This window comes from Lissotriton vulgaris, chromosome 2_1 (assembly GCF_964263255.1).
Source record: "Lissotriton vulgaris chromosome 2_1, aLisVul1.2, whole genome shotgun sequence".
In the NCBI taxonomy this organism is placed as follows: domain Eukaryota; kingdom Metazoa; phylum Chordata; class Amphibia; order Caudata; family Salamandridae; genus Lissotriton; species Lissotriton vulgaris.
Window position 1 is genome coordinate 1,415,413,540 of NC_141687.1, and position 72,089 is coordinate 1,415,485,628.

Genomic DNA, 72,089 nt, shown 5'->3' on the forward strand with positions numbered 1-72,089 from the left:
TGTGGTGTTTTCACTGTGTTACTGTGAGTGTTGGTACAAATACTTTACACATTGCCTTCTGATTAGCCTTGACTGCTCGTGCCAAGCTACCTAGAGGGTGAGCAGGGGTTATCTCAGAGGGTTTCCTCCTTACCCTGAGCGGAAGCAATGGTCCCAATTTGGACAGTGGTACCTACCTCTGCCAACCAGAGACCCCCAGATCTAACAGTCAGATGCGGAGCATTTGAATTAGTGTTACAGTGAGGGTGCCTGGTAGTATGACCTTCATCAAAGAATAGACCTGGGGCCCACAGTGAATGCAATAGCGCCTTCATGATTACTTAAGGGCAGCACACAGTGTGAAATGCAGTGACACAGCGCATTCCTGGTTACTAAAAGGTATGCTGCAGCAAAGCACATTTCTAGCCAGGCCGCTGCTATAGGTATTCCCGAAGTCCCTCACCACATACGTGTATGAGCGTATCTGTGTGACATGACACACCCGAAAGCTTACGCGTACCAGCACATGGTGCCAAGGGCTTTAGACACAGGCCCCCAAATTCTTATGTACCGCCACAACTGCGGGCAGGGATACCCTTAAAGGTATGACAACAGGGCCTGAGGTGTACTGCTTTGATGTCATCAGTGTTGAGAGAGTACCTGAGTGACCCTCCCCGAGGCCCTTACCAAGTAGGCCTGACCTTCTCCCCAGGCCGGACTGGCTACCGGGCAGTTGTGTTTTCTGCCGAGCACGACGATGATTTCTCTGTGGTGTGGGCCTATTTCGTTGATGGGGACCTGCGTGCGCTTTGAAATAAAAAAAGCAAAACGAATTTCGTTTTGCACACACAGGTCCCCATCAACGAAATCATCCCCCTGCTCGGCAGCACACACAACTGCCCGGTAGCCAGTCCGGCCCTGCTTCTCCCCATGTAAAAAAATTGCTGTAATATGCTAAGCATACTTCCTTCAGTAAGTAACGACCCCCTGTTAAAACCTGGAGCCCGCCCCAGAGGTAACCTATATGTAAAGAAAAGAAGATTTAACTTCGTGAGCTGACCCTACAGATAACCCACTTTGTAAACCTGGAGAAGACCTTCCCTTGAATGTGATAACGCTATCCAATGTCAATTTGCCCATGTGGGAATGAGGTGTAGGTAATTACCCCACTAGTTGACGCTCTTGAAATTACAACAGACGAATGAAGCAATCAGATGACTGCCTCTGCAAATACGGTCCTCAGTATAGCAGCTTCGCCCCTGTGCGAGTATACTTGTTACACTTACCGGTGGCAGCGCATTACGTTATGATTTTTACCGTAATGTACCATTTGTTTACACTCAACGTTATCTTTGAAACCCTCGCTACTATGCTAAGCGCTGGTTGTTTTCAGAAAATTATTTCTACCCAATAAAATCCTTTTTTTTTTGTTTTGTTTTGTTTTTAGATGCCATTGCTCAAAAACGGCCTTGAAAGGGTGTATTCCAACCTATTTCTCATCATTAAAAACAGATCACCCCTCAGCGCCTTGTGACCCTCGCGGGTATGTAGTGCACTTAACAAATGACTGAGTGATTGATTCACCCTAACTCCTACTACACTGCGGCAAGAAGTTCATACTGTTTGATATTAAATGAAGGTGCCCTTTCATTTCCTTTAACACAGCCTCCTATGGTGTTTCCTAATGTACTCTCCCCTGACTCTACTTAACCTGGTGTTGTCTTGACCCTAACCACACTTCTGCCTAATGATAGTTTCTCCCGAGCGTCACCCTAGAGGGACACTGAGTGGGTCTTTGGCACAGAGAGCGTGTCCCTAGGGTGATGAAGGATATGCACTTAACCCCCTTGCTGTTCTCTGCTGTTTACTACACCGCAATGGGCCCAAGTACCAGAGCTCTGTAAGCTGAGATGTGTTCTATGTGAACATGCCGATAGATTGCGCCAAACCCACACAAAAAGAATAATTTTCTACCCTTATATAAACCAACTGCTCCATGTTTAATGTACACAAAACAAAACAGAAAAAACTTCTATTTACAGCATACCATGTACCATAGCAAACCCATTCTATTTCCTATTAAAAGTCAATCATATCCTTATATATTTGGAGAGTCTGAAAATAAGAAAACACAACCTCAGAAATGTGTTCCGTGCACGGACATGCCCCCCGACAATACTATGGATATAGTGTGTATGTGTCCTGGGTCAAACCTGTACCAGGTCACTTTGTGTTGCTTTTATATTGTGCTTACATTTTAAGGACACTCTATAAGCTCTACACTGCAGTTATCACGTGCCTATCACAAACACTCTGATAAACCCACCATAACCAATGTATTACGCTTATCTCGTGCCTAAAATGTTACCCCGGTGAGTATAAATGTTATTAGTGCTTCCCGACACACTCTTACTATGCGTTGTGTTTAACAATGAAACTTTCACCCCAGCAATTATAAAACACCTACAGAAGGCCCCGCCCCAGTAAAGAAAGGGCATCTGCAGCAGGTGGTCGTTGCTACAATCTAACGGAAAGGCCAAGTGTATGCGATATAACAAGCAATACAAGTGTATTGTAACTTAATATTTCCCAAAACTCACTGTATCGATCCTTGCAGACCAATGAGAAGACAAATTAGTTCCCCTGTGTAGTGTTGTGCTCGCAATAACAGGCAGACACTATCTTCATTTAAAGGAGCTTTATTTAGTGTGTCTATTCTCTATCTCGTCCCTACTCTAACTGCCTTTTCCTTTGCCTCCGCTCCTCCCTTTCCTGTCCCTCCCACATCTCCTCCCACCAACTACTAGACTGCTAAATCAGGTTATTACATCTCCCCTCTTCTTGAACAAATGCAACAGTCAATCATGCTGATAACAGCTTCCTACTTTGGTGAGGATGTGGGCATGTTTACAGTTCTTCAATCAGCCGTGCACATTTTCGAATGATTCGTTGCGGTTTCCAATAAGTTTCTGAGTTTTTGCCTTCGGACTCAACAAGATTATCGGGTCTCAGCCGTACATTGCCAGCTATGTCATTCTCACTAACCAGGGTCCTCAACGGATTAGTAAGGGTGTCTTTGACTGCGGATGGGCACTTTTAGAAACGTGACACGTTTCTCGCAATCCACTCATTTTCAGACTCTGATGCGATTATAGTTCCGTCTTGGTGGGTGACTATTAATGACCCAGCTCGATAGCGGCAGTCTGTCTTCCTTTGTAGCTCTTGTTCGACTGACACTCAATCTCCTTCATGAGTGGATGGGGTTCTGGCTTTCTTCCAGGCATCCGCATGTAATTACACTTCCTTTTGTCTTTTCCAGTCAGAGTCAGCGATGTCCTCATGTTCAAAGTCATGCATATCAGACGGTAAGGCTTTATCTGAAATGTGTGTCCTGATTCGGCTCTGGGACTCATTTGCTGGCTCTGTTTGTCCCACCCGCTCCCACTCGCGTTTGGGAATGTTGAACTCTTTTACCATTCGGGCATGTGCATGTTCCTCTCTCATCCCTTTGTGTTTTGAGAATGATCTATCTCTGTCAACACATTTTGCTTTCCTTGCAGAATGATGAGACAGTCCTTTCCTAACATGGTTGGTAATGTCCCATATATTCGCTTTCCTTCTGCAAGCCCTTTGAGTCAGCTTTGCTGACCCCATCCGGGGTGACGGTATATTATTCATGTCTTGATATAACTGTGACTGACGTGACATGTTGCGTGGTGGGGTGATCGAATACTTTGGGTCATCGGCATGAGATATGTTGATCTGGACGGGGAGAACGTTCTCTGTTTCCATTGTGCATTTGGGTGATCGATGCCATGGGCGTTTTCATGACCTTGATTCTGTTGACCCGAGTGATTGTACAGACAGGCTTTATGAATCAGAGGAGACTTTAAATGATTTCCTTTGAGAACATTCTTTTGGGTGTGTCTTGACTGGTAAGTCCCTTGAGCAGGTAGGCTGTGATGAACTGCTCTTGGAGTCAGAGCTATCTTTGGGACATTTCTTTGGGTACATCTCTCGAATGGTCTTCTGTGCTATTGCAGTGGAGAGATTGTTTGATAGCCACACGCTTATTTCTTTTGTTTGATCCCAGGGCATTTTGTCTCTGTCTCTCTCGTATGATGTTAATTGTCTCCTTTCAGTTTCCTCGTTGTCACAGGTGTCTTGAGTGTGTTTGCCTACCCCTTTCCGGTGTCTGAGCGAATCACCCCGTCTTATGTGGTTTGTTTCTTCTTCTCGCCTGTTGGGTGCACGGACGCCTGTGCCATGGGTGTGATGTCTCCCACTACTTGATGCTTCTTCTGACTCGTCTACGAAGTTTGATGAACAGTGGGTTGCTCGGGTGTGTTCGGGTGCCAGTTTCCAGGGTTGGCACGACTGGTCCAGTCTTCTGTAATTTGTCTTTCCTTCATACTTGTTGAGCAGGCTGTCATCTGTTCCATTTGTGTGGTCAGTCCCACTTGATGCTTCTTCAGAATAGTTTGTAACGTTTGTTGAGTGACTCCTTGACGTTGAATGACTCTTTGAGGTTATATCAGTGAGGCTGTCATAATCCTGAATCATCCTGGTCTTTTGTTTGCAATCCTCCACTGTCTTTTGTATTGTTGAATCAGAGTATTTCATGTCACTTTGTCTCTCCTGCTGTCTTATCTCTAGTCTGCTTTTGCCCTCCCTCTTTCTGGTTTTGTTTGTTTCTTGTGCTTTGTTCACAGACATGAGAGATATCTCCTTTCTTGCATTAAGGTGCAATTCTTTTGACAATTCTCTTGCTTTGGCCCGCTCTCCAACTTTGGCCCTCCTGATGATTTCCTTTCGGGAGAACTGCCCTTGAAGGATCTTGCGCTTTGTGTCAGGTATTGAACAGCCTTTGATTACCCGGAGTCGAATTGCTTCCTCGTCTGTGAATGTATTGAAATGGCAGTAGTGCACCAGACTTTGTAACCTTGTTATGAAGTTTGGCAATGATTCCCCGGGTTCCTGCTGTGCCGCGTTGAAGACAATGCATTCATTATCCACGTCTTCCTTTGTGTTGAAATGATTGCGTAGCGTCTCTTTGAGTTTTCCATATGTCTCTGTGTCCTTTGCTGAAAATTTTCTGCTTAGGCATCGGCCTTCGTGACCCACCAGCTGAAGTAGCAGTAGCCGTCGTTTTCCATCTCTTCGCTCACCGTTTGTTGCAAGAAATTCATCCAGGGACTCCAGCCACCGGTTCCATTTGGGACCCAAACTCTGGGTGCCGGTCTGTGTCACTGGGGGTGGTACTCCAATGCAGGGGTTAGATTTTTGTGTGTCTTTTTTCACCGACATGATGGTGGAATGTGCTAGTATGGAAATGTCATAGGATTGTTCACTATGCTTCCCGTATTATTTGCTGACCTTCTTACGTCAAGATCTTGCGTATAGTTGTTTTCCTTGATTTCGTGGAACTCACTCACAGGTGACCACTGTATTGTGTCCGCCAGCACCTTTACCTTATAGAGATATTCCAGCTTTTGTGTCTGTCTCAGTAGGCTTCAGTGAGGTGGACTTGGATTGCCTGAGTTCAAAATGGTCGCCACTCAGCTGCAGGTGATTTATGCTTCATCAGCACTGGTACTTGTCGACGTCGACTTCTTGCTCCTTTTCTCAAGACTTACCCGGGTTACCAGACACTTTTGTTGATGGGAGAAAGCTTCCCAGACGCTTGTTCACTCGTGTTTCTAGATCATTTACTTTCTTTCTCCCTTTAGTTGCAGTTACTTATCTTCACTTGGTGCTGAAAATTTATTTCGGGACTTGCACTTGCTCGTGCGTGTTATACTCGGGATCTGCATTTGCTTGTGCTTGTCGCATTTGAGACTTGCATTTGATTGTGTTTGTTGCACTCAAAACGTGCATTTACTTGTGCTTGTTGTATTTAGAACTGGCATCTGCTTGTGCTTATTGCACTCGAAACTTGCATTTGCTTGTGCTTGTTGCATTCGGGACCAGTATTTACTCGTGCTTGTTGCATCCAGGACTTGCATTTGCTTGTGCTTGTTGCATTTGAGACTTGCATTTGCTTGTGCTTGTTGCCTTCAGGTCTTGTCTCTACTCGTGCTTCTTGCTTTCACGATTTATGTTTGCTCGTGCTTGTTGCGTTCAGGATTTGCATTTCCTAGTGCTTGTTGTATTTAAACTTTGCATTTGCCTGTGATTATTGCATTCAGAATTTGCATTTGCTTATGGTTGTTGAATTTGGCTCCTGCATTTGCTCTTGCTTGTTGACTTTATCTCTTGTGTTTGTTGACTTTTGCCACTGCCTGACTTCAAAATGGCCGCTCTGGATCCTTGACAGTGGATTGAAGGAGTCGCCTGACTCCAAGATGGCCGCCGATCTCAAAATCTCGTGTCTCACCAGATTTGGCTCCTTTTCATTTTTAATTGCAGTCGGGCACTCACCGGGCAGGCGCGCACCACGCGGGAACTTGAAATCCTCCCCAGGGGCTCCCGTGTCTATGTTACTCAGCCAGGAAGACTCCACGCTGCAGGTAGGACCGGGGTGGGCTCCAGACGTCCCGATCTTCACTCACCGCGCATGACACCACGCATCTGGGGTGAGCGCCCAAAGTTCAGTGCCCGACAGCGCTTTCGGAATTGCGCTCCACGTGGTTTTCCGGCCACGGAGCTACAGGGCATGTACCGCGAGACTGTCCACTTCAGTTTCAGCTGCGGTCTTCGTTCTGGGCACGTTTGTCGCGACGGCGACCTTCAGCCTGTGCATCACGGGACGGGTCACGCAGCTCCTGGGATCCACGCAGTGGCACGGCGCGATGATCCCACCCTCGTCGCCAGCTGTAGTGTCGTCCTCGCAATAACAGGCAGACACTATTTTCATTTAAAGGAGCTTTATTTAGTGCGTCTATTCTCTATCTCGTCCTTACTCTAACTGCCTTTTCCTTTGCCTCCGCTCCTCCCTTTCCTGTCCCTCCCACATCTCCTCCCACCAACTACTGGACTGCTAAATCACGTTATTACACCCTGGAAGGCATTTTTTATTTTTTATTTTTCATTTGGACCCCAGCCAGGTCGGCTAGATTGAAATCTGCTGCTGCCACAATCCAGGAAGTACGCCAAGGGGCCAAAGTGTGTTTTCTCGAACGCATTTGGCGGGAAATACCGGTTTAGAACCACCTCCCTGTCTCAGGGAACCCTTTGAGTACTACCCCAAAAACACCCTAAGAAGAAATGAAAAGTATAGTGTCCCCAGGGAAAGTAATTGGGAAACCGTACGATGGAGCATCTGATCCTAAGAGCTCTGGATCTGTAACTTCATACTTGTTCACTCACAGAGAGCAGATGTGGGGGAGAGGGTGGAAAAAAGGCACACAAAAAATGAAAGCAGCTTCATTTTTGAGAATTGCAGGTTACACTCGCCGTGGTTTCCCATAGGGAAATGAGTGTTCGCTCTGGAACCGGACTACAGATACAAATCCAAGAGTAGTGAAGTATTTCTTGAAAAGGCCTATTTTTATAAAATAGAAGCAGGGGAGTTGAAAATTACTGCGTCAAAATGAATGGTCGTGTTTGGAAGTGGTTATTATTCCCAGATAAAAACACATAATTTTACGGCTCATGCATACCACCCACTGCATCAGTTCAGCTATATTTTTTAATTATTTCCTTCTCACTGCTTTCTGTGTGCCAGTGCTCCCCTGTTATCTGTATACGGCTGTTGTGAATGTACCTGCACTTTGACCCGGATTACAACCAGGATTCTGACTTGAGCTCAGACTCCTTTCACGTCCAACCGGGCTTCCAGACCCGGGACAAATTATTCAGCCACGCTATTTGCGCACAAGAGAATGAAAGAAAACCTGACCATGTGCTCGTTATTCCCCATTCAGAGATCCCAAACTCTGAATTGGCTATAAGTTGTGTAGCCGGTACCTACTGCATGAGCCCAAGCAGTAACTACTGAGGGCGTATTTTGCACGTTGGGTAGGTAGTGCCTTGTTTGCTATCAGAGCCTTTGTCTTCCCATCACTGTGCTTGGAGAGCTTCCTATGCATTTACTATCCTTTCAATGCAAACCTGTCTTGAATGGCTGTTATTTAGTGTCTAGTGCTGTTAATAGGGCTTTGGGGGGCTAGTTTTGGGCTGGACTCTTTAAAACCGGACATTTTGCGTTATAGGCCACCATTTTGGTGGCTGGTGACACAGCGGAGGTAATTATTTTGACCCGTGTAGCGTTGCTTCTGGGATTTGATCATACTAGCGTTGCAGTTTGTGCTTGTAAAGGCCTATCTTAATGGACGTGGATGCCGAATAATAGAGAAGAAGGCGTGGATAATGACCATTTCTGTTAGAGTTTATGTAATGTATAGAATCGATGCGCGTGCGTAAAGGTACTGCATGAATATTGTGCATCGATTGATGATGTGTGCGTGCGTGTACTTATGACGATCAACAGTGTTAATTTTCTTCTTGTCCGTTGGGTGCACAATAATCGTGATTGATACACTAGTACATTTACTTGTTGGTTCCTTGTAATGCGGATTCATATTTGCGGGGGCGCACAAGAGGTTTGGGCCTTTCGGCGTTGTGTTCGTGCACTGGGATGCGAGGTGGAGATGCTTGTGGCCGTGGTGTGCGGCAAATTGGGGCCTCCGAGGGATTCTGGGTTTCTGGTGGCCCCCACGCACCCTTTTCTGAAGATGTCGTGGCTCAGGTCGGCGGCTGCGAAAGGGATTAGCTGCTGGGGCTCGTCCTCGGTTCCATCTTCCGGGAGTGTCTTGGCTCTGGAGCTTGCTTCCGCTGTGCGGCCTCGCCGCAGGTCTTATACCACATAGCCGGTTCCGTGAGTGAGATCGGAGTCACAAGACTTTCGCTAGGCACCAGTTCTCTTGTGAAACTTCGTTTGCATGCTTCGTGACGAAGTTTCATTACAAGGCATGTCGTATGAGTATCTCAGTAGTTGGATTTACATGGGGGGGTGGATGGGGGGGAGTGGTGTGGGGGGGTGGTGTCCCCGAGGGGGAGGTGAGCATGGTGGGGGCCTCGCAGGTCTCCGTCTCCGCGGGCGGGGGGGGCAGGGGTTGAGAGCCTGGGGGAGATGGTGGGGCTGGGGGGGAGCTGTTCTGCGGCGAGTGTACGACGGGGGGAGTACAGGGTTGGGGAGAGGTGCGGGGTGAGTGGGGGGGCAGGAGGTCCTGTTCAGGGGGAGACCTTCGAGTGGGGGGGTGGGGTGTCCTGCGGGGAGCAGGAGTTGGGCAGGTGCGGGGGGGGTTGGAGGCACGACAAGCGGGGGGGCTTTTGGCAGGGGGGTGGGGGTTTTTTGGGGGTGGGAGGGGGGTTTCCTCCCCGGCATGCTGGACCACACCTCTTGTCATGGGCAGGGACGCTGAGATAGGCGCTCGAGAGAGCAGCATGCGGCTCCACTCGACCGAGGAGATGGGCCGGCTCTGCCTGGTACGGGCGGTCGTGCTCCCACAAGGGACCATTCTTGGAAGCGCAAGGGGGAGCGGGCGGTGCGCCCCGCCACTCCCACCCCGAAGGGTCAGGACGGCAACCGGGGTTGGGGAGGAAGGTAAGAGACTGTTGATCAGATGCGGAGTATTATTTATTTTATTATGCGTTTATGCGTTTTATATGGCGCAGACTTTACCCGAAGGTGTCAGCGCACTTCACAATAGGAACGGACCGGATACGGGAGCATTACAAGAGAATGAATTGCTAAAGCAAGGTTACAGTACATGAGGCATAAGTGACAATCGTGTGCAAACAAAATACAGGAGGTAGCAAACGGTGAGTTACAGGAGAGAGAGTGGCATGTGTGCAGGTTACGAAAGCGGGCAATGTGCTAGTAGAGGTATAATACTGCAATAAATGGAGGACACTCGAACACAAGAGCGAGAGTTACGTGGGCATGGTGGCACCTGTGAAGGTATCGAAAACAAACAAATGTAGGAGGTAGCAAACAGCAAACACGTGGACCCGTGACGTGTGCATGTTACTAAGAGTCCCAATCACAGGTACAAGAGTAGTACTGAAATAACGGCAGTCTCACAGACCACGCGTACACACTGGGACGGCACTTCCATAGTTGGAGGGACTAAAAATGTTCTATTTATTAAATAAAATCTTCCCCCTCCTTCCCATGGAAGCCAAACAGGTGGCCATACAAGGTCTTATACACTCACGCCTCGATTTTAACAATGTGCTCTATCTTGGTGCCCCAGAATACACCCTGCGCAGACTGAAGATAGTGCAGAACTGCACAGCGAGCTTACTGCTCAAGATCCCTCGTAGACAATCAGTGAAGGCCGGACTGGTCAGCCTCCACTGGCTACCTGTTCGGCAGAGGGTTCTTTTTAAGGCAATGTCCATAGCCCACCAAGTATTCTGGGATACAGGCTCCAGCATTACCCGTGACCTAGTCACTCACTACATTCCCAACAGAAGCCTTCGCTCCAGCCAGACCTTTCTAGCAGTGGCACCAAGAATAAAAAGATCCAGATCAGGCGGAAGGACGTTCACTCACAATGCGTCCAGAACCTGGAACACCCTGCCACTGCATCTCAGAGCCAATCCCAACCTTACTGTGTTTCGTAAACAAATAAAGACCTTCCTGTTTAATTCCCCCCGTTAACCCTTCGTCTCTTCCTCCTCTGTTCTCCGGTAGATTCTGGTTACTCTAGCGCTTGGACGCCTCCGGGCAGCAATTCGCGCTCTACAAGTCTACATCTATTCTATTCTATTCTATTCTATACTAAAGGGTCTTCCTGCAGGTAATAGTGAGGGCATGATTTAACTTTCGAAGGGCCTTGAGGGAGGGGAACTTTGAGGTCAGTTTGGAAGGCCGGGGAAGAGTTGGTGGGACGGAGCTGTGGCGGAGGTGCAGGCCAGATTCTCCTTCCGTCACCGGAGAAGGATTGGGCCATCCATCTTTCCTTCGTGAAAGTGGGAGGTTCAAGCTGTAGATTTTCCGCACCGATGGGAAGCCAGCAGATAACATAGGGGGCTGTGGTCGCTTCTTTTGGCCCTATAAAGGTAGCGAGCTGCTGTAAGGGGAACAGACTTAAGGGTGGACGGGTGGGATTCGGGGAGGACGGTAGGAGGAGAATTGCAGTAGTCCAGTCTTGGTGAGGACCAGCGATGGGACCAGGGTTGTTGAGGTCATGCTGCGGGAAGAAGCGATGGATCCCACTAAGAGGGCGCAGTGGGTGTCGAGCAGGCTTGGCAATTGTAGTAATAGGGTGGGTAGATTGCGTTGTGTGTCGAGTAGGACCCCAAGGGATTTTGCGCTGTCGACAATGATGCTTTTGTTGTTTCATAGATTCAGCTAGTCCATCCATGATTGAACCTGGGGAGGAGACAGTAAGTAGGAGTGGAGGAGGAGGCGAGAGGAGAGGGGACTTGGATCGGGGGGATTTGATGTGGTGTTGTCAGCAGGTGGCAGGGTGGAGTAGGACGGAGTCATAAAGGGGGGGGGACTGGGGGACGAGTGGAAGGATAGGCAGGAGGCCATGGTGCCGTTGTATTATGTGGAGGATTCTGAGGAGGAAGGGGAGATGCTGAAAGGGGGTGAGGCCATGGTGCAATTGAACTATGTGGAGGATTCGGAGGAGGAGTTGCGGAAAGGGGGGGGGAGCAGAGTAACGGTGTTGGTAGTGTGTTTCAGGTATGCCCACGGCAAGGAGCGCCCAGAGTGACGCCCCCCCCTCAACTAGTTAGGCGGCGGGATCCAGTGACGACGCCGGCCTTGACGCCAGGTAAGGATGGCGGCGGAGTAGGGGAGTGGTTTGGGTAATCCTCGGCTGTCGGTCGGTGCAGATACCGGGGATCCTGGGGGGGGGCTCCCGGGAAGGGCACGGTATGGAAGGGGTGCCAGGGGGGTGCGGGGAGGTGCGAAAGGGGGGGTCAAGAGTTCTGGGCATAGGCTCGTCGCCAGACAGGGTGGAGAAGTTGAGCCGTCAATGCGAATACAGGGATAGTGCAGGCATGTGTTTAAGGAGGTGAGCAGAGACAGGATGGGGTCCCCCCTCCTTTTGTTTGAAGCCGCCGCTGCCAGGTTTGATTGTTTCCCCTATCGGGGTGGTGCTGAGGAAGGAGCCCGGTCAGTCTTGGTTGTGCCAGCAGCGGTCGGGGTGGGGGGGGGTAAGTCGGTCGGTGACTTTGTGGCGGCCGAGCTCCCAGGGGGTAGTATACGGTCATGGACATGGCACGGCGGCGCGCGGTGGCGGTGGGTGAAGGTCTTTCAGTTAAAGTGCGAGGTTAGGTTGGCATTCTAGTGGTTTTCGGGGGCATCCAGGGGATCACCGGTCGGTGGGGAACCGGTTTGACAGGGGGGCCCTTTTGGGGGACCATAGCATTGCCCATGGGAGGTTCGATCTCGCGTGCGCGGTTTGGGCGTTTCAGTTCCCTGTTGCAGTGGGCTTTTTCCTGGCGGACAGGCTCTGAGACGGACGCACGATCTGGAGGACTTCTTGCTGGTGGGATGGCCGGGTTCGTTGGACTTCCAGCGGTTGCTGGTCAGTTTATGGGCCTCGTGGTTTGCCTGTGGGTGCCCCTGGCGCCAGAGAAGACGTACGGTCCCAGTACGATGCTGTCCTTGCTTGGTATAGAACTCGACTCCGGCCCATGGAAGCACGCCTGCCAGAGGACGAGGGGGCGACAATGTTGGCATGGGGGGCGACAGCACTGCCCATGGAATGTTCAATTTTGTGTGCGCTGTGTGAGCCATTCGGTGCTTTTTGCTGTGGGCTTTTTCCTGGCGGACAGGCTCTGGTCGGTGACGCACTATCTGGTTGAATTCTTTCTGGTGGGACCGCCGGGTTTCGACGGACTGCCAGCGGAGCTGGACGGTTTTATGGGCCTTGTGGCTTACCTGGGGGTGCCCCGGGCGCCAGAGAAGATGCATGGTCCCAGTTCGGTGCTGTCATTCCTTGGTGGTGAGCTCGACTCCGTGGCCATGGGAGCACGCCTGCCGGAGGACAAGGGGACGGCAATGTCGTTGTTTGGGTCTGACGCTGTCCGGTTTGACGCTGCCGCATCATCGAGTACGTTTGTCGGTGGGGAGTAAAGGGGATTTGCTTGGGACAGGCGTTCTTGGGGCATTTCCATGGTGTGCATATGATCGGACATGGGAGGAATTGCGGCGGTCGGCAGCAGTGGGGCAGGGGATAGGTGGCTTCCACAGGAGCGGGTTTTACGGTTCAGGTTAAATTTGGTGGACGGAGGCTTTCGGGGGTGACGATTCGCTGTCGGCGAGGGAATGGGGGACGCAGCTGTGGGAAGGTGGGGCTGGGGGTTTGGTCGAGGAGGAGGTGGCAGAGTGTATGCGGCACTGGTGTTGGGGTTCCTGCGGCACGCCCTATGGTGTATGGGTGAGGACCCAAAGGCGTTACGGAGGCATTCCGATTGAGTGGGGGCGGCAACGGAGGCTGCGCATCAGAGTTGGGGAAGGCCTCGGGCCCTGGAGGTCGGACTGTTAGCGGGCCTCTGTCAGGCTGCGGGGGGTGAGAAGTGAACGTACGACATGAAGGACATTTCTCGCCTCTCACATGTGTGTCTTTTCAGGTGCAGGGGCGGGGCCAACTGCGGAGGCGCTGTAGATTTATGTTCGTGAACACTCATTTATATAGCAGGCGAAAAGGGGGACTGGGTCAAGCACCGGAATCCGAGGTTGTAGTCGGACGACAGGTTGTTTCATTGTCAGCTGCAAGGAAAAGGGGCATGAGCTGGCATGCATTGTTGCAGGCTTTGTGTGCAGTGGTAAAGGGGAGAGCATAAAATAATGATAAGAACCAAGAATACAAATTCCAACCTAGCAACTCACTGGATAGAAAAACATCATAATATCTCCCAGTTAAAGTTTCTAGTAATTGAAAAAATAGAGATCAAACCAGGAAGGGATAATCAAAAATTCTTGTCCCAAAGGGAAGTAATGCTCATTAAGAAATTCCAAACTATGGAACCGTTAGGACTGAATGATAAACTAGATATGGGATGGTTCCTATGACTGAGAAAAAGTATCATGAAAAATTTTGCAATTTAGAGATGTATATGTAGTACTGGAATATCACGATAGCTTATATGTACCAGATGAGAATGATGTGAAATTATGTGATAAGGAATTCGAACACTGTGATTATACTATGTACATTTATCTGTATCACCCACAAAACGCTTATGGTTGTAATGTATGCTCTTATAGTAAGGTAGGATGTAATCACACAATGTTAACATACCACGCAGGATTAACACAACTTGGATTTATTTACATTTAGATGACCTAGTAAGTCCTCTTTACTTTTCTTTAACAGCATCAGAGTACATATAAATAGTTTTAAACAGCAAAAAGTGTAAGAGTGAATACTCTCCGTGCACAAGTTTAATATCTAACACAATCCCTTCCAATATTATTCATTAGATCGTGTTAAATACAGTAGTCTCCGTAATTCTTAAATCAGTGACCCGTAAATCACTATTAATTTCTCTTATAATTTCTCTTATAGCTCTCATGAGTATCTAGCCAGTTTAATTAGTAAGACTGAACCCACTCCATCCCGTTCCGGTATTGACTCCCTTCCAATATGGCACTCACGAAATCGTGAGAAACACAGCAATCTTCGTAAATATATTTTTTAAATCAGGTTGTGACCCCACATCTACTATTAATTCCCGATCAGAATTTTTTAATAATTATTCCCAAACATCATTGCTATTTCACGAATAGCATTTCAATTGTCACCCGAGTACGACAACACCATTTGAATATGGCGTCCAAAACCACAGAGCAAAAAAAACTCAACCAAACGGGATTCCTACACGAGATCCCGCTAACGGATGGAATGAGCGAGCGTAGGAGATTCGGGAATTGCAGCCGGTAAGCAGACCTGTATTTTGACCATTAGGGAGTTTGTGGTAATTCTCAAAAACAAGAAGTAACATTGAATTAAAGATCGTGTTACTTTTTTAGAGCAAAACAACCGAACTGATCCGGAGAGCACTAACCCGGCACCCGCAAGTACAGACAGGAAAGCGTTTTCACTCAACAAGGTAGGAACAGCTCAAATGGGAACCGGTACAATTAGTAGCGACAGACAAGTGTGGTAGATTACAAGATATTTATTCTTGTTTTTACAGTTTCCCGTTAATTCGCTTATTGACATCCTGAATCACAGCTCAGAAATATAACGTCGAAGGACAAGGTAAACATACTTCAGTATATACAGAGTAGAGATATTGCTTCAGTTAAGAACGATTCAAAAGATCTTTTAGCATTCCTAATCATTCTCACATTGCATGATGCTTTAAATCGGTTTTAAAAAAACAAACAGAATCTTGATAATTTTAGTCCTTCCAGGTAGATAAATGTGAATTTCAACCTTTTGTTCAGATAACAGAAAAACACTTAATAAGAGAATGGTACTACTCTTAAACACGAATTCACAAGGAAATATGTTCAGTTGGTTTGAAACTATAAGTGTCCTTGAATAGAAAAGGAAAAGCAAACAGAATATTTATAAGTTTAATTTCATTTACAGAAGGCCCCCGAAAAAGGGACTGGGTCCCGAAATGCATCGGGCCAATGAATCTTCAATCGCCGTTAACAATTGTTATGGGATGTGTTAATGTGTGACTAGCATCACACCAAAGACAAAATATACATGAAATGAATAATATGTGATATGACATGAACTAGATGTAAAGCAAAATAACTTAATCAAATATTCATTGAAAGAAAAGATTGGTGAATGAAACCAAGTTAAAATAAATGAAAAATTGTGTAAAAGTTGTAAACTAATTTAGAATAGCAGTTTAAATACACGAGCTGTGCAGCAGGTCAGGGAGTAACAGTCGGTTACTACCCGCTTGATCAAAGGGGAGAGTGTGCCTGATGTGGGCTTGGTACCGTGCAAAGGGTTAGCGTTGGTTTAAACAAGTGAAGAGGGACCTGTTAGAGATACGGCGCGGGTAGGCGGGGTGTCAGGTCATTAGGTCAGAGTTTCGGCACCAGGTGGGTTGAATGGGGGGCTGAGAGGCCAGCGGCCATAGATAGGACCCGGAGGAAATTTACAAGGAAACAAAGGTTTTTGAGGAGATAGAAGGTAGAAAGGATGGAGCACCCGGAGCTTAGGTACGGGGCAGTGTATTTTCAGGGAGGATGGGGTTCACCTGTTAGTACGGAATGGAGTTATGTGCTACACTTGAGGGAGGCTCTGGAGCAGGCAATTGGTGCGCAGATACCCGGAAGTGCAGGAGTCCTAGGGAGGGGTGGTCGAAAGCCGTTAGCACGCCTTTCGAGTGGTGGGTCTTCCTAATATATGGGGGAAGTGTAGGAGATCTGTTGTTGGATTATCGGGGGGTAGGTCAAGCATAATAAAGGATTTAGCCAGGTGGAGAGGCAAATTGACGTTTCTGCTAATTGCTTACTGTTTGTGGATTGGGGAACCAGTTAGGGGAGGGGGTGGGGGGTTTGTCAGGAAATTGCATATTTAGTGAGGTATAGTTTTGTACGGCGCAGGCCAAGGGTTTTCATTGTTTAAGGTGCACCTGCTTCCAATAAAGCGGCCTTTATCACACCGAATTTTGAGTCTCTGCTCGGTGCTGTTTCCCCCCCCCCCCTCTCCCCTGTTGGGCCCCAATGTCACCCCTGATAATTAGTGCCTTAATTTTATTTGTGACGCTGGTATTATCTCTGCACCGTTTCCTGTGCTGCTGTGCCTGGCAGCACAGGCTGCACAACAGACGCTTTGCTGTTAGTGTGCCCTGAAGGGGGAAGAGCGGCTGCAGTGAATCCGATAACGCACCCCTCTGTGCCCCATTCATGCCTGCGGCCTGAGGTTCTGGTTTCAGCTCAGAGTTCGCCATATTCACCGAGCATGCGCAAAATATTGAATATCAAGAGTGCCACCAGATGGCCCCCTGACGGAGCACCGTCTTTGAAACTTTATCAGCTCGGTTCAGTGGGAAGGCCAACGCCATGCCAATCGGTGCTCATTAAATATTCATAGTCACCCCCAGAATCAATACAATAGCCCTTTAATCAACCAACCCTCACACTCCTACATAGATTGACCAGCTGCGATGGGTGCAAATATTTTGTCACTGCAGCTCCATGTGCCTCCAATCGCTGTGAGCCCGGCGCTTTGAACACAAACACCACAATCCCTGCCCCTGCTTACTTGCCCCTCAATGGAAACCACACGCCAATTGCATTCACCAGAATATTGCCGCCCGGGACCAAACATCCCACAGCGCTCACGTTACTCCAGTCACTGAACTACTGCCACAACTGTTTCTCGGTCTCTCGTTCTCACCGTTGTCCCCGACAATGCTGGGACCAAGCCGCCACACGGGAAACTTGCCGCACGCTCCTACCCGCTCCTCCGACCCTGCAAAAGGAGACAAAATGAAAAGACTCGACGTGTCCACCGGCGTAATCCTCGACGCTGCAAGACAAAAGAGGAAAATAATTACAGCCTCCTAGATGCTGGAAGGGCAGGCTGTGGCGCGCAGGAGTCAAAGAGGCAGACTCTCGAGCTCCATGGCCTTTTAACCCTTCGTCGGCCAGGCCCGATCTAACCGGCCTGGCCTTTGTTCCCTTCGTGACCCAGAAGTGACTCAAACACTTCCGGGTCACCAGGGGGGGGGGGGGGGTGGTGCGCCCCGCCATAACTGCGGCGGGACCGATGTCCTCCCCGCCTTTCCTGAATACCTGCACCTAATGCATTGAAACCTCGGCGTTGGGCTTGGAGCTGCAAGGGCCGCACCAGATTTGCTACGGCTTGAAAGGAGCCGAACATAACTGGCTGAACTTGTGTTTACTGTCAGCTACCCACAAAACACAGCAAATAGAAGCCTGGGATAGTGTCCATTCACTAACCTGTACCTTCCCTCTTCCCTGGGAGAGTGGCACTGGGATATCCCTGCTCAGTTGTTAGGCCCCCAACGGTCCGAACCCGGCAATGAATCTTGAAAGGGGAGTTGTAGTGGTGCACCGTGGGGCAGCATTGGTGAGCCAGAACTGTACTGAAGTGGTGCGCAGACTGCTCAGTCCTGCTTTGTTTCAACTGCACCCTGGGTAATGAGCGACATAGCAAAGGATTAGGAGGAGGCAACTAGGATGACTGCCTGCTACTTGCCTGGAGGGCCGGGTTCCCTTGGCTTTAACCCACTGTCGCATTGCGGAAACAATGCAGCGGGGGCACACGTGGTCCTGCCTATTGTAAGAAACTCGCACCGCATTAACTGAAGCGGATATGGGATAATCCAGGGTAGCAGGCTCCAGGACATTCTCAAGGTTTTCGTCTGTAATGAGGTCAGACCAGCGGGACCCTCACTTGCATCAGACCTCAGTGCCGGATGACAATGGTGAGATGATACTTCAAGCCATTGAGCGCTCCAGACTCTCCATGGAATCCAAAATAGTCAGTGTGGTGGCTGACCTCGCGCTCCTACACACAGATCCTAGGAAACTAACTGACCGCACTGCCACAGTGGAACACACCCTAATTGAAGTACAGCCTACAGTGGACAGCATGGAGAAGCAAATGAGGGACTATGAACTGTGACTTTGCCATCTGGAAGATAGGGTGGAAGACGCAGAGGGACTCTCGAGGTGCAACAATATCCGCATATTTGGCCTTCAGGGAAGACCCAGTAGGGTACATAGAAAAGTGGCTGTGAGATCTGTTACTTGCAGCAACACTATCTCCCCTTTTCACAGTCAAGCGAGCACATATGTCCCTTTCCAGATGCCTGTCCATGGCTCGAATCCCTGTCCGTGTTTGCTCAAAGTGCTTCACTATTGTGATAGGGACTCTATTCTGAGGAAAACTCAGAAGCTGCAGGAGGTTTGTGTGAGAAATGCTAAAGTGATGTTCTTTCCGGACTATACCATAGGAGTACATCATCAGCAAAGCTCCTTCTTAGCAGTGAAACAACAACTACGACACTTTGACATCTCATACTCTCTGATGTTCCCTGCTTGGCTCTGGATAGTGGCAGATGAAAAAACTGTTTTTTGAAACACCACATGACACCTTGGATTGGCTGGAATCATCTGGAAAATTCTCAGGCCCCAGACCAACTGATAGGAGAAATGTGAGGGGAACTCTATGAAAACCATAGACAGGTGTAAGCGAGGTGCCAGGATTTGTGCGCTCAAGCTGGCAGCTGTACTGAATATGGAGCAGATAATTCAGGAGCACCAAAAAGCAGTCACGGAGGCGGAGCGGATTTCTGATCTAACCAAAGACTCCGACAAAGAAATGTCTGCTAGGTCTACAGATTATGAGGGCTCCTCAGTAATATGCCCTTCTGACACTAACTCTAACTTTACCAGATGTTACCCCACAAACGTCCAAAGGAAAAATCTAAAGTATATATTCTACCTTTCAATGGGCCACTCACTTGTTGATATGAATTTCTGTGTATGATGATGAATGACCGCCAGATGCGGGATGGAGGGGGTGGGGAGAGGATGATACTGTTGGAAGGGAGAAAGAGGGAAAAGAGAATACGGGTGCTCCTGACCGCAGGTATGGCCTGGACGTTCCCTAGTAATAGATCAGATGGTTGCTGATGTTATTCCATCTATTCAGAACTACTGGTGCCAATGTTGTTGAAGGTCTATGATGAGGTCATACATCTATCACACTCGCCTAATTCTAGGTGTGAAGCCCTATTAATTATTCTTAGGCTGTGGGGTTTTAGGTTTAAACCTATAATAACTGATAAAACCCCACTGAAAGAGAAATAGCCCTCACCAGTGAAAACATATAAACACTGAAAAAAACACCTGCACAACCACAAACTAAATGCCATTCAAAGAAAGTAAAAGGAGTGAAAGAGTCATTTTTTTCTTCCTGAAGGGGCCAATACAATGTAACTTTGTTATACAAGCTAGCAGTAAGAAGGACTGGCCAACATTATTCTGCTTGAGTTTTGATTTTTAGGGATGCCACTATAATATTGTTTATTCTTCCTTTTGTTTGTTTCAGTTTTTGTGGTCTTTGGTCTAAAGATGCAGAGTTTAGAAGCATGTTTTAGGTCTTTTTTAATTAATTTAAAAACTGTTGAGAATCAGGAAATATCAAAATCATATTTGATATTTTGGCTGCGTTTGATTCTTTCACAGATAGGTAAAATGGCTGGTTTCATAAGAATCTTTCCTAATATTTGTCATCACATTTACCCACAGAGAATGGGTGAAAATCCTTAATACATCAGCCCACAGTTTCTAGTGGGTCAGTATTGATAGTAGGAGAATTGCCAACACCTCAGGCTTTAAACATTCAGCGCAAGGTATAGTGCAAGTATATGTATAAAGAGCGCTATCACCAAGCATCTGGGATAGTGGTGAAAACATGACACTAGACTTTTGGAAAACATGGAATGCAGTGTCATTTGGAATGTTCTTCAAAAAATGTTTTTTCCATGTTCAACAAAGATTGGAGTGATATTGTTTGTATTTCCAGTGATTCCGCTACGTACATGAAAAAGTTGTCTGATGACCTGCCAAAATTGATACCTGAGCTGAACTAATTCCCTGTAGGAGATCCTGGCTAAATGGTTTGCTGAAACCACTTTACATTCTTCAGAGTTAGTGAGGGATGCTGTTTACTTTTTAGTCCATTCTGGAACACTGTTTTCTTATGCACAGGAACTAAAACGCAAATATTTATAATTTCTTGCTTTGTGTGGCTTCAAAGAGTCATCCCAACTGTGTCCTTTAGCTGAATGTTCTCAGTTCAAGGGGCTATGAATGCTATATTATCCATGTGGAACTGTTTACAGAATTTTGGCTGAGTGATGATGCCAAAGGCAAGAAATGTGAGGATCTTTGGTCGCATATTTATAGTGATGTCAAAAAAAGTACACTCTACTGCATTATTAGATTTTTACAGGAAAACATAACTGCTGCAGTGAACATGATAAAAAAAACTAGAGTCTGAAAGAACCCTTGTCTGCCAAGTGTTCAGCATAATTGGTGTAGATGTGAAACATCTTCTAGAGAGTAGGCTGAGCGGCACCTTTAGTTACTTTAGCACTGCAACATGTTCCATGTTAGAGTGCTTGCCACTTGGTAAGCAAAGCAATATTGAAGAGAAATTCAGGAACATTTATTTTACAATGTATGAGAAATGGCTTGCAATGATGCATAGAAATGTCCCTTCACCACCAATGGCATTTGAAGTCAATGACATCTAACTGTGGTACTCTGTACAAGTTCTAGATCCCTTCCGTAAAGGGGACAAGCGCCAGCTCAATGCAAATGTTGCAGAACATGCCATGAGAATCGAAATGTTCAAGTGCACCAGTATTGGCATGGAAAGCTATGTCAGTGGCCAGAGTTAACAAATTGTGTACTGGCTGTTTTGGCGTTGCCCATCTCAATTGCCAATGTTGAGAGGGCCTTTTTACAGAACTTTACATGGGAAGGAAAGAGCAAGCACACATGACCAAAGACTCACTGAAGAAGTATTGTATGGTGTACTACAATAAGTTTAATTTGCAAAAATCTATTTTGACCTCATATACAATATACGTACACTGTCTATATACCATGTTCTATCAGTGTAGAAAGCAAGCAATAATAAAAGCAAAACATTCCATAAACACCAGAAAAACACTTTTTGGGTGTTTACAGTGGCGCGCAAATATGTAACCACTGATAACAACTGTTTTTAAGGTATTGAAATCACCCCACCAGAATTTACCAAAAATAGAAACTGAAAACAGGAAAGCCTAATTATTCTCTTAAAGCCGGACCGGGACCCCATGCAGCTTAGGTCCTTCTGCCCGTTGGCACTATTAAATGCAGATTACAAGATAGTGGCCAGTATTCTCGCTGAGAGACAGGCACCTCTGGTTCCTTATTTGATTCATGAGGAGCAGAATGGGGGTCCCAGATAGATTCACTACCCTCAACTTACGCCGATTGTTTCGCCTAATGTGATATGCCTTCCAGGTTGTGCCTTACTCTGGCTGTATGATGCTTGACCTGGAGAAAGCTTTTGATACAGTAGAGTGGTCATATATCTTTAATGTCTTGCCTCGCTATGGCCTGGGATCATCTTTCATTACATTGGGGAAGTTATTTTAGAATAATCTGACCATGAGAGTCCGGACTTGAAGATTGGTGTCATCACCTATATCTGTTAAGAGGAGTACTAGACAGGGTTGCACATTTTCCCCTCTTCTCTTTGTGCTGGCCATTGAACCACCAGCCATGGCCATGAGAGCATCGAAGACCCAATGGGGTGTTCATATGAGAGAAGAGGTGCATGCAATCTCCTTATATGCAGATGACCTGTTATTATACATACAAGTTGTAGCAGACATCCCAGATATAAGACCCAACACACTGGATCTGTTTGCTTGACTTTCAGGACTGCGGGTGAACTGGGAAAAGTAGTGTTTATTCCCATTTAGCTCCAACATGGCTGACCCATTATACTCCACAGGCGGACTCACAGTTGCATGGCAACCAATCATGTTCCGGTACTTGGGCATCAGGGTATATCATGATGATCATGGTTGTCTTGATGGCAACCTCACGTGGGCCCTTACATATCTATCACCGCAAATGATGGTCTGGAAGTCGTTTGCTCTTTCAGAGGCGGGCAGAGCAGCACATATTAAGATGGTGGTGCTCCCCATCTTTTACATTATTTTGCTAATCTTCCTCTCTGTTCACCACCATCTTTCTTCCAACCAATAGAGCGAGTGCTCCACGACTTCATATAGAACAAATCGTGATGCAGAGTGGCTCTCACAAAGTTGTATTTACCATCAGATAAAGGGGGCCAGCAGTGCCTAATTTTGAACACTATTACCTAGCATCTCAGATACAATGGGTAGCCCGATCGGTGGTGGATCATCACCTTTTGGATACAGGGGGTAGGGATGCTCCGCACACGCTTAGTAAAGTCCTTTCATTGTTTCACCCTTGCAGTGGGAAGACTGGCTCTCTCCCCCTGCTGTTGCAGGTAGCTTACAGCTGCTTTTGGAGGTTATTGTTCCTTACATGGAATGTTGGACCTTATGCTCCAGCTACCCCACTTCTCAGGACATCCAAGGGGGACAGAACAACCACTCTGGCTGAACTCACAGCCTGGCACACAGTGGAGTTACACACGCTGATAGATCTTTATTTGGATGGAACACTCATGAAGTACAACGATCCCACACAAGAAGAGGAGTTACCTTCTGAGCACTTTCTTATACATGCCTCATGGATCGGTTTACTACACCACCACTGGGTAGATATAACTCAGGAATTACAGGCAAACCTTGTACTTCAATACATACATGATATGGGAGAAGGTAAACACTTAACTTGTTGTTTTGCCAATGCACTCTGCTTTCACAATGCACAAGACCCGACCTCGCTACGTACTAAGTGGGAATCGGATCTAGGCTGCACATGCACAGAGGCAGAGTGGTGCGCATTCTTAGCAAGTTACTCATATGTCCCCCTCAAGGCTTGATTCAGATTAATTCAATACTATATAGTTCAAAGGGCATATCTCACCCCGCAGAAATTAAATCGCTATTTTCACAGACAAGACATGACTTGCCCTCGATGTGCTTGTCTGGACGTGAATCTATTACATATGTTGTGGGTATTTCCTGATTTGCGGCGATACTGGGAGGGGCTGATGCAACACCTAGCAAGCTGCACAGATAGACAGTTGCCTAATACATGGGAGGTATGCATACTGGGGCTGTTCAAGAGAGATAAAAAAACACAGAGCCACAAATCATTTTCTAGATCTGGTGGTGGCCAAACGGTTAATAGCAAGGCTTTGGAAATCTAAGGATCCACCACCACTGCAGGCCTGGCCCTGCTCCATTCTCAATTGGGCCAAAGCATATGGAGCGTCCCTTTGCAGGGAGGCAACATTGGGACTATGTAAATTCCCCTTCTCAGACAGCTGGTATGCGATCCTCTTGGCTCTTCAAATGGTCACACATCGTGAATTGGTAGCAGAAGATTCATAGTCTAAGCGACTTACACTTGATGAGAGGATGTAGATGCACACTCTTTGTCTAGAGGTGACAACAGTAGAATAACATAGGAAGAACTTTTGAATAGGAATTGGTAAAATCAAGAACTGAGAGTTATGGAATTGATCAACTTTATGAATCATCAGTACTGGGAAGGATGTGACGAGTAAGGGCAGCCTGTGGTTACGACTTTTTTTCAATCTAATGAAACTTAAATGTTGACAGCAAAATGCATATCCTAGGGTAATGGGATCACCTACTGTACAAAGAAAATGGGATAACAGCTGTACATGGATCCATGTAAATCATGCTGTAATGTGTTTCCTAATCAACCCAGAATATGTTTATCCTTGCTGCATACGTTGTAATTATGCATGTTTTCATTCTAGAAGACTCAATAAACATATAAAACAAAAAAACAAGGTAATTGGTCAATTGATCTCCAATTGACCACGCCTTTAGCACCTTTGTAAGTCCATAGTAAGTTATCACGCTGGTGCCTAGGGCATAGTTACTAAAGAGGGTCCCTAAGAGCTGCCACAGATTTTGTGCCACTCTAGGGAACACAGCACCAAACTCATGCAGACTGTCACTGCAGGCTGAATGACAAGGTATTCAAAAAAGGGAAAACACAGCATGGCACACATGCTGTGTGCCATGTCCTCTAACACTGCATGTAACATTTGTAAGTCACCCCTACAGAATGCCTTACAGCCCTAAGGCAGGTGCATTATATTACATGTGAGGACATATTTGCATGAGCAGATATGCCCCTCTGCTGGCCAGTTCAATTTCTGACAGTACAAGTGAACAGGGAAGCAAACTGAAGGTATGTGTTGGGCACGGCACTGGTTAAAACGTGTTTCCCAGATAAATAATGGTTTCATTGAAATCTATGGTGTTTGCCATCAAAAACCTCATATTAATAATCCACATTGATTCCAGTGATAATTGTATTAATACCTGCACCCAGAGGGTACTATAGAGGTACTCCCAGAAAATCTACTGACGTCTAGTTTATTGGTTGAATTGTCCTGTCTAGCCTGCCACCACAACTGCATTTATGCCCCCTGGAAGTGAGAGCCCATGTTCTCTGAGGCAGGAAACAATGTCTGTTCTGGCAGGAGGCGTTATCATCTCTTCCAATCAGGACGACTGGTAATCAGCATATCAAGGCAGGAGACTTCAAAGGCCTCCACTAGCTTTGATATATGACCCTGTGTTGTAACTTAGCTTGACCCTTTTCCCTGGTTACCTATTTCCCCCCTCCCGTCCCCTGCTCTTTGGTTTCACCCCCTGCTGTCAGCTTGGAGGCAGCATTGGAACGTTGTTGATCTGAATGCGACCCAGCTGGGTACACCGGATAATTTATGACTAATAAATACTCTTATCTTCTTCATTGTGTAGTGTCAAGTTACTACACTTTATGGCGACGAGGGTCAAGGTGCTGAGCCAGGGTCAGCGTGGTGTACCCCCCTGGAGTGAATTTTGCTGGGTGAAGTAGATAATATAAAAGAACATTCACCTACCTGATCTCGTGAACCTCTGCCTTGCGCTTTCCCCGTGAGTCTCCTCAGCTGCTTTTCCTTTGGTCCGCGATCGGAAGGAGAAGCTTTATTGGATTAAGAAGAGGAATCCTGTATTATCGGGAAGGTTGCTGTGATCCCAGTGATTGACGGCGGAGCAGTCTGGAAGGTCCCGACTCCATAATTGAAGGTTCATTTACTTGTTGAGAGGAACCGTGTGACGTTTAGTGGATCGTATGGAGCAAGGTGTCTGATTCCAGCCGAGGCTTTCAAGGCTGTTTAATGCGTGTGGACATCTACTTTTAACTGTTTCCTGGCTGCGCAAGAGGTGCGTGTCCCACATTGACTCTGTGCTTGGTGTGGGAGTGATTTATGAGACGTCGTCTCAGTCGAGCCCCGAGGTGGAGAGAAGCCGCGATTCTGAGAGGGGCGGCGACTTGGTGAAGTGAGACAATTTTGGTGCTGTGCCTTCTTTCCCCAGACCCAGGCTGATTGCTGGCGGAACGTTTTCCATTCTCTTCAAGTTTTCCACGTCAGCTTGGTGAGGGAGATCAGTGTTTTCAATCGAGGTGAGGCAGAAGGAAAGCGACGGCGCCCACCTCAGGAAGTTCCCGCCCATTTTTTTTTTCTGACTAAAACCAAGGAAACTGAAAGGGGACTTGAGGGATTATTGTAGCTTGGTGTTAGTGATAGTTTCAGGGTTAAGTACTGGTTCATTTAATCCTGGGGGAGCTTTACATCGTTTTTCTTCCAGTGTCAAGCATATGCAAGTGTGTACCTATTGATTTTATTTGGGGAAATATATATATTTTTTAACATTTACTTCCTCAAATTTGAGTTCAGTGACAATTTGTTTGAAAGCAAGCATTTTTAGCCCTCCACTGTATGGCCATGGCAGGTGCAGGTATGAGCCAGCCCCCACCTTTCCTAAATGAGCTAGGAGAGCCGGAAATACCTTGGAAGAGATGGGTGGGGATTTTCAAGTCGTATCTCATAGCGATAGGAGGAGCAAATTATAACAATGTAAGGAAACAACACATATTGTTACACAATTTGGGCATACAAGGAAGAAAAGTGTTTGAAGACATATCAGGAAGGCTAGTAGATGACGAGCAAGAAGAGGTAGAAGGGGTGAATGTTTATGATTATACCTTGATAAAATTAGAAGAACATTTTAAAATGAAGCTCAATGTAGTGCTGGAAAGGCATAAGTTCTATAAAAGGGTCCAGAAGAAAGATGAGAAAGTCACAAACTACGTCGCTGTTCTTAAGGGCTTAGCGGCTACGTGTGATTTTGGGGCATTAACAGACTCTATGGTAAGGGACCAGATTGTGAGGTGCACAAATGATTCAAGGATTCAGGAGGAGCTTCTTACAAGAAACCCTGACCTGGAAGAGGCTTTGAGCATAGCTAAGGGGTTAGAGCATACAGCCATGTGTATGAAAGAGATGAGAATACATGATGGGGCTTCAAGGGAAAGGAATGAGAGTAAAGGGGCACAAGAGGGGGAGACAATTTGCAAGGTGGGAGAGAAAATTAAGTCTGGTCAGCGCAACAACCCACAGGGATGGTTATGTTACAAATGTGGTAGCCCCAATCATCTGGCTAACAGCTGGAAGTGTCCTGCCAGGGACACCCTATGTAGGAAATGCAACAAAAGAGGACATTTTTCGAAGGTGTGTAAAAATGTAAACCAGAAAATACACATGGTGGAAAATGTTGAAATTGAGGATGCTAAGGAGAAGACGTTTATTTTCCAGGTGGGGGATGAGGAGGAAAGTGAATGTAATGAACATCCAAAATGTGAGATTACCTTGGATGGGAAAAAATTTGAAGTTTTTGCTGATTCATGTTCCCGATACACACTCATAGATAAGAAGGAGTTTGAGGAAAAGTTTGCGGGACAAGGGGTAGTTTTGGAGAGAGCAGATATAAATCCTGTAGGATATTACAAGGAGCGCATACCTCTAGAGGGAATGACAAAAATGAAAATAACTTTTAAAGATAGGCACACAGTAGGGACAGTGTATGTAGCCAGGAGGGGTTCTAATCTGTTGGGTTGGAAGCACCAGAAGGATCTTGGAATCAAATTGGATCCCAACAACAAGGAACAGGTACTCTTGGTGGAACCCTCTACTGTTGCCGATGAGGTTATCCAGGAGTTTGAGGAAGTATTTAGTGAAAAGTTAGGGGTGTTAAAGAACTATATGCACAGGATTACACTGAAGGAGGGGGCAAAGCCTGTGATACACAAAACACGTTCCATACCCCTACGCATGAAAGAACCATTGAAAGCCGAGTTGGACAAACTTGTAGGTCAAGGAGTGATCAAAGAAATAGAGACATCTTCATGGTTGGCTCCAGTCGTGATCACGACCAAGGACGGTGGTAAGAACATCAGGTTATGTGTGGACCTGAGAGACTTGAACGCAAACATTCTTGTAGACCGGTACCCCCTCCCAAGAATTGGAGAGATGTTAACCACCATACAGGGGGCGAGGTATTTTAGTGTGCTGGATTTATCCTCAGCCTATTATCAGATAGAGCTACATCCAGATTCACAGTCCCTGACAGCGTTTACAACACCTTTTGGCAATTTCAAGTTTTTAAGGATGCCTTTTGGCTTGGCGTCAGCGGCAGCAGCCTTCCAAAGGGTAATGCAGCACGTACTAAGGGAATGCAGAAAAACCATGTGCTTCCAAGATGACATTCTCACCTATGGCTCAAGCGAGGAAGAACACAGTGAGAACTTGAAAGGAGTTTTAAGGAAGCTTAGAGATGTAGGATTCACCACCAGGCTGAGCAAATGCAAATTAGGTGTGAGCTCCGTGAATTACTTGGGGCATACCATCTCCGAAGAGGGAATCAAACCTAAATGTGATTTGGTCAATGCGGTCAGAGATGCACAAACGCCCTCCAACAAGGAGGAATTGTCGTCATTCCTTGGTCTGGCAGAATACATGGCTAAGTTCATCAAAGACTTTGCGATCAGAACACATGCCATGAGAGAATTGGTGAAGAAAGACAGCAAGTTTGAGTGGGGTGAAAAGCAGGAAGAGGCCTTTAGAGACATAAAGTATGCCATAATTCAGGCCCCTTTCATTGGCAAATTTGATCAAGAAAAAGAAATAGTAATAACCACAGATGCAAGCAACAAGGGAATAGGAGCAACATTATCACAGAAGATGGAAAAACAACTCAAGGTGATAGCTTTTGCATCTAGGACACTTACTTCCCCAGAAGCGAATTATTCTACAGTGGAGAAGGAGGCTCTGGCAGTGTACTGGGCCATCAAACACTTCAAGTTCTACGTGTGGGGCGTACCATTTGAGGTACACACGGACCACAAGCCATTGATCCCACTATTCAGCAAGAAGAATATGGAGGATATGACCCCACGCATAGCCAAGTGGGTCTTGGGCTTACAGGGGTACAATTTTCGAGCAGTTTACATTCCTGGACAACTTAACAGAGTGGCGGATTTCCTCTCAAGGGCTCCGGTCTCCGAGGAAGCAGCTGAAGAGTGTGTGCAAGATGAAATCTTGTCGATAGGTGTAACGGCTGTGATGAAGGAAGAGTGGGAAGAGAACTTAAGAAAAGATGAGACTCTGAAGAAAGTCAAGGAATACATTGTCAAGGGATGGCCGAAGAAGTGCAAGGAGCTGGAAAGAGAAATCCAACCATTTTGGAATGTAAGAGAGGATCTCTCTATTGATGCTAACAATGTCATGAAGTCAGGGAAACTAGTGCCTCCTGAGGGAGTGAGGCAGCAAATCATCAACTTAGCTCATGAAGGCCATCTGGGCAGAAGTTTGTGCAAGAATAGATTAAGAGCAGACTATTGGTTCCCAGAGATGGACCGTGAAATGGAAGAGAAAGTTCGTGACTGTTATGCTTGCAGCATCAGCGACAAGTCAAAAATCACCAAGCATGTTCCATTAATACCAGTTAAGGTTCCAGAAGCGCCATGGAGTAAGCTTGGATTTGATATCACAGGACCGATTCATGGAAGAGGATCACAGGAGATGTATCTATTGGTGCTGATAGACTATTTTACCAACTGGATCTCTCATAAATTCGTGGCTAACATCAACACCAAAGCTTTGATAAGTTTCTTGAAAGAAGTGTTCACGAGAGAGGGGTTTCCCGCTACAATAATAACAGACAACGGGGTCCAGCTGGTTTCGGAAGAAATGACTGAATTCTTGAAAGACTGTTCCATTTCCCACGTCCGCACACCGTTGTACTGCCCAAAGGCCAATGGCAAAGTGGAAAGGGCGAATCGGCTACTAAAAGAAAGCATCAGGTTGGCAGGAAGATCAGGGAAAAATATTGAAGACGCGATTGTGGAAACTTTGTGGGCTTACCATACCACCCCTAATTCTACAACAGGGCATTCACCTTTCGAACTAATGAGAGGGAGGAAAGCAGGATCTAAGCTGTCCCCACAGTGGATGGAGAGAGGAAGTCGTCTAGAAATAGACTCTGGAGAAGTGAAGAAGAGAATTGAAGACAAGCAAGACAAATATAAAGAGTGGTATGACAAGAAATGGGGAGCGAGAGAAAAGAAACTAAGTAGTGGACAAATGGTGTACATCAGGAAGCCTGACAGAATGGGGAAAAGTGAAGACAGGTTTTACCCTCCAGGGAGGATAAGAGAAGTCAAGAGCAATGTGGTAGTTATGCAGGATGGGAGGGTGTGGAGTCAGGATAGAGTGGTTCCTACTACAACAGAAGGAAACTGGTTAAGGGAAGACAGGGCAGGAGTAAGCGACAGAGCAAGGGAGATGGGGCACCGCAGGGAGAGCCAAAGAAAAAAATACGTTCCTGCATGGCACCGTCAGTATAGCATGCGGTGATCCTGTCCATCCTGCAAAAGCTTTTCCTGTTCTTTTCCTTAGATACTGTAATTGTTGCATTTACTGTTTTCTGGGACACATGTTATCCATTCATGCCTTACCCCCTTTGTTTTTCCTCTTTCCCTCATTTTGTTCCTTTAGGGGAAAAGATGTGTTGTAACTTAGCTTGACCCTTTTCCCTGGTTACCTATTTCCCCCCTCCCGTCCCCTGCTCTTTGGTTTCACCCCCTGCTGTCAGCTTGGAGGCAGCATTGGAACGTTGTTGATCTGAATGCGACCCAGCTGGGTACACCGGATAATTTATGACTAATAAATACTCTTATCTTCTTCATTGTGTAGTGTCAAGTTACTACACCCTGACTTCCCTTAGACAAGGGAAATGCTACCTCCAGCCCAGGACCCATTTGGCACCAGGACAGGAGGTCAAATTAGCTAGTCAGAATGTGTGTTCACCCTCTGATTTGTACCAAACCAAAGGTGGGCTCCCTGAAGTGAACACAAATTGGAAAATTCATCATCTTGGTTTTTGGTGGAATTAGGTCCTCTAGGTTATCCTCACTTCCCACAAAAAGTGATATTATAGAGGGTGTAGTCATCCTAAAGGTAAGTAGCTCATTGGCTGCCACCTGACACTTCCCATAACTCCCCTAAATGCAGTATTTTGGTGGCACCTCTGATGCCAGGACAATAAACACAAAGAATGAGTGGACAAAGAAGTTTGCTTAACCGAGAACAGATGAGCCACGACTGACTTGGAGCCAATCAAGTGAAGTAGTGTGGCTCACTGGTTAGAGGCGGCAGACCCGAGAGCAGAGGACGGCCCGGGACCAGGGTTCGATTCCCGGCGCGGCAGGTTTCTGGACCAGGGTCAGCGGACTCGATAATTCTCTCGCCTCGGTGCCCACTCTGATCAGTGATCACACTCGGCAACTCTGGGCATTAGCTTGCCTCATCTTCACTAACGGCCCCACCAGACCGCCGGGGATGCCTGGTCTCACCCTGGAGATACCCATTAAGGGACCATCTCTCAGGGAAGCCAGGAAGGGTTTCGCAGCGGTCGAAGCGCCTTGGGACCCTACGGGTAAGTAGTGCGCTATATAAATGCCAATACATTTACATTTACAATCATGATGCACAGGAGTAAACTTTTCTGGGCTATGATGTACTGTCCGGCCAAACCATTTTCCCTGCCCAAACTGATTTTTATGACCTCCTCTACCATTTATCACACGTTCCTTATGTTCCTTTTTGTAAATAAATTGTATTCTGACTCATTGATTATGCTTCATCAGGCCCGAGCGGAAAGTGCTGCCCGAACCAGAGAGTACAGCCCAAGCTGCAGATTACTGCCTAGGTGTGGAAAGTACAGCCCGGGTGTGGAGATTCCGGTCGACTGCGGATGTAAAGATATGACTCATAAATGACCACTGTGAATACCAAAACTCATAAATTTAAACTTTTGTCGCAGATTGCCTTTTTGAAACGGGCCCAAGGTTTGTTGTGTCACCAATGCTGAGGAAAACCGACCTGCACATAGATGGATTTCAGGGAGAGTCAGACCAACATTGAGAGCGGCACAGCTGTCCTGTTTGCTCCTTTTCTGCAGAACCGAAACAAACAGTTAGCCTTCGACTGCCGCTACCTGACCCCTCAAGGTACCTCTGCACTTGCACCCCATGGCCCAAGTACGATGTAGGTTATGGTGCCAATGGGGTCCAGAGAACTTGAAAGGCTGAGCTCACCCTTGGGTTTGCCTAGACTGGACTCCAAGTTGCAGCCTGCAGCCTCTTTGTGCAGACCTCCTCAACTGCAAGTGTCTCCTGCAACATAGACCAGACGCCTAAAGACACCACTGCACCTGAGCCCTCCAGCCTGAGGAGAAGTGGACCACAGTGCCCCTATGTGCCTGAGCATCTTAAGGACCGAGTCCTCCTGTGAGTTCAACTGGACTGGCCCCTTTCCCAGAATGCAGGATCTTTTTAACCGATGCGCTCTTGATTGAAGTGAATAGGGCACCTGACGCTGAAATACACCTCTGCACCCGGGCGCTCCAGTGCCGCCTCATGGTCAACTGTTGATGTTGCCTTGGACCTTGCCCCATACGCACCTTTAGTCCAGAGAAGGGTTCTGTAAGCCACTGATAACATTGCCGCTCCAGAAATTGTACTGAGTTAACTTTTAAACCTGTAAAAACTCATAACTCAAAAAGTACTTACCTGATTATGATGATCTTGGTATCTAAATTCATATTAAAAATCTGGGTTATTTTTATAAATTGGTTTGGGATGTCTTTGTTGAGTGTGTCTTACTGCATTTATGTGTGCAGTAAATGCATAGCACTACCCTCTGATACGTCTAATGCCTTGCCCTCACTATCACATAAAAGAGCATTTGGGTTAACATGTGTGCCTCTGTAAACCAGTTGGGCTTTGTCTTGACTCTTTACACAGTGTACCTCATTTTGGCCACTATATAAAGAGCCAGCTTCCTACATTGGTGGTTCAGTAGTGGGATATAAGAAAGACTATGGGGCCCATTAGGATGACGGGCGGACTTTGCCCGCCCGTCATCCCATCGTAAATCGGGACCGCCCGCCATAAGGGCGGGGGTCCCGGGGGTGCCATTAGGATGTGCCCGCCACAGTGGCGGGCACATCCTGTATTTTCAGCATTGTGGCGGGCGGTGCTCTCTGCACCGCCCGCCACAATGCTGAAAATTGAATTGAACATTGTCATTTGCAAAGCGGCAGGCACCGCGCGGTGCCTGCCGCTTTGCAAATGACAATGAAGGGGGGTACCACAGGTACCCCCCACGTGCACCCCCCACCTGTACTTCACTCTAGGGGCCCACAGGGGGCCCCCAGAGGGAAGACCGCATGCCTTTCCGTGGCGGCATCGCCGCCGCGGAAAGGCACTGAACACCACGCATCATAATATGTCTGGCGGTGTCTATTAGACACCGCCAGCATATTATTCCTTTTCCGCCCCGGCCGCAAGGCGACAAGGGCAGAAAAGTGGCGGGCGGTGTGTCCCCCAGTCCTGTTGTATTAGAAATATAAGAAGTATATTAGTAGTTATGCCTTAAAAGTGTTTCGAACTTTTGGCATTTTATGGGAAAGGACCCAACTGCTTTAACATGGTTTTAACCCCTTCCATGCTGATGACGAACCCCAGCCGTCATGCACTACGGTGCTCGTGTGCTGATGACGGCTGGGGTTCATCACGGCCCGCCCCTGTTCGTGTTGTTTACAGCACACCAGGGGAATCGCGGCCGCATGGAAGGGGTTAAAACCATGTCTATAACAAAGGATGATAGTCAGGCGGTCAACCTGGCTCCTTACAGGAAGCTTAAATTGGCCCAGCTCAAATACCTCTGCAAAGCATGGAACCTTGCAATGTGGTCTAAACATAACAAGGCCCATTTACTGACCCTGCTTGCTGAGCATGATAGAGAAATGGTAAGGGAAAAAAAACATGTGATACAGAGGATGGAAATGTCAGTGAGAATGAGAAAGGATTCAATGCCCCTGTTGACAGTACCTACACTGGGAGTAACTCTAGTGGTACCCCAGAAGAAATAGATGAGGATGGTGCAGGTCTAAATAATTGAGATCGGCCTTGGACCCATTTCTGGCATCAGCAAAGACTTAGGGGCCCATTATAATCGCGGACGGAGTTGATTCAGTCCGCGACCATAGAGGAGGAGGGAACCTCTGCATGGCCTGCGGAGTTCCCTCCTGTCCAATTAGGATGTGACCACCACCCTGGCGGTCACATCCTCTATTTTTACCATTGCGGCGGGTGCGGCTTCAAGCTGCACCCGCCGCAATGGTAAAAATGCGTACATTGCATTTGTATGCAGAAAGCGGCAGGCACCGTGCGGTGCCTGCCGATTTCTGCATACAAATGCAGGGGGGTACCATAGGTACCCCCCCATGTGCACCCCCCACCCCCTCTTCACCCAGGGGGCCCGCAACGGGCCCCCGCAGTGAAGTTCTACATGCTTTTCCACGGCGGAAAACCCGCCATGGAAAAGCACTTTTTAAAGCCCATCCTAATATGGCTGGCGGTGTCTGAGAGACACCGCCACCATATTAGAGCTTTTCCGCCGCAGTTGTAAGCCAACCGCAGCGGAAAAGCTGCGGACGGAAACCAGGACCCTCCAGCCATCCTAATGTGGCGGTGGGTCTTTGGTGTGTCCGCTGCGGTCTTTCCGCCGGCCGAAGGATGCAGAAAGACCGCAATCATAATAGGCCCCTTAATTAGGCAGAGAAAAGTAGCTTTTAAGCATAAAACCTCAAAGGGGTTGTCCCTAAATATACAGACGATGATGATATCACTACATGGTTTACAGCCTTCGAGAGGGCCTGTAAGATGAGGAAACTCAACAAAAAGTATTGAGGCTCTCTTCTCCGGGACCTGTTTTCAGGAAAGTGCAGGGATATACTCCAGACACTGACTGATGAAAGATGCTGAGTCGTATAATCTCATGAAAGATACCTTGATTGAGGGCTTTGTACTCACCACTGAAGAGAATAGAATTAAGTTTGGGGGGCCTCAGAAAACTTTGATTCAGTCCTGGGTTGATTTTTTAGACTTCAGTTCTAAAACTAGGTGGCTGGTTGAAGGGATGTCAGGTGCAAGATTATGATGGGTTTTATAATTAGCTTATGAAAGTACATCTGTTAAGTAACTGTACTTCATAGAAAGTTGCATCAATACATGGTGGATCTGGGTTTGGTCTCTATCCGGGAGTTGGAGAAGAAGGCTAAACATTGGGTCAAGAATAGAGTGTCCAAAAGAGTCATGCAGGAGGTGGCCAATAGAAAGGGGTTGTTAGCCCCCTGAGCCCAAACGAGGTAGTGGTGCAGTGCCAGTCCTCTCCCAAGGATTCTGGAGGTGTTGAATCTACAGTTAGTACAAGAAGGCCCCAGAAGAAAAGAAAAAGGATACAGTGTAGGAAAGGTGGGCAACTTTTAGATAATGTTCCACTGAGCCAATGAGAGCTTGACCCAGTAGGGGAGAACTCCACAGTTGTCACTAGTGAAGCTCTACCTGACCAACATGATGTTCTGACTAGTCAGGCAATTGTTAAGCATGAGGTGGTGGCAAACTTAGCTAACAGAAGACAGAGTGGAAGGAGGGTTTTTGCTACAGGATGTAGAAACCCCGCCCCCACTCAAAAACAGCAGACAGGCCCCCTGAACCCAAAGAAGCCTGTAGGTTAGCCCCTTCCCCTGTCAGTGAAGATCTAAAGGTGTGGTTTTGGACACCGACCTCTGTCAGTGGCCTCTGTTGGGTGTTAGCCTTTATGGCTGCACTATCATTGGCATGGGTGTCTAACCCCATGTCAAATAGCAAGCTAGCCCCTTGACCCTGTTGGCCACGGTGAGGCTGCTCAAGTTGTGGATAACCTATTTGGGTGAGCTGGGGTTTGCTCTGGCTAAGATAGGGTTAGCAGAGGTGGACACCTCTAACCACAAGAAAAAGAGAATGGGCAAGGAAACTAAAATAGCAGACAAAGTGCATTTTGGATGGGGTCTGTAGGACTTGGCCTTTTCGGTTAAAGTTCCCTAAACTTTTAGCCTTCCCCCTAGACTGTTTTACTGACCCAGAGATGCCAATTTAGATGGGTACTTTGCCACTGCTGATCAGTGTCAAAGTACAAGAGTTCCCTAGGTAAAAGTTAATGGTGATTGGTTGGTCATGATTGGTATATTGCTTTACTAATAAAAGGCCCTAGTGATGTGCACCGTGTGGGCAAGGGCTAGTAATGCAAAGGCACACAGGGAAGGGAACTCAGGCCTTCAGTATAGGGCCTTCGTGCAGAATGCTAAGTTAGCATGTAGTCCTGGCAAGTGCAACCACTTGTCATGCCTGACTTTCCCTTTTACAAACACATGGGGCACCCCTGTGGTAGGTGCCAAGTAGCCCCTGGGCAAGGTGCAGTGTAGGTAAAAGGCAGAACATAAACTCTGTGTGTGTTATGTTCTGACAGTGAAAAACTCTCCATTTTGTTTTTCACTGCCGAAAGGCCATTCTGTCCATAGGACAGAGTGGGGGAGACTAGGTGTTGTTTTTGTTAGCCTATTTTTCTGTCAGTTTATAATGGAGAGGTGGAGTTTGGTATATATGGACTCACAGCGTCATAATGCCTCTTTCTGTGAAGGGGATTTTGTAAATGTGTGTTTATAGACCACTCTTTTAGAAAGTGGATGAGTTTTGTGCTCCACACATTTCTGTGTGTCTCAGGAATGTGGATGGTTTGTCTGGAATTGAAAGATGAGGGGAGCTGGGAGAGGTCTTGACCCAGGGAGGGGTTGAGATGGCACAGGGCTGCCCTGTATCTGGAGAGTAGTGGGAGGAGAAGCCCGTGCTGGTGCTATAAACCAATTGACCCATCTCTGGTCAAGTGATTAACAATCCAGACCCCCAGTATCAAAGGGAGAGAGGTGACACTGGGAGGGAGAAACCCAGAACTGATTTAGGGAGGGTCAGGGACCCCTGAGCACATACAAACTTTAAAGACAGTAAGGGGTATAACTGTGAGAGCTGAAACCCTTGAACGCTGGAATGAAACAGATATGTATTAAACTGAAAAGGCTTAGACCCATTCTGTGGTCAAGAGGAGCCTCTGCTAAAGAAGGAGCAACTGAAGAGACTGCGGTGGATAGACTAATCTTTGCTTTGTGATCTGGGGCTGGTCTGCAGTTTGCTGTTCTAACTAAGGAAGAGGCTGTTGGGACTGTGCTTGGAGGGGCAGAGTCCTCGTGCTTGAATAAGACTGTGCTTTGTGCTGTGTCTTGAAACCCCAAGGGCCTGAGGTGAGCTGGCTCCCTGTTTTGGAAACACAGGAATATAAAAGATTCAAGAGAAGACTCTCAGATACGCTGTGGGTGTGTGTGCTCTGTCTAGCCTGAGACCTTTGCAAGTTGTGCCCTGTGATCTTGAGCACCTAGAGTTTCAAGGGAAACTCGGACGCGCTGGGAGTGTTGTGTGGTGCAGCCCAGGTGTTGGTGAGGAGCGCCTGGGCCTCATGTGCACCACAGGAAGAAGCAAAACTCAGATGCGCAGTGTGCGTGTTGTGGTGCACCAGGGCGTTTGTGAGGAGCGCCTGGACATCATGTGCACCAACGGAGGACGTGAGTCTCGGACAAGCTGGGTGTGTGTCGTGGTGCAGCCCAGGTGTTGGTGAAGAGCACCGGCGCCGCGTAGGTACTAAAAGAAGAAATGAGTCTCCGATGTGCAAGAGTGCGTGTGTTGGTGCCGCAAGGGCGTTGGTGAAGAGGGCTTGGACATCATGTGCACCGGGAGAAGAGGAGAGGCTTGAACGTGCAGGGTGCGTGTTGAGGTGCAAGCTGAGTGTTGGTGAAGAGTGCTGGATCGCTGTGAACACCAAAGAAGAGGCGAGTATCGGACGCACGGTTTGCGTGTCGAAGTGCAACCTGAAGGTGCTCGTGAGGAGTGCCGGGTTCGGGTGTGCCCTGAAATTAAGTAACGTCTCCACAGTGCTGAGGTCGGGTCTTGGTGTGGGCTGAGACCGCCGGAGTGAGGGCCAAGTCATTGGAGCCATCGGAGTCAATCAGCAGCGGCCTGGATAACAAGCCACAGAAGAATTGAGCCGCCGGTCCGAGTCCGCTTTAACCAGTGACGGAGTTCTGGATCAAGGCACATGTCACTGACGTCATAGAGGAGAGTGGGATCGCACCCTCCAGATAATGTGGATCAACACCTGGGGTGGGGTGGGGTGTGGGCACGGAGGAACACTCTCTCGGCCTCCTGCTACAGTCCGCTGTGCGAGCCGTTGCTTCGGCTCGGATCCCAGCCTGTACTGACCCAGGATGGGACAATACTGAGGCCGGAGTGGTAAACAGTACTTTTTGTGTCATCATTTGATCCATAATGGGGGCACTGTTAACAGAACACTTTGCATAATTGCTGCTAATGAACTCTTGAACTGTCGTATGACGCCTGACCTCATTTGTGCCTGACAAACTTTATGCTTGGTGTGCTACGCATTACGTTATTTCTCCCTTGCATATTACCTGATTGTAACCTGGCACATTGCATTATTTCTTCAGTGCACAGTACCTGAGTATAACGTGGCACAGTGTATTATTTCTTTATTGCACCGTACAGGATTGTAGCGTGGCGCATTGCTTGGTTTCTTCCTGGTACAGTGCCTGCTGATCGTGATACGCATTGCATTATTCCTTAACTTGCAAGTACATGACTGTGGTGCTACGTATGGCATTGTTTCTTTGTTGCACAGTATAAGAGAATATTGTTACGCATTGCAGTATTGTTTCCTTTTGCAACGTGTGTGATTCTAGCAATACGACTTGATTAGAGCGGCAGACCCTGATGCAGAGGTCTAGCCCGGACCAGGGTTCAATTCCCCGCCTCGGCGGGTCTTGGGCTCAAAATTCCACGGACCTGATAAATCTCGCCTCGGTGCCTATTCCAATCATGGAGTCCCACTCTGCAACTCTGGGCAATAGCTTGCTTAATCTCCACAACGGCCCCCACAATGCTAAGGATGCCTGGCCTCCACCTTGGGGGTGCCCAGGAGTGGACGCCTCACAGGGAAAGCCAGGATGGGTTCCACAGCGGTATTCGTACAAGCGCCTTGAGACCCTTGCGGGTGAGTAGTGCGCTATACAAGTATCAATTTACATTTTATTTTTTTTACAACCTTTTGGGAAACGGTTAGAAGTTAGCTTAACTGTTGGTTAAGAAGTGGTGGTTGGGATTAGAACCTACCAACCCACCGGAAAGAATACTACCAATTCTTATATGTTGATTTTGTATTGTGTGGTCGTAGCGTATAATTGCTTATATAAAGATTATACTAATTTTTTTCAATACTCGTGTGGAGTCTATTTGTGATGACATCATGGGGTTACTGTGAGCGTGGTTGCACATACTGAACACTTGTGCCTTGGAAATAAGCCTGTCTGCTCATGCCAAGCTTCTAAGGGGTGAGCAGAGCTAAATAGACGGTGTCCTTACTTAGCCTAACGTTGAAGCGAGGGGTCAGGGGGATCACTGACATAATATAGAATGCCAAAATATCGACCTACTAAAATATTGAGGTAAAAATATAGAATGCCAAAATATCGACCTCCTATCTCCAAACAGTTAAGTACAAAAATATCGAATCAAAAATTTCGATGTAAAAAATATAGTTAGTAAAAATATCGAATTTTTTTAAATGCTTTAAATTAATTAAAAATGATTGAAATAATAAATATAATGAACTTAAACATACTTAAAATACTTAAATAACCTTAATATTAATAAATAATTATTATAAGTAAAAAAAAACATACAAATTGATTTGTTAATACATATATATATAAACGTAATATTAATAAAAAAACTTACAATATTTTTACCGTAGGATAGCGGAAAGGGTAACATTTACTATTACCACTCCAATGAGTGCAACAGTAGGGAAAGCGTTGGATAGCGTAGGGGTAAAAATTACTATTCCCACTCCAGAGACTGCAACAGTAGGGAAAGCGTTGGATAGCGTAGGGGTAAAAAATACCATTCCAACATCCAGAGAGTGCAACAGTAGGGAAAGCGCTGGATAGCGTAGGGGTAAAAATTACTATTCCCACTCCAGATAGTGCAACAGTAGGGAAAGCGTTGGATAGCGAAGTGGTAAAAATTACTATTCCCACTCCAGAGAGTGCAACAGTAGGGAAAGCGTTGGATAGTGTAGAGGTAAAAATTACTATTCCCACTCCAGAGAGTGCAACAGTAGGGAAAGCCTTGGATAGCATAGGGGTAAAAATTACTATTCCCACTCCAGAGAGTGCAACAGTAGGGAAAGCGTTGGATAGCGTAGAGGTAAAAATTACTATTCCCACTCCAGAGAGTGCAACAGTAGGGAAAGCGCTGAATAGTGTAGGGGTAAAAATTACTATTCCCACTCCAGAGAGTTTAACAGTAGAGAAAGCGTTGGATAGCGTAGAGGTAAAAACTTACTATTCCCACTCCAGAGAGTGCAACAGTAGGGAAAGCGTTGGATAGCGTAGGTGTAAAAATTACTATTCCAACTCCAGAGAGTGTAACAGTAGGGAAAGCGCTGGATAGCGTAGGTGTAAAAATTACTATTCCCACTCCACAGAGTGCAACAGTAGGGAAAGAGTTAGATAATATAGGGGTAAAAATTACTATTCCCACTCCAGAGAGTGCAACAGTAGGGAAAGCGGTGGATAGCGTAGGGGTAAAAATTACTATTCCCACTCCAGAGAGTGCAACAGTAGGGAAAGCGTTGGATAGCGTAGGCGTAAAAATTACTATTCCCACACCAGAGAGTGCAACAGTAGGGAAAGCGTTGGATAACGTAGGGGTAAAAATTACTATTCCAACTCCAGACAGTGCAACAGTAGGGAAAGCGTTGGATAGCGTAGGGGTAACAATTACTATTCCAGCTCCAGAGAGTGCAACAGTAGGGAAAGCGCTGGATAGCGTTGGGGTAAAAATTACTATTCCCACTCCAGGGAGTGCAACAGTAGGGAAAGCATTGTATAGCAGGAGGGGTAAAAATTACTATTCCCACTCCAGAGAGTGTAACAGTAGGGAAAGCGGTGGATAGCGTAGGGGTAAAACTCACTATTCCAACTCCAGAGAGTGCAACAGTAGGGAAAGCGCTGGATAGCGTAGGGGTAAAAATTACTATTCCCACTCCACAGAGTGCAACAGTAGGGAAAGCGTTGGATAGCAAAGGGGTAAAAATTACTATTCCCACTCCAGAGAGTGCAACAGTAGGGAAAGCGTTGGATAGCGTAGGTGTAAAAATTACTATTCCAACTCCAGAGAGTGCAACAGTAGGGAAAGCGTTGGATAGCGTAGGTGTAAAAATTACTATTCCAACTCCAGAGAGTGTAACAGTAGGTAAAGCGCTGGATAGCGTAGGTGTAAAAATTACTATTCCCACTCCAGAGAGTTTAACAGTAGGGAAAGCGTTGGATAGCGTAGAGGTAAAAATTACTATTCCCACTCCAGAGAGTGCAACAGTAGGGAAAGCGTTGGATAGCGTAGGTGTAAAAATTACTATTCCAACTCCAGAGAGTGCAACAGTAGGGAAAGAGTTAGATAATATAGGGGTAAAAATTACTATTCCCGCTCCAGAGAGTGCAACAGTAGGGAAAGCGGTGGATAGCGTAGGGGTAAAAATTACTATTCCCACTCCAGAGAGTGCAACAGTAGGGAAAGCGTTGGATAGCGTAGGCGTAAAAATTACTATTCCCACTCCAGAGAGTGCAACAGTAGGGAAAGCGTTGGATAACGTAGGGGTAAAAATTACTATTCCAACACCAGACAGTGCAACAGTAGGGAAAGCGTTAGATAGCGTAGGGGTAACAATTACTATTCCAACTCCAGAGAGTGCAACAGTAGGGAAAGCGCTGGATAGCGTAGGTGTAAAAATTACTATTCCCACTCCACAGAGTGCAACAGTAGGGAAAGAGTTAGATAATATAGGGGTAAAAATTACTATTCCCACTCCAGAGAGTGCAACAGTAGGGAAAGCGGTGGATAGCGTAGGGGTAAAAATTACTATTCCCACTCCAGAGAGTGCAACAGTAGGGAAAGCGTTGGATAGCGTAGGCGTAAAAATTACTATTCCCACTCCAGAGAGTGCAACAGTAGGGAAAGCGTTGGATAACGTAGGGGTAAAAATTACTATTCCAACTCCAGACAGTGCAACAGTAGGGAAAGTGTTGGATAGCGTAGGGGTAACAATTACTATTCCAGCTCCAGAGAGTGCAACAGTAGGGAAAGCGCTGGATAGCGTTGGGGTAAAAATTACTATTCCCACTCCAGAGAGTGCAACAGTAGGGAAAGCATTGTTTAGCAGGAGGGGTAAAAATTACTATTCCCACTCCAGAGAGTGTAACAGTAGGGAAAGTGTTGGATAGCGTAGGGGTAAAACTCACTATTCCAACTCCAGAGAGTGCAACAGTAGGGAAAGCGCTGGATAGCGTAGGGGTAAAAATTACTATTCCCACTCCACAGAGTGCAACAGTAGGGAAAGCGTTGGATAGCAAAGGGGTAAAAATTACTATTCCCACTCCAGAGAGTGCAACAGTAGGGAAAGCGTTAGATAATATAGGGGTAAAAATTACTATTCCCACTCCAGAGAGTGCAACAGTAGGGAAAGCGTTAGATAGCGTAGGGGTAAAAATTACTATTCCCACTCCAGAGAGTGCAAGAGTGCAACAGTAGGGAAAGCGTTGGATAGTGTAGAGGTAAAAATTACTATTCCCACTCCAGAGAGTGCAACAGTAGGGAAAGCGTTGGATAGCGTAGGTGTAAAAATTACTATTCCAACTCCAGAGAGTGTAACAGTAGGTAAAGCGTTAGATAATATAGGGGTAAAAATTACTATTCCCACTCCAGAGAGTTTAACAGTAGGGAAAGCGTTGGATAGCGTAGAGGTAAAAATTACTATTCCCACTCCAGAGAGTGCAACAGTAGGGAAAGCGTTGGATAGCGTAGGTGTAAAAATTACTATTCCAACTCCAGAGAGTGTAACAGTAGGTAAAGCGCTGGATAGCGTAGGTGTAAAAATTACTATTCCCACTCCAGAGAGTTTAACAGTAGGGAAAGCGTTGGATAGCGTAGAGGTAAAAATTACTATTCCCACTCCAGAGAGTGCAACAGTAGGGAAAGCGTTGGATAGCGTAGGTGTAAAAATTACTATTCCAACTCCAGAGAGTGCAACAGTAGGGAAAGAGTTAGATAATATAGGGGTAAAAATTACTATTCCCACTCCAGAGAGTGCAACAGTAGGGAAAGCGGTGGATAGCGTAGGGGTAAAAATTACTATTCCCACTCCAGAGAGTGCAACAGTAGGGAAAGCGTTGGATAGCGTAGGCGTAAAAATTACTATTCCCACTCCAGAGAGTGCAACAGTAGGGAAAGCGTTGGATAACGTAGGGGTAAAAATTACTATTCCAACACCAGACAGTGCAACAGTAGGGAAAGCGTTAGATAGCGTAGGGGTAACAATTACTATTCCAACTCCAGAGAGTGTAACAGTAGGGAAAGCGCTGGATAGCGTTGGGGTAAAAATTACTATTCCCACTCCAGAGAGTGCAACAGTAGGGAAAGCATTGTATAACAGGAGGGGTACAAATTACTATTCCCACTCCAGAGAGTGCAACAGTAGGGAAAGCGTTGGATAGCGTAGGGGTAAAACTTACTATTCCAACTCCAGAGAGTGCAACAGTAGGGAAAGCGCTGGATAGCGTAGGGGTAAAAATTACTATTCCCACTCCACAGAGTGCAACAGTAGGGAAAGCGTTGGATAGAAAAGGGGTAAAAATCACTATTCCCACTCCAGAGAGTGCAACAGTAGGGAAAGCGTTAGATAGCGTAGGGGTAAAAATTACTATTCCCACTCCAGAGAGTGCAACAGTAGGGAAAGCGTTGGATAGCGTTGAGGTAAAAATTGTCAGGAACGGCCGAGGCGCCTGCCTAAAAGGTAATGAACTACATCTCCCAGAAGTCCTGGAGGTGGGCGTGGTCCTATATAAGGCCGGGTTGGACCATTCCTCACTGTTCGTGATTTGTTCCATTCAGTGCATTGGGATTTCAATCGTTTTGTTACTGGCGAACGTCTTCTCTCTGTTCTTGTAGAGGGAAGCTTTAGACGTTCCTTTGTTTGCTGTCGGCTCGTGGAGGAGCCGCATTTCTGGTTACCTTCTGCTGACTCAGGATTTACAGAGTAGCGGTTGTGTTCCTGGGCGTCTTGCTGCAGAGTTCTGTGATTCCTTCCTGGTGGACGCTGTGACTCGGCGTGTTTGGATGAGCGGAAGTAGAGTGGGAGAACGGACCCTTACCAGCATATGCAAGTTCTGTAAGTTACAGACAGCGCGTGTCTTAACGCGTTTTCCTGTATTAGTATTTGGATTAACTTTGGAGTTAGTGAAAGCGAAAAGGCTTTGGGATTAAGGACTGACACGGCTGTGTTCAGCATTTAATGTATATTGGATACAGAGAGAGCGGAGTGTAGTGGAGACACTTTATCTACACGCTACCGCTACGAAGAAAGGCACTAGTGTCTCGTGGTTTAAGTGCCAAAGCGGAAGGTTGTGGGATTCTACACCTTGCCGTGTTTAGAGCAAGTTTCATTGAGGATTCCGTGGATTACTATTTTGTAGAGCGGAGGACAGTAGTAGGAGGCTACGTCTTGCCGTGTCTAATCAGGAACCATTTTTTGTACTTTTCAAGGAAATACTTTCAGCTTTCACGTGACAGTCTTTTTTGGAATCACTTGGGATTGTGGTGTAATGCACAGTTTTCTTATGGATATGAACTAACACAAGGCGGGGTACGTTATGAACAAAACTAAGGAATTCCTATAGGTGTTCTCTATGGTATAGTTGTTTAACCTCATATTTATATTCTTTAGGGACCCGAGGTTCTGTTATTCGATACATGATACAACAGGGAAGAGGTGGAGTGCACTTTCTTCACAAAGGTGAATCATTTGCTCAATTTAGCGAGAATGAAATGAGTGTAGGGTTAATCTGTGAACATTTGTAACATGTGTATTCATTTTCTTGTCTTTCAGCTATCCCTTCCCTGCAGTCCCCTTCCGTCCCCTCCTTGTTCTGTTTTCCCTCGCCCTATCACTCGAACACTCTGTGTTTTAAGCGTCAGTGTGTTGGTGAGATCGGGGGGTGGAGTTTTATGTGCATCAACCGTATCCTGCAGCGTGGAGTCTGACAGAATCACGAACCCACGAATTGCATACTGCCTGGTCCGGTTGAGGTACATATGGCCACCTTGGAGGATGTGTTACATGCTCTGGTTTTAGTTCAACAAGAATTGGCATCTTCCAAGGCCGAGACGGCTGCGCTTAAAGATAGGGTAGAACAGCTTTCTAAGAATCCTTTTTCTGCTAGTCCTTCTCGGATACAGGTTACTGTTCCCCCCCCTATTCCATTGGCTACCCCGGAAAGATATGCGGGTGATCCACGTAAAACGCAAGTGTTTTTGACGCAGGTGATGCTCCACTTTTCATGTAAACCAGCCTCTTTCCCTACGAACCACTCTAGGGTTGCGTTTGCTATCTCTTATTTGGTGGGGGATGCGCCAATTGGGCGGTACCCCTGATAAAGAGAGACGATGCCATATTGTCAAACTGGACAGCGTTCAGGGACGAATTTGAGAAGGTGTTTGACAGAAGGGCCACTAATTTCAGCGCAGATAAAGAGTTGTTAACCTTGCGTCAGGGCAGAAGTGATTTGATAACCTATCTAACCATGTTTAATCGATTGGTGGCTGAAACGGAATGGCCGGAAGGAAAGAGAATGTCTTTGTTTTATCAAGGTTTGAGGGATGAATTGAAGGATGTGGTAGCGCAGATAGACCCTCAGCCCACTACATGTGTAGACATGGTGAATTTGGTTCTAAGGTTGGATGGTAGGCTAAGTGAGCGGAGTGGAGACAGGAGAAAATGGGACAAAGGTTATACCCGTACTGTGAGTTTCCCTCCTAGAGCCATGGGTACAGCTGAGACTGGTCTAGAACCAATGGAAATAGGAGCTATTAGACCCCCGTTATCCAAAGATGAAAGAGAAAGTAGAAGAGTACAAGGCCTTTGTATGTATTGTGGGAAAAAGGGGCACTATGTACGAGAGTGCCCTTCCAAGCCCAAAACTCCCACTGGTTGGAATAAGAATAAAAGGGTGGCTGTTTCCACTACAGCTAGAGAGTCAGACAACTTGTTGGTACCTTCACCTAGAGAGGTAGAGACACCTGACTAGAAACTCACCTCATTATCTTCACAGGGTATAGGGGAAACTGAGTCTCACCTGGTGTTAGCTATGACGTTGGAGTGTGAGCAGAAAACCCATCAAGTAATGGTTATGCTGGACTCAGGTGCTACAGGTAGTTTTATAGACAATGGGTTGGTGTCTCGCTTGTCTATACCTAGAGTACCTAGAGATAATCCAGAGGAGGTTTTGGCAGTTGATGGGCAGCCCATAAAATCAGGTCTCATAACGGAGAAAACAGCAGAAGTAGAGTTGTCTATAGAAGTGTCAGAAGGGAGACATGTGGAAAAGGTAGAGTTGAATATAATCGATGCTCCTCAATACGAGATCATCTTGGGAATGCCTTGGTTCACACACCACAACCCTTCTATTGACTGGAAAACACGCACTGTGCATTTCTCATCTGGGTTTTGTAAGGAACATCTGGTACCTTATGTGTCTTCCCCCGTAGCAGTGCTAGCATGTCTGTTTATGGTGGCAACAGCCGCAGAGAAGGAGGTGGTCCTTCCGAAACAATATGAAGCATTTCAGGTTGTGTTTGGCGAAAGTAGAGCTGAGATTTTACCACCTCATAGGGCGTATGACTGCCGGATAGACTTGATTGATGGGGCTGTTATTCCAACATGTCGAGTGTACGCCTTGTCTGTCCCTGAAACCACACATTTAAAGGAGTACATTGACCATTATGAAAGCATAGGGTTCACTTCATAAGACCTTCTCGTTCCCCTGCAGCCTCGCCCCTTTTTTTTGTTGCAAAAGCTAATGGTGATTTGAGGGCATGTGTAGACTACCGCATCTTGAATAAGAATACCATTCGCAACCAATACCCTCTCCCCCTCATTACAGTTTTGATTGACCAAGTGAGGGAGGCTGTGATCTATACTCGTTTGGACTTGCGAGGTGCCTATCACTTGGTCAGGGTACGTGAGGGGGATGAGTGGAAGACGGCTTTCAAGACGCGGTATGGACTATACGAATACTTGGTCATGCCGTTTGGGCTATGTAATGCCCCTGCGGCTTTTCAGTTTCTGATCAATGATGTCCTGAAGGAATATGTTGATTTGTTCGTAGTTGTCTACATCGATGACATCTTGGTGTATTCTATGGAGGAAGACCATCATGTGGAACAAGTATGCAAGGTACTGGCTAAATTGAGAGAACATAGCCTTTTTGTGAAACTCAGTAAATGTGAGTTTGGAGTGTACAGTGTGGAATTCTTGGGAGTGATGATCAGTCCTTTGGGTTTGCAAATGTCCGAGCGCAAGGTTACTGCTGTGCGGGATTGGCCAGTTCCGAGGAATGTGAGAGAGGTCCAGAGTTTTTTGGGCTTCGCGAATTACTATCGTCGCTTTATCTTGCATTTTTCGCAGTTGGCAGTGCCCATTACGAGGCTTTTGAGGAAGGGTATATCATTTGAGTGGACACAGGAGGCCGGAGAGGCTTTCCAAACACTCAAGACTTCTTTCACTACCGCACCGGTTCTGTCTCATCCTAATCTAGAACATCCCTTCGTGATAGAGGCTGATGCTTCGGATGAAGCCATAGGGGCAGTGTTGTCTCAGAGGGATGTAGGTACAGGGCAATTGCACCCAGTGGCCTTTCTGTCAAAGAAGTTGAGTTCGGCTGAACTCAACTATACTATAGCGGAAAAGGAATTGTTGTCCATAAAGAGGGCTTTCCAAGAGTGGAGACAATATCTTTGGGGTGCTCTTCATACCATCACAGTATACACAGACCATAGAAACCTGCAATATATGTCCTCGGCCAGACATCTAACTCAACGGCAAATGAGATGGATGCTCTTTTTTGCTGAATACAATTTTGTAGTCACTTTTCGCCCGGGGTCTGAAAACAGAAAGGCTGATGCCTTATCCCATCAGACAATGCCAGCAGAGAGTGAGGAAGAGAAAAAGGCCATCATACCTACAGGGAAAGTTCTTTGTGTGGTAAGGGCTGAGACATTTTTGGATGACCTTAAGAATCATCATTATCCAGGGGGTTGGACAACCTGGGCGCATGGCATCACTGACAGGAAGGTAAGAGAAGGACTGCCGTTCTATCAAAACAGGTTGTTCTTGCCCTCGGTTCCTTTGCAGAAAAAGGCGTTCATCTGGTGTCATGAGGGGGTGCTAGTAGGACATCCTGGTATACGTAAGACCATCGATACCATCCAAAGACATTTCTGGTGGGCTACCCTGATCAAGGATGTTACTATGTGGGTGGCTCGTTGTGATATCTGTGCCCGAGCCAAGGGAGTAAATACAAAAAAAGCGGGGAAACTCATTCCCATGCCTACACCCAGTCAACCGTGGCAGAACATAAGTCTGGATTTTGTGTCAGGTCTTCCGCTTGATCAGGGTTTCTCAGCCGTTTTGGTGGTAGTAGACAGTCTCACCAAAATGGGACACTTCATCCCTTGTAAAAACCTTCCCAATGCGAGCCAAACTGCACAGCTGTTAGCCAGTAACATTGTCCGTCTGCATGGGATACCACGAGTGATCGTATCAGATAGGGGGCCACAATTCATTGCCCGCTTCTGGCGCATGTGGTGTCGTGCCCTAAATATCGAATCTAATCTGTCTACCAGCTTCCACCCTCAGACAGACGGGAAAACGGAACGTCTGAACCAAACTTTGAAGAAGTACTTGAGATGTTTCTCTAAAGAAGCTCACGAGTCCTGGGTAGATCTATTATGGATGGCGGAGCTGGCCTATAATAATGCGTGGCATAGTTCCACTGGGATGTCTCCCTTCAAAGCTAATTTCGGTTTTGACGCAAACACTTTGCCTGTTGACATACCTGCAGATCTCCATGATCAGCTTTCTGTTAAGGAAAAGATCATAATGCTGAGGAAGGTTCACAAAGGGGTACAGGTGCATTTAAACAAGGCCAAGGAGGTGTACAAGAAGTGGGAGGATCGCCGCAGGATAGAGGGCCGTCAGTATGTGGTGGGAGACAAGGTATGGCTGTCAACCAAGAACATTAAGTTTAAGCTGCGCAGTGTATTTCACCCCAGGTACATCGGCCCTTATCCCATTGTGAAACAGGTGAATCCCGTAACATACAAACTGAGGCTGCCAGGTTCACTACGGATACACCCAGTGTTTCATGTGCAATTGCTGAAGCCCGCTCTTACATCTCGTAGGGCGGCCCCTCCACCAGTGTTATGTGATGGGGGTATGGAATATGAGGTCAAGTGCATCCGTGACTCTAAGTGGTGCAGGGGTGTTCTTAAGTACTTGGTATCTTGGAAGGGTTACACCGCTGAAGGCGACTCTTGGGAGCTTTGTTCTGATGTGCATGCCCCGGGTGCGGTGCGAACATTCCACAGGAGATTCCCTGCTAAGCCTGGCCCTAGGAGGCGCTAGGGACGGGGACATACTGTCAGGAACGGCCGAGGCGCCTGCCTAAAAGGTAATGAACTACATCTCCCAGAAGTCCTGGAGGTGGGCGTGGTCCTATATAAGGCCGGGTTGGACCATTCCTCACTGTTTGTGATTTGTTCCATTCAGTGCATTGGGATTTCAATCGTTTTGTTACTGGCGAACGTCTTCTCTCTGTTCTTGTAGAGGGAAGCTTTAGACGTTCCTTTGTTTGCTGTCGGCTCGTGGAGGAGCCGCGTTTCTGGTTACCTTCTGCTGACTCAGGATTTACAGAGTAGCGGTTGTGTTCCTGGGCGTCTTGCTGCAGAGTTCTGTGATTCCTTCCTGGTGGACGCTGTGACTCGGCGTGTTTGGATGAGCGGAAGTAGAGTGGGAGAACGGACCCTTACCAGCATATGCAAGTTCTGTAAGTTACAGACAGCGCGTGTCTTAACGCGTTTTCCTGTATTAGTATTTGGATTAACTTTGGAGTTAGTGAAAGCGAAAAGGCTTTGGGATTAAGGACTGACACGGCTGTGTTCAGCATTTAATGTATATTGGATACAGAGAGAGCGGAGTGTAGTGGAGACACTTTATCTACACGCTACCGCTACGAAGAAAGGCACTAGTGTCTCGTGGTTTAAGTGCCAAAGCGGAAGGTTGTGGGATTCTACACCTTGCCGTGTTTGGAGCAAGTTTCATTGAGGATTCCGTGGATTACTATTTTGTAGAGCGGAGGACAGTAGTAGGAGGCTACGTCTTGCCGTGTCTAATCAGGAACCATTTTTTGTACTTTTCAAGGAAATACTTTCAGCTTTCACGTGACAGTCTTTTTTGGAATCACTTGGGATTGTGGTGTAATGCACAGTTTTCTTATGGATATGAACTACCACAAGGCGGGGTACGTTATAAACAAAACTAAGGAATTCCTATAGGTGTTCTCTATGGTATAGTTGTTTAACCTGATATTTATATTCTTTAGGGACCCGAGGTTCTGTTATTCGATACATGATACAACAGGGAAGAGGTGGAGTGCACTTTCTTCACAAAGGTGAATCATTTGCTCAATTTAGCGAGAATGAAATGAGTGTAGGGTTAATCTGTGAACATTTGTAACCTGTGTATTCATTTTCTTGTCTTTCAGCTATCCCTTCCCTGCAGTCCCCTTCCGTCCCCTCCTTGTTCTGTTTTCCCTCGCCCTATCACTCGAACACTCTGTGTTTTAAGCGTCAGTGTGTTGGTGAGATCGGGAGGTGGAGTTTTATGTACATCAACCGGATCCTGCAGCGTGGAGTCTGACAAAAATTACTATTCCCACTCAGATAGTGCGACAGTAGGGAAAACGTTGGATAACGTAGGGGTAAAAATTACTATTCCAACTCCAGACATTGCAACAGTAGGTAAAGCGTTGGATAGCGTAGGTGTAAAAATTACTATTCCCACTCCACAGAGTGCAACAGTAGGGAAAGCGTTGGATAGCGTAGGGGTAAAAATTACTATTCCCACTCCACAGAGTGCAACAGTAGGGAAAGCGTTGGATAGCGTAGGGGTAAAAATTACTATTCCCACTCCAGAGAGTGCAACAGTAGGGAAAGCGTTGGATAGCGTAGGGGTAAAAATTGCTATTCCCACTCCAGAGAGTGCAACAGTAGGGAAAGCGTTGGATAGCGTAGGTGTAAAAATTACTATTCCCACTACAGAGAGTGCAACAGTAGGGAAAGCGTTGGATAACATAGGGGTAAAAATTACTATTCCAACTCCAGACAGTGCAACAGTAGGGAAAGCGTTGGATAGCGTAGTGGTAAAAATTACTATTCCAACTCCAGAGAGTGCAAAAGTAGGGAAAGCGCTGGATAGCGTTGGGGTAAAAATTACTATTCCCACTCCAGAGAGTGCAACAGTAGGGAAAGCATTGTATAGCAGGAGGGGTAAAAAATACTATTCCCACTCCAGAGAGTGCAGCAGTAGGGAAAGCGTTGGATAGCGTAGGGGTAAAGCTCACTATTCCAACTCCAGAGAGTGCAACAGTAGGGAAAGCGCTGGATAGCGTAGGGGTAAAAATTACTATTCCCACTCCACAGAGTGCAACAGTAGGGAAAGTGTTAGATAGCAAAGGGGTAAAAATTACTATTCCCACTCCAGAGGGTGCAACAGTAGGGAAAGCGTTGGATAGCGTATGGGTAAAAATTACTATTCCCACTCCAGAGAGTGCAACAGTAGGGAAAGCGTTAGATAGCATAGGGGTAAAAATTACTATTCCCACTCCAGAGAGTGCAACAGTAGGGAAAGCGTTGGATAGCGTAGAGGTAAATATTACTATTCCAACTCCAGAGAGTGCAACAGTAGGGAAAGCGTTGGATAACGTAGGGGTAAAAATTACTATTCCAACTCCAGACAGTGCAACAGTAGGTAAAGCGTTGGATAGCGTAGGTGTAAAAATTACTATTCCCACTCCACAGAGTGCAACAGTAGGGAAAGCGTTGGATAGCGTAGGGGTAAAAATTACTATTCCCACTCCAGAGAGTGCAACAGTAGGGAAAGCGTTGGATAGCATAGGGGTAAAAATTACTATTCCCACTCCAGAGAGTGCAGCAGTAGGGAAAGCGTTGGATAGCATAGAGGTAAAAATTACTATTCCCACTCCAGAGAGTGCAACAGTAGGGAAAGCGTTGGATAACGTAGTGGTAAAAATTACTATTCCAACTCCAGACAGTGCAACAGTAGGTAAAGCGTTGGATAGCGTAGGGGTAAAAATTACTATTCCAACTCCAGAGAGTGCAACAGTAGGGAAAGCGCTGGATAGCGTTGGGGTAAAAATGACTATTCCCACTCCAGAGAGTGCAACAGTAGGGAAAGCATTGTATAGCAGGAGGGGTAAAAATTACTATTCCCACTCCAGAGAGTGCAACAGTAGGGAAAGCGTTGGATAGCGTAGGGGTAAAACTCACTATTACAACTCCAGAGAGTACAACAGTAGGGAAAGCGCTGGATAGCGTAGGGGTAAAAATTACTATTCCCACTCCACAGAGTGCAACAGTAGGGAAAGCGTTGGATAGCATAGGGGTAAAAATTACTATTCCCACTCCAGAGAGTGCAACAGTAGGGAAAGCGTTGGATAGCGTATGGGTAAAAATTACTATTCCCACTCCAGAGAGTGCAACAGTAAGGAAAGCGTTGGATAGCGTAGGGGTAAAAATTACTATTCCCACTCCAGAGAGTGCAACAGTAGGGAAAGCATTGGATAGCGTAGGGATAAAAATTACTATTCCCACTCCAGAGAGTGCAGCAGTAGGGAAAGCGTTGGATAGCGTAGGGGTAAAAAATTACTATTCCCACACCAGTTAGTGCAACAGTAGGGAAAGCATTGGATAGCAGGAGGGTAAACATTACTATTCCCACTCCAGTGAGTGCAACAGTAGGGAAAATAAATACTTCATATATAAATAAAAATAAAATAAATAATAATACCAATTACAAATTAGTTAAAATACTTAACACTTTTATATAATATATTAATTAATCAATTAAAAATGCAAATACAAATTAAATAATAAAAATAATTACCTACTAATTCAAATTATTTACCAATTAACAATAAATTAATTAACAATTAGAAAATAATTTAAAATTTGATAAAATAAAATAATTAATTAAAAAATAGAATTACTTACAATTAAATTACTCCCCACCCTATTCCCCTATAAACCCACAACCCACTACATAAACTAAATTAATAAAATTAAAATAATTATCAATTAATAAATTATTAACTATTATTTCACAATAAATACAAATAAATAAATTAACATATTTAATTTGTTATAATTAAATAACTTCCCACCCTATTCCCCTATAAACCCACAACCCGCTACTGAAAATAAATTACTAAAATTAACATATTTATCAGTTAATCTATTAATTTTAATTAATTACCAATTATATTTTAATTAATTACCAATAATAATTAATTAATAATAATTCAATATAAATACCAAAAAATAAATTAACATATTTAATTAATTATAATTAAATTACTTCCCACCCTTTTCCCCTATAAACCCACAACCCGCTACAGAAAATAAATTACTAAAATGAACATAATTATCAATTAATCAATTAATTAAAAATAATTACCAATTATATTTTAATTAATTAATAAATAATAATTAATTAACAATTAATTCAAAATAAATACCAATAAATAAATTAACATATTTAATTAATTATAATTAAATCACTTTCCACCCTATTCCCCTATAAACCCACAACCTGCTACAGAAAATAAATTACTAAAATTAACATAATTATCAATTAATCAATTAATTAAAAATAATTACCAATTATATTTCAATTAATTACCAATTAATAATTAATTAACAAATAATTCAGAATAAATACCAATAAATAAATTAACATATTTAATTAATTATAATTAAATTACTTCCCACACTATTCCTCTATAAACCCACAACCCGCTACAGAATTATATTACGCAAAAGTTAAATACCATAAAAATAATTAATTAATATAAATAATAAAATAAATATACACTTTTCAAACATATACTAACATAAAAAACACTTTAAAAATTGATATTAACTTACTTACCTCAAAATCGATATTTTTGTAGTCTTTATTCTGTCCATTCTAAATTTTTGTAGTCTATGTTCTGTCCATTCTATATTTTTGTAGTCTATATTCTGTCCATTCTATATTTTTGTAGTCTATATTCTGTCCATTCGATATTATGTCCATTCTATATTTTTTAATGCGATATTAATGCATCCTATTCAATATTTTTGTAGTCTATATTCTGTCCAGTCGATATTCTGTCCATTCTATATTTTTTAATCGATATTAATGCAAATTGATAATAAAAACTCGATATTTTTACTGTATACCGGCCTTGAGGGCCTGGTGGGAAGACAAAGGGGCTCAAGAGACAGGTGATGGTGAGGTGGATGAGGGTGACCCAGGGAATGGATATGGTCCACAGGAGTTGTCAATGGAAGGGCCAACCGGAGGGGCTGGTAGTAGCCATTCAGGGAGGAGTTTTTCACCAGAGAAGATGGAGGAAAACCAAAGGGTTAGGCTGCATGAGTTGGAGATGTTAAAACTTAAATCTCAAGCAGAGGAGAGCAGGAACGTTCTCGCGCTGGAAGAGAAACAGATTCTCTTTGCTCATGAGTTAAGCATGAGGGAACTGGACATTAAGGGTAGACAAGCAGAGTCCAGAGTGATTGGTGGCAGCTCACAGCCAGTGCCAAGTGTGGATGAGTACAAGTGTGCACTGGAGGATTGGGTAGTGGTTAACTTGGTAAATGATTTGGAGGGGTTATCAGATCTAGCCCAAGGGGAGCCTAGGATCAGAAATTATTTTCCAGATTTATGCCACGCTGGTTAGGGTGTGGGCTCTTTGATTCCCGGGAGTCTGCACGAGAATAAGACCCCTGGTCATGGCCATGGTGAAGGGGCCCCAGAGAGGGAAGGAGGGCCAGGTGGTGTGAGGAGATCCCAGAGTAGGGAGGAGGAGTTGCTGGCTAGCCCCCTATCTCCAGGGGGGCAAAGTGAGCAGCACCCCCAGGGATCAGCAGTACCACCCAGGAGGTTGCCAGCTATGTGGGGAGGAACGCATAGCGTCAGGAGGGCGTGGGGAGTCTGTAGCCAGAGCTCCTGCCGTTCTGAAGTTCATGGTTGCAATTCCTAAGTGGCAGGCCCGGAAAACTAAATGGAAGATTAAGAGAGGGTTGTGTTTCCCGGTGGGGACACCGAGGGGGCATGGCCAAGCCAGTAAGGCCAGTAAGGCTGCGTCCCCTAGGAGTGACCAAGGTAGGCCCACTGTTAATCTGAAGGACAGGATAAATTTTTTTTTTTTAAACCTTTATTCGCAACAGGTAGTAGAAGACAAGCATGAGATCATCAATGTCACATATACAAAGCATACAAGGGTACAGGTGTAGTATAGTGCAGCGGCATACATAAAACGTTCAGGTGCCATATCCAGAGGGGAAATCCAGCGGGCCGTAATGAGGTGACAGCCGTAGCAGTGGCCTGAAGTGTAGTGCATCATTACAGAGCATATGAACATATCAACAGTACAAATAACAAGCATATACAGTCCTAACGGGGAGGACCGGGCCAGGGCCGCGGACACATGTGCACAGTGCAGTAGTCCCTGAGGTAAGGCATCTCGACCCGCATTCCAAGAGAGACGTCAGGAGCGCCCCGCTCCCTCGCCGATAATCATGACAGACTCCCTATATCGAGAGTGGCAACAGTACAGATAGAGGAACCCTTACATCGCATAAGCCGGACATGTGGCAGAGAAGTGCGTAACACCAACAAAGAAAGCCCCATCAACCCACCCCAACCCGATCAGCACTGTCCGAGTCAGAATCCTGCACAGCCCTGGTAAGGAGGTACACTTGCAGCGGGCTCCAAAAGTCTCTGGGCCTACAGCGCACAGGCATCAATTCTGCATAAACATTACATTGGTCCTGACAATAAATGACATCCCTCAACCAGTCCTCAAACTGCGGTACCCTGCCCCTTCCCCAACAACAGGCCACCCGCCTCTTTGCCAGCAGCAGAGTCACATCCACAAATCTACGATACATTGCCGGCACCGCCTTGGTATAACCTAGCACCAGGACCAAGGGGTCAAGCGGTACTCCATTGTCGGTCATAACCTGGAGAGCATCATGGACCCGCACCCAGTACTCCGAGACCACCCCACACTCCCATGCCAAATGAAGAAAATCGGCACCTGGCGCATGACAACGAGCACATCTGTCATCCTCCGCCAGCCGAAACCTGAGCTTTCTAGCCGGGGTGTAGTAAAAACGCTGTATGAACTTGTAGTGTATGATCTTTAGACGGCAGCTAGAGGAGATGTTGGCGGTCACTCCACAACAGTATTTCCACTGGTCATCAGAAATGGATATGCCAAGCTCAGTTTCCCAGAGGGCTCGTGCCCGTCCCGGCGAGACAGCACGATGTTTTCTGATGGCACCATACAGGCTGGACACCAAGTGACGTCCGTCAGAAAGTAACAGCACATGTAGCGGTAGGGTCACACCCGGCTCCGCAGGGAACTCAGGCAACAGTGACCTCAGGCCCTGACGCAACCGGACATAATAAAACATATCAAGCGGGGAGCACGTAACACCCCCGAAGAACTGCTCCCGGGTACGGAAAGTGCCCTCACGAAACAGGTCCCCCCAGGTATGCACCGCAAGACGACTGCACAGTCGTTGAAACCCAGTTTCCTGGAGAAGAGACAGAGTGGGGTGATATATCAAAGGCAACGCAGGCGAGTAGAGAAAGGCGACATCCAGTACCTTTGCAATACGTTTCCATGCATCAACAGTGCAGGTAACCGTTGTTTGATGTGTGTCAATGTCCCTCACATTGCCCAGGACCATGCCCTCCAATGGGAGAGGATGGGCGACCCACTGCTCAGCGGCCACCTGAGGCATGAACGGTGTGGGGCGAATCCAGTGGTAGGCGTAGTGCGCCTGAGCGCTGACATAATAAAGTTCAAATTCAGGGACGTCAAAGCCCCCGTCAGCATAAGGCAGCGTCAGCGTAGACCATGCCACTCTTGGTTGTTTGCCCCCCCAGAACAGCCGAAGCAACTCTGACCGGAGACGTGCGAAAAAATAAGCCCCAGGATAATAAGGAATGTTTTGAAACAGATACAAGAGGCGAGGTAACACCACCATTTTAATAAGAGACGCTCTGCCCGCCATAGACAATGGTAAAGACATCCATCTTGTGACGCTATCCGCCAAGTTAGTTATAGCGACACCGTAATTAAGCCGTAGCGTCTCCTCCTTGAGCAAAGACACAACAATACCCAGATATCGCAGTTCCGAGTCACACCACTCTAGGGGGTAGTCAAGCGGGAAACGGTGGACCGCCGCAGTAAGAGGAAAGAATTGGGATTTCTGCCAATTGATATGAACCCCAGATATGCCGCCAAAGACAACAAACTCCCGTAACAACGCATTAAGATTCGACTGCGGGTCTTTCACGTAAAGGGTAACATCATCAGCGTACAGGGAGATGCCAATCTGCCGCTGAAGGCAGTTAAACGCGCTCCGTTGATGCAATTGCCGAATTCTACATGCGAGAGGCTCTATAGCAATGGCGAACAATAGGGGGGAGAGTGGACACCCCTGTCTAGTCCCTCTCGTGATTGGGAAAGGGGAGGACAACACGCCATTTACAACCACTCTGGCCATAGGGTCAGTGTAGAGTAGTTTAACCCATGAGATAAATATTCTGGGAAAGCCCATCCTGCACAGGACGTCAATTAAGTAACCCCATTCCACCGAGTCGAAAGCTTTAGTCGCGTCTAGAAAAATCGCAGCCACCGGGAGCTCCGGGGAGATGGTCGGAATCAAGGAGAATAATGTACGAAGATTATGGGAGGTCGCCCGTCCAGGCACAAAACCTGACTGGTCAGGCAATACTATGATGGGCATAAGTTCAGAGAGACGCACCGCCAGTACTTTGGCCAGTATTTTAACATCACAGTTGAGCAATGAAAGAGGCCTATAGGAGCCTACATCAAGGGGATCCTTGCCGGGTTTGAGCAAAGAGGTGATAGCAACTTCCCTCATAGACCCTGGTAGGCGCCCCACTTCAAGGGAGTCTTCGAAAACCTCCAGCAGAACCGGAGCCATAATATCCACGTAGCATTTATAAAATTCGGCGGGGAGACCATCCAGGCCCGTAGCCTTGCCATTATTAAGAGACATGATGGCACTCCTGACCTCGTCGACCTCAAGGGGCCTACCCAGAAAAGCCCTATGATCATCCGAAAGCCAGCAGAGCGATAACTCATCTAAAAACCCCCCATATCTCACATCTCCGGAGTGCTGGGAGGTGTATAAGTGTGTGTAGTGTTGCAGAAATGTGTCCCGGATAGTCGCCGTGTCCGTGCATCGAGTGCCATCAGCCAAGACCAGTTCCAATACATCCGAGCTATGCCTCTGATGTCTCGTAAGTGCAGCCAGGACCTTCCCCGGTCTCTCCCCTTCGCAATATCGTCTAGCCACCCAGTATTTGCCCCTATGCTTCGCTTCCCTGGCCGCTTCCTCCTCGTACTCAGAGAGTTTACTTCTAAACTGGTGCATGAGATCAGAGTCAGGGCCGGCAAGTAGGCTACGCTCAAGGCGTCGTAGGTCGGCTTCCAAATCAGCAAGCGTTCGAACAATGGTCCTGAGTACCCCACAACTCTTGGAGATGGTGACCCCTCGAATCGTAACTTTGAATGCCTCCCATATCACCTCTACACTATCCACAGACCCCCTATTTCTCGGAAAGAAGGCCTCTATCTCCTCACCCAGCTCCGCCTTAAAGATGGGGTCCAGGAGGGCCGAAGGGAAGAGCCTCCAAGGCGGGCGCGGTCGGTGCAGTCCAGGCACCGATACCACAACCCGAACCGGACAGTGGTCAGAGAAAGTCCTGGGGAGGTGTGTCACCCCGTGCAATCCAGCCACCAGTCCCCTGGAAAGGAATATATAATCCAGCCTCGCCCAGGTATGAGCCTGTGTCGTGAAATGCGTGCCCTCCTTAACAGCGGGATGTACATAGCGCCAGCTGTCCACCAGCCCTGCCTCCTCAACAATGCCCCGCATGACATCCCTGGCCTGTACATTGTACTGATGACTCCCCTCCGACCTGTCCTCAAGAGCCACCATTGCCAGATTAAAATCCCCCCCCCACACAATATGAGAAGCATCCACAGCAAGTACATGACCCCACAGTGCAAGAAAGAAAGCAGGAGTATCAACATTCGGTGCATAGCAATTCACAAAAAGTACAGTGATCTGCCCAATCCTCCCCCACAACAGCACATATCTCCCGTCAGAGTCTAAGTGCGATCCCAATTCCTGGAAGGCAAGAGATTTTTTAACCAAAATTGCAACCCCCCTCGCATAAGAGGAGTATGACGAGAATTTCCGCACAGTGGCCCATCTCCCACCAAACGAACATGCCGGCGAGCGGCGCAAATGTGTTTCCTGCAGAAGTGCCACCTGAATGGCATGTCGGTCCAGATACTGCAACACATTACGACATTTCCTGGCATCATTTAGCCCACGTACATTCCAAGAAAGAATCGATATCTTATCCAAAACTTCGGCCGACATCACTCATTAGGAATACATGCCAAGGAGCCCCGCAATCCAGCAACAGGTACACCACACAAGCCCGAATAGGAAGCTGTAGTCGCCACACCCACACTCCACCTAGTAACACGAAAAACACAGTCATCCATGCCGTCTTCAAACTTCAAACCCAACCCCCCCCACCCAGAACCGGGCAGAGCATAACCGTGCAACAGGCACGCAGCACCACACAAGAACATCACAATCACAACACATCCAGCAAGCGAACGCGAAAGTACCAAAGTGTCCCCACCCCCCACCGCCCACCTGACCAAACCCAACCCGTCAGGACCCTCTACCACCCCCCCTCCCCACACCCCAGGCATCCATCCATCCGTCCAAGACAGCAGTCGCACAACAAAGTAAAATATGAACATAGTAGGGGAATTCCCGTTGGGGGTGCCTACCAGAGGTGCACTTCACCACCCCCACACACCATGCCGCCACTCCAGCCAAGTAGGCAAAGATACAAGGCAGGCACAGTGCTAGGGTGGGTGCCCGGAGCAATGAATAGAAAAGAAAAAACCAGCCATCGCCACCCCAACAGCCACACCGTACAGCCCCTCGGAGCTGTCCGGAGGTCCGCCCGTCCACATACAAGAGCAACCGCAACGGAAAGTCAGCAAACAGCTGCAAGTGTGGCATTAGCAATACAAGGCGTTTAACACAGACATCATGCCCTCAAAAAAAACCTGGTCAGGAGTCCTCCGCCTCATCCGCCGATTGGCGATCATTCTGTCCCTGTCCATCCTGGCGGTCAGCAGCCGCCCGCTCCCTCCTCAGCCGCTTCACAAAGTCTTCCGCCTGTTGCGGATTTGTGAAAAAAGTCTGTTTCGCCTGATGAGTGATCCTCAGTTTTGCAGGGTAGAGCAAGGCGTAGTCCACCTGGAGGTCCCGAAGCTTCTTCTTGACCGCCAAGAATTTCCGCCGTTGTTCCTGCACCATCGGAGTGAAGTCCGGGTATATGGTGAAGTTTACACCCTCGAAGGAGAGTGAGCGGGAAGTGCGAGCCGCTTGAAGAGCCACATCCCGGTCCCGATAGTTCAGGAGGCGAGCAATGATAGGGCGCGGGGCCGCACCCGGTGCCGGGCGCGGTCCAAGCGAGCGGTGTGCCCGTTCCACAATAAACTGGGTAGAAAAGGCTTCCGCCCCGACTGCTCCAACCAAAAGCCTCTCCACATACGTTTCCATCTTTCCAACATTCGTCGTCTCCGGCACACCTACTACGCGAATGTTGTTGCGCCGACTTCTCGCCTCCAACTCCTCGTTCTTGGCAGCTATCACTCGTAGGATATTGTCCATCCTCGCCAACTGAGTGGTATGAGTGGCCGAGGTGTCGTCGTGATCCGAGATTCGCTGCTCCGCCGCAGTCAGGCGCTCCTCATGGACATCAAGTTTCTGTACCACCGCGTCCATGCGGGAGGAAAGTTTGTCCACTTTGTCCACTATGGTGGCGAAGCCCTGCCGCATCTCCTGCATCATCTGCTGGAAATCAGGGGTGGCCGGTTGCGAGACAGCGCCAGTGGCCGGCGGAGGAGGAGATCGTGAGGTCCCAGCCTCTTGCGCCATGCGGGCGCCCCTTCTGGAAGCTGCCGAGTCAAAGGAGAGCTTGGGTTGCTTATTATCAGGTTTGCCCATGGCGTCACACACACCACAGGCACCGATGGCGTGAATAGGGAGGCGAAAGGATCGACCCTTGAAAGTAAGTCCACGGTCAATTCAGCAATGCACACAGCAGAGGAAGCTGAACAAGCAATGTTAACAGTAGGCGGCACACCTCCGCACAGAACCACCAGCCCCCTTTGCGTAGATAACAGCAAAGCAAAGTCCTGGATTAGGGCGCTGTAGTACTAAATCCACGCAGTGGCACCAGCACCCCTCGAGAAGCACAGCATACTGCCGCCGCCGGGCAGGTAGGTCATACTGTTGGCAGGCAAAGGGAGTCCGAGAGGACACAGTAATGGCCCACCACAGCTCAGCACAGAACCGTTAGAAAGGCAGTGCACAGGAATCAGCCTCCAAATGTTTCCCCAGGGAGCAGAGCAGCTCAAGAATAGCGCGGCACACACAGACACAGCAGGGGGGGTACCAGAGGCGAGGGCAGTTAGACGGGCCCACCAGATCAAGCACGGTGATCTCCAGTGGTCAGCAACTGCTGAGAGGATAATGGCGCCAATCAGGGGAAAAAACGGCCCTCCAGCAGCGCGACCAACCAGCACCTCCACAAGCCGCCACAGTCACAGTCGAGCCCCGGCAGTATCCAGCAGGGGATAGGTGGCCAGGTGATTACGGTAGACGGGGGCACGAGCAGGCATGTATGCCCCGCCACTCCCTACCGTGCAATGTCCGGATCCAAAAACCGGAGGCAGATCGGCTCCCCTGCCGCAGCTCCGCAACAGCAGATCAGCGTGATTCCCACGGCGCTGCACAGACCCAGTCGCCGGGCACCGGAGGCAGATCGGCTCCCCCCGCCGCCGCTCCCGAGCAGCAGATCAGAGTGATCCCCACGGTGCTGCGCAGTCCCAGTCGCCGGGTCCAGGCGGGAACCCCGGAGAGTCCCCGAGGGGGGAGGGGATGTGGCCTCCACCCCACGAGTGAGGCAGCGGTGTAGAGTGAGCTGAGCAGCCGGGCCGCAGAGCGCCGGCCCTCCAGGACGTCCAGCGGTGAATCTTCCGAGCCCCGTATCAGTGGGCAGGAACCTCCGACCAACGCGGAAAACGGATCGAGTGTGGTCCACGGTCCGACAGGCAGGATGCAGGGGTCAGAGTAGCGAATGGTGGCTTCTAACAAGGATGAGTGACCGGATTAAGGCTCCGGGCTGCAGGAGCCTCACGGCAGTGCGGCCATGCTGCAGTGCGCCCTCTAGCGCCCCCCAAGGACAGGATAATTGGAGGTAGTATCCTGACTGATGGGTCTCCCCAGGGTACCTCTCCAGGGAGAGGTTTGTATGGGTCTAGCACCCCCGGAGGGATACCCTTGGCAGGGAAGGATCCATGGAACAGCATTGTTGGCTTAAGGGGTGATGATCAAGAAGTCTCCCTGGGGGTAGGAAGGCGAGGAACAGGAGGATGTTCCTGTGGTAGAGAGCCTGCATACTGGTTTTATCGCCCAAAGCCAGGAACTCCATCAAAGTAATGATTGGTCTCCCCTGGCTTTTGGCTGGGAGGGGGCTGTGTAGGACTTAGCCTTTTTGGATAAAGTTCCCTAAACTTTTTGCTTTCCCCCTAGACCGTTTGCCTGTCCTAGAGATGCCAATTTGATGCATTGGGTACTTTGCCACTGCTGATCAGTGTCAAAGTACAGGAGTTCCCTATCTAAAAAGCAATGGTGATTGGTTGGCCATGATTGGTATGTTGACTTACTAGTAAAAGTCCCTAGTGATGTGCACTGTGTATGCAAGGGCTAGTAATGCAAGGGCACGTAGAGAAGGGAACACAGGCCTTCTGTGTAGGGCCTGTGCGCAGAATGCTAAGTTAGCATGTAGTCCTGACAAGTGCAAACACTTGTCAGGCCTGACTTTCCCTTTTACATTCACATGGGGCACCCCTGTGGTAGTTGCCAGGTAACCCCTGGGCACGGTGCAGCGTAGGTAAAAGGCAGAACATAAACAGTGTGTGTGTCATGTTTTGATAGCGTAAAACTCTCCATTTAGTTTTTCATTGCTGAAAGGCCACTCTGCCCATAGGACAGAATGGGGGAGGCTGGGTGTTGTGCTTGTTAGCCTAGTTTCTGTCAGTTTATAATGGAGAGGTGAAGTTTGGTATGTATGGACTCACAGTGTCACAATGAATCTTTCTGTGAAGGGGGTTTTGTCACTGTGTGTTTATAAACCACTCTTTTAGAAAGTGGCCGAGTTTTGTGTTCTGAGCATTTCTGTGTGTCTCTGAAATGTGGATTGTCTGTCTGGAATTGAAAGGTAAGAGGAGCTGGGAGAGGTCTTGACCCACGGAGAGCTGAAACCCGTGAGCATTGAAATGAAACAGATATGGATTGAGACTGAAAAGGCTTAGACCCATTCTGTGGTCAAGAGAAACCTCTGCTAAAGAAGGAGAAACTGAAGAGACTGCTGTGGATAGACCAATCCTTGTTCATGAACTGGGGCTGGTCGGCAGTTTGCTGTTCTAAATAAGGAAGAGGCTGTTGGGACTGTGCTTGAAGACGCTGGGTCACCCCGCTTAAATAAGACTGTGCTTTACGCTGTGTTTTGAAACCCCAAAGTCCCGAGTTGAGCTGGCTCCCTGTTTTGGACACACAGGAAGATAAAAGTTTCCAGAGAAGACTCTTAGATACGCTGTGGGTGCATCTGCTCTGTCTAGCCTGAGACCAAGTTGTGCCCTGCGATCTTGCGCACCTGGAGTTTCAAGGGAAACTCGGACATGCTAAGAGCATGTCAGGGTGCAGCCCTGGGGTTGGCGAGGAGCCCCTGGGTCTCGTGTGCACCAAAGGAAGAAGCGAGATTCATACGTGCAGTGTGAGTGTCGTGGTGCAGCCAGGGCGTTGGTGTGGAGCGCCTGGACATTGTGCACACCAACGGAGGTTTTGAGTCTCGGACACGCTGGGTGGTGTCGTGGTGCAGCCTGGGAGTTGGTAAAGAGTGCTGGGGCCTCGTAGGTACCAAAAGAAGAAGTGAGTCTCTGACATGCAAGAGTGCATGTTGTGGTGCAGCCAGGGAGTTAAGGAAGAGCGCCTGGCTATCGTGTGCACCGGGAGAAGAGGTGAGACTCAGACGCGCAAGTGTGCATGTCATGGTGCAGCCAGGGCGCTGGTGAAGCACGCCTGGACAACTTGTGCACCAGGAGAAGAGGAGAGGCTCAAACGCGCAGGATGCATGTTGAGGTGCAAGCGGAGCGTTGGTGAAGAGCGCTGGATCCTTGTTGTGAGAAGTTGGCCTGGCATATGCTGTCCACTATTCTAGTGGGCACCTTGCACCAGTTCAAACTACCTTTATTGATGGTAGGTTAAAGACAACCTTAATAGAAAGCTATCCTAGTGGTAGCCGTGGAGAGCAGTCTTCAGGCTAATTCTTGAAGGAATGTAAAGCAGCTTGTTTTACCAGTCTTTAATCTCGTGAATGACCAAATGAAAGGAGAACCACACCAGGTATATATATAAAATATATGTATTTATTCTAAACACATCACTCTAGTCTCTTTATGAGGCTAGAGGCAAAAGTACATTCAGCAAACTTAATTAGCTTACAGTAAATTAGCACAACATACGTTGAGCCCTAGGGGCGTACCAAACCATATCCCCGGACGTCCGCGGACGTACGGGGACAGGGGCCATGACCCCTGACTAAACTGGGTCTAGGATATGTTGGAATGCACAACAACTCCGGGGCCTTTGTCCCGACTACGCTAAAGATTGTCTCCACAATCTTAATGCAGAGGACACCAATAGCTGCAAAGTGTGTCAATATACTTGGTTGACCAGACCCCCACCCAGGGTGGAGCACACTAGGATTACGTGCGGGTTACTTAACACCAGATCCATGAGGAAACATAGCCTTGATATTTATGAACTACTATCAGATATGACACTTGATCTATTGTTTCTCACAGAAACCTGGCTTGATTCCAATTCTGGGCCGGACATAGTGGCTTATCTTCCTGCGGAATATGCTATGGTTCATTTGGACAGGGTTGGAGGTAGAGGTGGGGGGATAGCAATAATTTTCAAACGATCATTGATTTGCCAACTTGAACCTTTTTCCATCGCCAATAGCGAGATAGGAACCTTTTCCATCAAGGTTAACACGGGGAATATGGTGAATGGCATATTGATCTATCGTCCTCCTGGCCCCTCTACCCAGTTCATTACCTGCTTGACTGATGGCATCACGGAGACTGCCCTCCGTAGGGATAAGTTTCTGCTTCTAGGCGATCTTAATATCCACTTACACAATCTAGCAGAAAAAGCAGTTACTGACTTCTACCAGCAACTTCTATCCCTCCAATTATCCATTGGATCTAAAGCCCCCACCCTTCTAAAGGGCCACTTGTTGGATCCTATATTTGCAAACTGGGATGGTGTAAAAGTCCAGTCTCCAGTTCCTGTTCCGTGGTCCGACCACTTTGTAGTTCCTTTCACAATAACCGCCCCTGCAAGTAATGCCCTAAAGCCTTATAACGCTAAATACCTGAGTCGCAAATGGACTAAGTTTTCTAAAGCCAAATTCGACTCTGCCCTCACCAAAGGTGGTAGACCAGGTGGGGAAGATGCTGTCACAGCGTCCGACAGACTTGATGAGCGCATTACCATTGCCCTCGACGACACAGCCCCCCTCTGCCAAAAAAAACCCTCTAGCAGACCTCACAAATCCGCCCCTTGGTTTAGCGAAGAACTTCGCCTAGTTAAAGCGGAATGCAAGAAACTAGAAAGGCCATGGAGGGTGGCCTATCTAGACCAAGCCAAACTGAGATATATAGGCAGACGCAGGGAATATCACAATCTAATCAGGCGTGCAAAAACGAACTACTTCTCAGGTAGGATTGGAGAAGCTCACAATTCCACCAAGGAGCTATTTAACATCTATAAAGAAATCTCCATCTGCAGCTCTTCTGTCGACCCTTCCTCGTTCTCAGTTGAGTCCTGCAATCGCATTGCCACCTACTTCTCTGAGAAAGTGGCCAATATCTATTCCGCTTTTACAGGGGGTAAGGAAAAGGCAACAGAGTTCAGGGAAAACCTACAGTTAGACGAAGGCGCAAATAGGTTAGGCAATTTTATCATTCCATCCTCTAATGAGCTTCAGTGGATTTGTCGCTCTATTAAATCGGGGTCCCCTTGTGATCCGGCCTCACTGAAACTTCTTGGAGGAAGTATTGAAACCCTCGAACCTTACATTAGAGATGTTCTCGATCTCTCTTTTAAGACCGGCACTATACCTAAAAAGTGGAAGCAAGCAATTGTGCTCCTGCTCCAAAAGAAACCGAACCTCAGCTGGGACAGGATGGACAACTTGAGACCTATTTCCCTTCTCCCTTACATGGGCAAAGTGGCAGAAAAGGTTGTCAATCTCCAAATTATGACTTTTGTGGATGAATCCAATCTTCTTCATCCCACTGAGTTTGGATTTCGCTCACGCCACTCCACAGAGTCTGCGCTGCTCCTGGCCACTGAGACCATCAGGCAAGGGGTAGATGAGGGACAAACTATGGCACTCATCTTGCTCGACCTAAGTGCCGCCTTTGACACTGTAGCACACTCCATCTTGCTACAGTGTCTTAACAAGGGTGGAATAAATGGATTGGCACTCAGATGGATACAGTCCTTTTTGACCGGGAGGGGCTTTCAGGTCAGACAGGGTGAATACTACTCCAGGAGGTTCAATCTCGATCAAGGGGTTCCCCAAGGCTCTGCCCTAAGCCCCACCCTGTTTAACCTTTACGCCTCCTCTGTAGCCACTATTGTGGAAAGATATGATATCCAACTAGTATCTTACGCTGACGACACACAGCTGGCCATCTCTATGTCACGGGCACGAGCTAGCCTCCTGGATGTCCAACAACTGCCTGAAGTTGAATGGCTCCAAGACTGAAGTGCTCGTGGTCGGGGGGCCCGTCTGTGTGGTCCTCGGCATGGTGGCCGGACTGTCTGGGCCCTACTCCTGCGCCGTGTCAACAGGCCAAAAACCTTGGGGTACTATTTGACTCCGATCTGTCATTTGCTCCCCAGGTTAATCGGGTAGTGGGAATGTGCTTCGGGATACTCAAGACCTTACGTAAGGTCCTTGACATGCTCCCTGTTGGTGACAGACAGACCCTTGTGCATGCCTTGGTCACATCGAGACTCGATTATGCCAATGTCCTATACCTGGGCATTACGGCCAGAAGTCTCAACCGTCTCCAAGTATTGCAAAATGCTACAGCCCGGCTGGTGGTAAGGCTCCCTAGGCGAACATCCTCAAAAGTTGCTCTAAAGTCCCTTCACTGGCTGCCGATCCGTGAAAGGATTCAATTCAAAGCTCTATGCATATGCCATTGCATCTTTGGAGGTAGGGCACCCGCCCCCCTCAACTGTCTCATCACCCCTTATAGATCAGAGCGGATGCTTAGATCCTCTGGCACTGGTCTTGCCGCTGTCCCCAAAATCCGTAGAGCTCGTATGGGGGGCAGATCGTTCAGACTCCTTGAAGCCAAGAATTGGAACCTGCAACCTACTGAACTACGCCTTGAACCCTCTGAGGCCAAATTCCGCAGAGCCCTCAAAACCCACCTATTTCGCCTAGCACTCCCATAACTTGCCACCCTCCCACATGCTCACTCTCAGCGCAGGGACACACCGGAGAGCGTAACTAAGCGCTTTATAAAATTCCAAAATAAAATAATATCAATAAAGAGGTATAAGAACCACAACTTGAATAGATACAAGGCCTAGAGCCTGTACAACCGCTGGGGCTACCAGGAACCACCCAAGGTAGTGATACAGGAGACCCACGGGGGACGCGTGCAGTGTCTGAACACAGCCGCAAATCACCATTAACTTCTATGGGGAAAGTCGCGGTTGGAATTTTAAAGATAAAGGACACTTGAAAGAGGACTTGGAGCAAACCCTTTTAGAACTAGGAAGTTCTAAATTCAAAACCCGCGGGAGCACCAGAGTACTCGAGTTACCTCACCCAGGGAAGCCGGGTGCATAGGTGTCTTTTCTTGTCGGGTTTTGTCGTTGTTTTCAATGGCGATCTGCTGCAAAGTGCTGCTGGCGTCCAAGAGGAAAGTGTCCGGAGAGATCCAAGCCTGGATCAGAGATGTGAAGAACTTGAAAGCAGAGGGGACAGAGTCTTGGTCACTAGCCAGTGATGAGGAAGGCGATAAGCTGATGCCCACTGACATCGGGTGATTTCAGGTGAAGAAGGTGAAGCTTGACTCTTCAGCCACGAGGTCCCGGAGACATCAACCACAACCAGGATCTGGATACAAGCTGTCCCACAAAGGATGTCGAGTGCTGCAGTGTCGGTGCCCGGATAGGACCCAACAAGCCTTGGCAACAGCAACCCACACAGAAGCAGAGATAGGCTTCGGAGCAGACCAGCAAGGTCTGGGAGACTCACCACTTGGTAGGGAGTCACGGCAGGTCTGGAGCAACCAGGGAAGCCAAGGAAAAGCAGAGTTACCTTTGAGGGAACCGACCAGTCAACGGACCAGGGATCGCAAAGGAGTCTCAAGCAGAAATGCAAGAAGCAGGCCCACTGAACTCTCGTGGAGGGGCCCCTGTCCCCAAGAACTCAACCTGATCAAGCTCAAGCTCCTCTGAGACAGTTCCTTCTTCAGGACTGAGATCATCTCCCTCAAGAGACTGATCTTCCTTCTGAGTCAGGGGGGGAAGGCACTGCCTTAACCCTACTGCTCCTTTTCTTGGAAGGCACCGGTCCATTATTCCAGAATACAGGGCCTGTTCAGTGTTAGACTTTTTGACCTGTGACCTAGTCACAGCAAACACATGTGCGGAGATCCCTAACATTTCTGCATGGGTCCTTAACTCCACTTCAGACCAGGCTGAAGTCTCTAAATCATTTCCAAGCAAGCATTCAACAAGGAGGTCTGCACTTACCACAACTTTCTTGAGGCCAGTTACCCCTCCCCAGGAGAAATTAACAACTGCCAGGGCACCCAGGGCATGGTTGGTCCTGGCATTGCTAGCATTGGTCACTTGGTAAAGTTCACCAAGTACGACCTGTCCAGGGTCCACAAGGTCTTGTGCCACCATTGTGATACTTGCCCCTCTATCCCTGTAGGCCAAAGCCTCCTTTCCATTGATCAAAGGCTGCTGTCTGTATTTGCCCAAGTTACTGGGACTCACACTGGTGGACAAATCCATGCCTCCATCACAGATCAGAACAGCCTGAGTTGGTACTCTGACTAGGCCAGAGTCCATCTCAGAACAAAGGGTTAACCTTACTATACCCTTCTGCTGAGTACCACCACTTGGAGCTGAACTAGGGAAAACAGTTGTCTTAGGGGCAATGGTGGCTGGAATTGAGTCTTTGGACCTTGTGCAATCACTAGTCCAGTGAGTGTTCTGCTTACATATTTTACACCATGCTTTCTTTTGGCCTTTCTTCTTGGAAGATTGGGAATCCCCACCATTAGAAGCATTTTGGGGGCCTTGTGAAGACTTCTGATGTTTACCCTTCTCCCCACCCTTATTAGGATCTTGCTTCTTCTGGTCACCACCTTGGATCTGTAGCTTCTGCTTCACCCTGGTTCTGACCCATTTGTCTGCCTGCTTTCCCAATTCTTGGGGAGAGGTCAGATCAGAGTCTACCAGGTGCCGATGCAACAGCTGAATCTGACAGTTATTAAGGATTTGCTCCCTCATAATCAAATTTTTTAATCCATTATAATCACACACTTTACTGCCCAGTAACCAGCTCTCCAGAGCCTTAGTAGCACAATCAACAAAGTCAAACCAATCCTGAGTCTGAGCCTTTTGGGTATCTCTGAACTTTATTCTATATTGCTCAGTGGTTAGGCCAGCCCCTTCAATTAGAGCACTCTACAGCATTGTATAATCATCCGGATCTTCTTCTCTTACAGTGAGGCGCTTGTCTCTATCTTTGTCTGCAAAGGAGAGCCACAAGATAGCTACCCAATGCTCCTGGGGGACCTTCTGAACTTTGCAGGCCCTTTCCAGTGTAGTTATCCATTTGTGGATGTAATCCCCACTCTGGTAGGGAGGGACAATCTTGTTTAGGTTCCTGTGATCATCAGACCTTTCTCTACCACTAGGGAAGTTGCTTCCACTATGGGACTCTAGTCCCAACTTTTTTCTAGCTTTTCCAAGTTATAGGGTCTCCTTTTCTAAGGCTACTTGCTGTCTCCTTATCCTCAGTTGAGCCTCTTGTAGTCTCAACTGATTCTCTCTCATCTCCTGGGAGGTGTCCCTCCTATGAGAAGAGACAGAGGTCCCTATAGATATACTAGAATGGTTAGACTCCTCAGAAGGAGATCTATACATTCTTGGTATACCTTCAACTCTTCCTGGGGGGCCAAAGAAGGGACCCAATGGGCCTCCATCTTCAGTTGGAGCAGCATTATCCAGGTCAATGTCATTGTCACCTCCCTGGTCAGCATCAGAGTCTGATTCCTGTGGGATTGGACAACTGGGATCGTCCTCATCTACTGCCTGCTCCCACCCCACTGCCTACCCTTTCAGGCTCTGAAGCCAGCTAAGGTCATCTAACAGTAATACCTCTCTGGGGCAGTAGGTGTTGGCACCTTTGCCTGTCTTCAGTTTTCTCATAGTACACAGAGCCCTTAACTAAGAGAAAGGGAATGTTTCATACTGAGATGTCTGTAAGGTACTGACATCTGGCAGGGACACACTAGGTCCTGACACTGAAGACATTATAAGTTAGGTGTGGTGTATGCACCTACCTACTCTAGTTGTTATCTACTTAACTCTCTTGAGTTGTAGAAAGGGTGTGCTAAGCCCTTGACACACAACTCTAATTTCAGTAGAACTTACTGTATTTAAGCTTGTAATATATGTACCTGTGGTACCTTTAGTGGTTTTCAAATGATCAAACACTTGAGATTATCTGGTAAAACAATGACAAGCTGAAATTCCACACGCTGCACACCAATGTGAGAAGTTGGCCTGGCATATGCTGTCCACTATTCTAGTGGACACCTTGCACCAGTCCAAATGACCCTTATTGATGGTAGGTTAAAGACAACCTTAATAGAAAGCTATACTAGTGGTAGCTATGGAGAGCAGCCTTCAGGCTAAGTCTTTAAGGAATGTAAAGCAGCTTGTTTTACCAGTCTATGATCTCGTGAATGACCAAATGAAAGGAGAACCACACCAGGTATATATATAAAATACATGTATTATTCTAAACACATCACTCTAGTCTCTTTATGAGGCTAGAGGCAAAAGTATATTCAGTAAACTTAATTAGCACACAGTAAATTAGCACAATATACGTTGAGCCCTAGGAGCATATCAAACCATATATTAATAAAGTGGTATAGGAACTTCGACTTGCATAGATACAAGGCCTAGAGCCTGTAGAACCGCTGGGGCCACCAGGAACCACCCAAGGTAGTGACACAGGAGACCCATGGGGGGCGCGTGCAGTGTCTAAACACAGCTGCGAATCACCATTAACTTTTATTGGGAAAGTCGCTGTTGGAATTTTAAAGATAAAGGACACTTGGAAGAGGACTTGGAGCAAACCCCTTTAGAACTACGAGGTTCTAGAGTCAATACCCGCGAGAGCACCGGAGTACCCAAGTTACCTCATCCAGGGAAGCCGGGTGCATAGGTGTCTTTTCGTGTCAGGTTTCGTCATCATTTTCAATGGCGATCTGCTGCAAAGTGCTGCTGGTGTCCAAGAGGATAGTGTCCGGGGATATCCAAGCCTGGATCAGAGATTTGAAGAACCTGAAAGCAGAGG

The 72,089-nt window shown here is 47.2% G+C and overlaps 1 long non-coding RNA gene across 2 annotated transcripts; it reads left to right on the forward strand.

The window, feature by feature from the left end:
• The first annotated feature begins 14,755 nt into the window (after positions 1 to 14,755).
• On the forward strand, positions 14,756 to 32,044 carry LOC147732688 (uncharacterized). 2 transcript variants are annotated; one of them, XR_015308485.1, is made up of 4 exons: positions 14,756 to 14,827; positions 14,921 to 15,000; positions 15,088 to 15,152; positions 31,640 to 32,044. It is a non-coding gene; the product is annotated as an uncharacterized LOC147732688 (long non-coding RNA). The 2 variants fall into 2 exon arrangements; XR_015308486.1 differs by lacking the exon at positions 31,640 to 32,044 and adding an exon at positions 15,489 to 15,622.
• Positions 32,045 to 72,089: the final 40,045 nt, after the last annotated feature.